This window comes from Gossypium hirsutum, chromosome A10 (genome assembly GCF_007990345.1).
Source record: "Gossypium hirsutum isolate 1008001.06 chromosome A10, Gossypium_hirsutum_v2.1, whole genome shotgun sequence".
In the NCBI taxonomy this organism is placed as follows: Eukaryota; Viridiplantae; Streptophyta; class Magnoliopsida; order Malvales; family Malvaceae; genus Gossypium; species Gossypium hirsutum.
In genome coordinates, this window is record NC_053433.1 from 77,012,266 (window position 1) to 77,084,354 (window position 72,089).

General features: G+C 33.7%; 3 protein-coding genes and 1 long non-coding RNA gene across 9 annotated transcripts; 1 reads left to right on the forward strand and 3 right to left on the reverse strand.

Annotated features, from left to right (window-relative positions):
• The first annotated feature begins 25,129 nt into the window (after positions 1–25,129).
• On the forward strand, positions 25,130–30,436 carry LOC107903766 (solute carrier family 35 member F1). Of its 2 annotated transcripts, none has more exons than XM_041079206.1 (11): positions 25,130–25,535; positions 26,035–26,129; positions 26,609–26,666; positions 26,937–27,131; positions 27,401–27,477; positions 28,401–28,483; positions 28,774–28,825; positions 29,196–29,264; positions 29,357–29,443; positions 29,545–29,606; positions 29,906–30,436. In XM_041079206.1, the coding sequence occupies exons 1-11, from the start codon at positions 25,418–25,420 to the stop codon at positions 30,138–30,140; spliced, it is 1,131 nt and encodes a 376-aa protein (XP_040935140.1). In that variant the 5' UTR covers positions 25,130–25,417; the 3' UTR covers positions 30,141–30,436. The 2 variants fall into 2 exon arrangements, with proteins under 2 accessions (XP_040935140.1, XP_040935141.1); XM_041079207.1 differs by having other exon boundaries at positions 25,496–25,535; positions 26,609–26,616.
• Positions 30,437–31,589: 1,153 nt separating this feature from the next.
• On the reverse strand, positions 31,590–34,927 carry LOC107903765 (uncharacterized). Its single transcript, XR_001685949.2, has 3 exons — positions 33,987–34,927; positions 33,481–33,905; positions 31,590–33,393 (listed from the first exon to the last, which is right to left on the reverse strand). It is a non-coding gene; the product is annotated as an uncharacterized lncRNA (long non-coding RNA).
• Positions 34,928–43,113: 8,186 nt separating this feature from the next.
• Positions 43,114–45,546, reverse strand: LOC107903764 (pentatricopeptide repeat-containing protein At1g12300, mitochondrial). 2 transcript variants are annotated; one of them, XM_041079208.1, is made up of 2 exons: positions 45,311–45,546; positions 43,114–45,105 (listed from the first exon to the last, which is right to left on the reverse strand). In XM_041079208.1, the coding sequence occupies exon 2, from the start codon at positions 45,102–45,104 to the stop codon at positions 43,335–43,337; it is 1,770 nt and encodes a 589-aa protein (XP_040935142.1). In that variant the 5' UTR covers position 45,105; positions 45,311–45,546; the 3' UTR covers positions 43,114–43,334. The 2 variants fall into 2 exon arrangements, with proteins under 2 accessions (XP_040935142.1, XP_016685409.2); XM_016829920.2 differs by having other exon boundaries at positions 43,114–45,546.
• Positions 45,547–50,655: 5,109 nt separating this feature from the next.
• LOC107903763 (pentatricopeptide repeat-containing protein At1g63330) lies at positions 50,656–56,947 on the reverse strand. 4 transcript variants are annotated; one of them, XM_016829914.2, is made up of 7 exons: positions 54,111–56,898; positions 53,748–53,876; positions 53,555–53,651; positions 53,310–53,466; positions 52,506–52,628; positions 51,454–52,175; positions 50,656–51,334 (listed from the first exon to the last, which is right to left on the reverse strand). In XM_016829914.2, exon 1 carries the CDS (start codon positions 56,823–56,825, stop codon positions 54,510–54,512), a length of 2,316 nt encoding a protein of 771 aa, XP_016685403.2. In that variant the 5' UTR covers positions 56,826–56,898; the 3' UTR covers positions 50,656–51,334; positions 51,454–52,175; positions 52,506–52,628; positions 53,310–53,466; positions 53,555–53,651; positions 53,748–53,876; positions 54,111–54,509. The 4 variants fall into 4 exon arrangements, with proteins under 4 accessions (XP_016685403.2, XP_016685405.2, XP_016685407.2 ...); XM_016829916.2 differs by having other exon boundaries at positions 52,506–52,685; XM_016829918.2 differs by lacking the exons at positions 50,656–51,334; positions 51,454–52,175 and having other exon boundaries at positions 52,391–52,628; positions 54,111–56,686; positions 56,822–56,903.
• Between the last annotated feature and the right edge of the window lie 15,142 nt (positions 56,948–72,089).

The following is a 72,089-nucleotide window of genomic DNA, read 5'->3' on the forward strand; positions in this document are numbered from 1 at the left end:
TCCCCATTTGAATATGATGAAGAAACAATGTTTAAATTCCATGTGAATGTATTAAATTTTAGCTAACAAAGTCACAAGCATTACTATCATGCACTAACATACTATTGAGCCAAAACTATTCACACAATAGCAATCTGGTCATCATTGTTGATCTATTTCATTTATATAATGAAATAAAATGACCAAAAGAATACAATAGAGAACTCAATTAATGCACATTTTTGGTCTTCTTAATATTCATCTAGATTGTTACATAGGTGAATGAGAGTTTATGAGAATGATTAGATTAGATGCACTATAATCATGCTTCATGGAAATGGACAAAATAAATTTGGAACACCCTAAGAAAATTTCTCATAGCATCATAAAGAATCACATCCATTCTCTGTTAAGTTTAGAGTTCTAAGTTTAGAACTACATCTTATGAAAATTCCCTTAATTTCCAACATGTAATAACACCAAATGATTAGTTAGCGTCAAAGAAGCTAAGTGAAAGAATTGTAGTCATTTAAAAATTATGATGGACAATGGATATTGTTCAAAGCTTCACTACTTCATTTTAAAAGAGGTGGATAGGATAAGAGGGGTTGAAAGAAGTCATATAACTTACAACTTCAAACCTGTACTTGAACAATATAGATTATCCAAACAGTTGACATTAAGGATATCAAGATTGTAGGTTCAAGGAATGTGTATGAAGGAGATTAATAGGCAATCTAAAGCTTAAGATATTCCATGATTCCAAACAATGAATTACAACATTTCAAAAATGGAATCGTGACAAAATAAAATAAAAAAGATAGTTTACTTCTATTATTCATCGACTTAAGAGATATCCAATATGTTAATAACTATAGTTTCTTGGTTAGCTTGCTTCCTTGTTAATGTTTTGCTTTACAGAATTAAAGACTTAATTAGTTTCAATGGATGTGCTTTGTCTTGGAAGTCAAGATTTTTAACCTGGAGAACCTTAGAAATTGACAACAACCCTTTTACATTTGGCCTTCTTTGTCTTTATCTGCTATCATATCCATTCTCATGGTGCTAATATTTCAGAATTTTCTAGTTTTTTTACTGTACCATGAGCTTCTTACAAAGAAACTGAGATAAAAATGGGCTTTCATACATATATGGAAATGGATATTTTAAATTTTCTTAGTAACTTTTCTTTATTTCTATTATTGGTGGAGTTTTAACTACATGCTTCGAACCCAAGGTTCCAAGGAATGCATGAGTAAACAAGCATTTTACAAACACCAACACACTACAATCGCAACAACTAAGGGCATTTTCAGAAAACTAAATTTTGTACTAGACTACTACTACTATATATACACTTGCCACTCCTGGATGAAAAAGACATGTCTAAAAAAAACAAATAAGGGCATTCCCACAAATGACTTGTTAACATAGGGAAAATCTGACGATGTGAACCAGATTAAATGCGATGGAAAGAATTCAAGACACTTGGTCAAGATATAGAATAAGAAAACAGTAAAATAGTGCCCAAATTTTCAAGAGTAAAAGCCTTCCTCAACTCGCCAGTGATGGTGACTTGGTAGACACCAGATGGTTCACAAAGGTGGTTGGCCTAGCAGTGACAATAGAAAGATTTTGGGAGATTTCAATTAGGGATTTTGAAGGTTAGGGTCTTAGTTAGGGATTTTAGTTTTAGTTTTTTATTTTTATTTATTAAATTATTTGTAATTTTTATAATTGGGTTGGGTTGGGTTGGTTTGGGTACTTAGGTTTATATATATTAAATTGGGTTTATGTTGGATTGAGTTTGAGTGAATAGTGGGCTATTTACATATTATAATTTTATTTATTAATTTTTTGGTTAAACTGAAAAAATTCGATTAACTGACCAGTTTCGAACCGAATTAACCGTTAACCGAAAACTCAAAAAAATTATTAACCGACCCCCGACTGAATTAATTTAGTTAACCGACTGATTAACCAAATTCAGTCGATTAACCAAATTTTTTCAATTTTACCCGAATTTTGCATACCCCTACAAATAGTGGTTGTAGCACCATTTTAAGAATACACATTGCAATACGAATAATTATTTGTATCTTAATATAAAAATAAAATGATGTATTTATTCCTTTAAATGCGTACCACTGAATCAAAATTAAAGTTTAATGTATACATTTGAACCACAATCAAAGTTTCATTTGTATAATTGCATCAAATCAAAGTTCATATATTAAATTGCACATTAAACCAAAGTTCATGTGTAGTTTTTGTTAAAAAAATCTGGTTAAAAAATTTTACAGTTACAGCAGAAGATTAAAAATTTTCAAAACCAAATCGATTTGTGATATTTATAGCAATAAACTTTTTTTTACCGAAAAGTACACGTGCTTTGTGCAAAATGTATTTGAACCAATCCTAACTTTGAACCAAACGACCTCCTCCGCTATTCTTGTATCATGAATTGTACCAAGTATAGGCACAAGCAACACGAACCAAATATAGAACAATTTTAATTTTCAAAAAATAAAATTTAATCTTAATTAATAAAACAATCACATTTCAGTTGCATTGCATTGTTATCTTTGTAATCGTTTCTCTTTTCAAGCAAGTAAAAATAGAATACTTACAAAATTGTCTCACAAATCTACAATCGTCTCAAAATTTTATTTTCTTAAAAGATTTTCTGCTTAGGCCTTAGATTATCTTTCAAACCCGTGTTTCCTTGTTTTAGTTTGTGTGTTTCTCTTCTTCTCTAGTTTTCGTGAGTATTGTCAGCGAGGATATCCTTCCCTATTAGCTAAATCACTTATCCTTCGACTATTCTTTTCTTGTTTTAAGTGTGCCTATTCACCATAGTTAGAGTTAGGATGAGTTTTGGTGGAAGGTGTGGCAACCGTGGCGGTCGTGGTAATTGGGGTTGTGGGTTTAGGTTGGATGTTGAAGGTGACAGTCAAAAGAAGGGTTGTAGGGTTTCTGCGCTTGTGGACGCTACTACATACTGATGTATGTAAATAGAAATAGTTTGACATCTCGTCATTCTGGGAATCAGGTTGTCAAACTTTGCATTTGATTTCAATGCTATCAAAAGTGAAAGGCGATTAAGCGATACTGAGGAAGGTTTCTTGTTGCCTTTACACCTGCTGGAGGCTGGTTTCCATCTTTCCCTTCATCCTTCCTTTTGTACAGTTCTTTGTGAATATGAAATTGCACCAAGCCAACTTGCTGGTTTTTCATGGTGGATACTGATCACGTATTTCAATTATTGTAGAATATACATAACCCAACTCAAGATCAAATTTATTATAGAATTGTGTAAAGGAGTTAGGCACAACACATATATGTTATAGAATATATCACAACCTGACCCAAAATTTGATCTTTCCTGGTGACTTGGAGTTCGACCTGATTAAGGAAAGATGACATCGCCACCTTTTAGCTCGTTAGTCACTCTACATTTCATTATATTCTAGCTTGCCACTCTCTAACTCGCTAGCTTGCTACTTGGTAGTTCACTGTCTTCTAGCTCCCAACTTACCATCTCCTAGCTTGCCACTTCCTAACTCACCGACTTGCTACCTCTCAACAACAGCTCGGCACACCTTGCGACATCGTCTTACACACCGCAAGATCTCATTAGGGATATCTCTAAATATACATGTCGAGCTTAAGGGGGTAACATGTCATTATGCATGTCATCTATTTAGCCCCTAGCATATCACATTAGGGAACCGTACTTTATAAATATGAAGAGTAGCTTCCATGAGAAGGTAATCGAAGGAAAAGCTATTAAGAATTCGTGTGATGAGCGTGGATCCACTTCCGATCTCCAGATTAAACAAAAAGTCGACATGGCCCACCCAAACAAGAGATTCCTGAACCAACCATCTTCAAAGCAAAATGAGAGAAATGAGACCAAAAAACATTTGCAAGAACTCGATCTTTTCCCTGATTGGTTTACAACCTGGGTAACCTAAACCAATAGGACACCCATTGGGTTTTCAACCTTAATTTCCCTTCAGACTTGGGAACTACTAATCCTTCCAACTATAACACCTCCCAACAATAGCTCGTAAGCTTACAGGAGTAGGTATGTGTTTTGAAAGAACAAATGTTATAGCAGAACATCAGGTACAAGAAACAACAACTTTTTCACCAAGAGCAACTTAGATAAAATAAAGAAATGATGGGAAAGATGCAGTCAGACCATTCTGATCATCATAATAACAATATGCCTTTACAAGAGGAGAGCTATGGAGTGTAAGAGGTAGACATTTTATGTAACAACCCGATTTTAGCTAAATTGAAATAGTGGTTTCATAACCAAAAATATGAATTCATAAAATTATTTTAATATTATTTTTGGTGTTTACAGTATGCGAATTAAAATGTGTGAAAATTTCATGTGAAAATTTTACCGTTTGTGTTCTCAATTTGATAAAATGACTTAATCGCATAAATACAAAAGTTGCATGCTATTTGTGAAAGTGCTATATTGCTATGTTCTTTTTAATTTAGAATCTTTTTAATTTAGAATCCTTAAAATTAAATTAGGCCATTAAATAATAGCATGGACGGTAATGAACAACCATTATAAAGCTTTTATATTATTTCATTAAAGGTAAAAAGGTAAATTATGAAATAATATCTATTATAATAAAACATAAATTAAAATGGCCATGCATTTGCTCATCTTTTGACCAAAATTAACAATGAAAAAAGAAACAAAAAGAACAAGCTAGGTTCGGCCATTGTTTTCCTTGATTGAGGTATGTAATTTGTTCGGTTTTTTTTTATAATTTTTACGTTTTTGAGATCGTTGCTTCGTATTTTAGTTAGCCCATGCTTTAATTTTCAGAATTGATGATGAATTTGAGATTTTCCATTTTTGATAGCTTGATGATTTTTGTGTTTGATGATGAAAAATAAATATATGTTTTTAGATTGTCATGTTTAATTAAGTGATTTTTAGTAAAAATGTCTATTTAGGATTAAATTGTGAATTTTGTTAATTGAGGGGTCAAAATATGAAATAAATGGGCTACTAGGGACCTAAGGTAAATTCGGCCTAACTAGAGCATGTTGAAATTTTGAATATTTTGAGTTGTTTTGGAATACGGACTAAATCGAGAAAATGTGAAATGTTAAGGGCTAAAGTAAAAAATGCTCAAATTATGTATTTTTGGATGAAATTGAATGAATGCGTTATTAAAAAATTCAAATTTGAATTAATTTAGATCAAGAGAGAAAGATATCAGATTTAGATCGAGGGAAGTCGAAAGTTATCGAATAGTCGTTTCGGTCCGTTCGTTTCAGTACGAGGTAAGTTCATAAGTAAATAATTGTTGTTAAATTCATATGAAAATGTATTTAATTGTGCCGAATTGAATTTTAGTAACTATATATGTGTATGATGAATTGATATAAGTATGGGAGAAGTAACTACGAGCTTGAAACGATCGAATTACAACATCCGAAAGTCCCGTACGAACCATAGGAATAATTAGGATACATATGTCATGACATAGGATTCCGATATGTGATTTCGTGAAAGACCACGTCTGAGACGTTGGCATCGATTTGAGATTTACGTGTAAGACCATGTCTGGGACATTGGCATCTTATATGATTTCGTGTAAGACCGTGTCTGGGACAATGGCATCGATATATGATTACATGTAAAACCTCGTCTAGGACATTGGCATTGTACAAACTTTTCGAGCTATCCGAGTATCCTTATTGATTCCAAATGGTTCAACGGGCAATGACAAGTCGAGAACGAATATGAAATTGAGCTAAATGAATCAGGTATGTATGAAGTTTATATGTTTATGATAAGTATAGGTAAGTAAGGTACTTAATGTAATTTTATGAATTTCCAAGTGTGATGAGTGTTTATGTGGTTTAGATTTGTTGAATTTCGACCTAGTTGAATTTAATTACTAATAACTTGACATGATTTATTTGCTTATGACTTACTAAGCTTTTAAAGCTTACTTTGTGTATTATTTCTCTATTTTATAGATATTTAAAGCTAGCTCGAGCTTAGGATCGTCGAGGAACATCATCGCACTATTGATATATATTTTGGTATTTTAACAGAAAACTTGTGTTTAAGATATATGGCATGTATAGTCTAGCTTGATATGTTTGGTCTTGAAATGTGTATATATTTAGCCATACGAAAATGGCTTAATCTTGATATTAATGCTTATATGCATTCGGTTATGGCATAGACTTATTATGAAAGTATATTTGATGGTGTACATATGTGTGGTATTTGGTTATATGGTTCGGCTTGATTAATAAGTTAGTTGATGGTTATGTACTATTGGAATGGGATAAGTACATTTTGGTAAGTATGTTCCATGGCATGTATGAATGGTGTTTTTGTTATATGTCTTAGTTGAGTAATGATATGAATGACTTATAAATTAGTTCATGCTGATAAGCTTAATACATGGCATATAAGTTTGTGGTGTTTGATCATATGTTTCGGCAATGAGAAATGCTAAATATGATTTTTATAACTTGGCTTGGTTTGAAGTGAAATGATGAGTATGTATTGAATGTGAATTGATTATTTAGGTATGGTTTCAATTGGTAAATAATGATCTTTTAATAAGTAGGTTTTGTTAGCTAAATGGATGAAAACAAACTGGCTTTATAAGTGACGTTTGGCATAATACAAAGCATATGAGATTGGTATGATTCTTGTGGTTAATTTTGCTACCCAAATTGATAAAAAACAAATTGGTCTTGTGTGTGTGACATTTTTGGTATGAGGTATATTTTTTGAAATTGGCATGTCTTGATTCGGCATTTGTATTTGTGAGATGACTATTTTTTATCTAATGAGAAAGTGATTAAATTGGTTATTTCCTTTTATTAATGAAATTTGGTCTTTTGGTAATACTTGTTTGTATTTATAATTTTGTCTATTATGCCATATGTAAGAGCACAAATTGAGCTAAATTGTGAACGTTGATAACATGCAAATTTGTCAATGAATTTTGTTAACCATATGTTGGTAATGGTATTCAGAAAAGGCTTTGTTTTACTGTGTTAGAAGCATGTATAAAGTTCATAAAATATTTGGTTCAGTCATGTAGTATTATTGTTAAGATCGCACATGTGATTGCTTATTAATTGGTATAATATGTTCGAATGTTTTAATTATGCATTCGTACAGAAGCTAGGAAATAATATGTTAGATATTCAGCTTGATATATATATATTCGTTATATGAATTGAATGATATATGCTTGATTATGTTTTTGAATATTGAAATTATATAGCGTGCAAACATAGCTTTGATGTATAAAAATTTGTTCGAAATATTTGGATGAGACAAAGATATTGATGTGATTGAATTTTAAAGCATAGTTTGTTTATAAATTATAGGTAATTAAGTATGAATGGTTATATTCAGTCATGTGTTTCATATGTGCATGCAAAATGATAAATGACTGTGCGGAACTGTGTTATGTCTGGTAATGCCTTGTAACCTTAATCTGGCGGCGGATACGGGTTAGGGGTGTTATATTTTACGTCGAGATGTCCAAGCATTACATTTCGATGTCTAGATATGGATTGGATCTTTTATTCTAACAATCCTTTAGCCCCAGAGATTGCAACTGTGGGTTCACCTCCGGAATTTAAAGTGCCAAACGAGGTCTTCAAAGGAAGAAGGGACCCACAAGCACATCTAATGCAGTACAACGATTACATAAATGTTTTGGGAGCTTTGGACGCCGTGAAGTGCAAGACTTTCTCCACGACTTTGAGGGGAAGTGCAAATATCTTTACCTCAGAGTTGTGTTAGGGAAAATGTTTTTGGAAAGGTTCCATGCCCATAGAATAGTAATGAATACTCTGATGGGCCTAATGTCAGTCAAGTAGAGGGAAGGAAAAAGGTTATAAGGTTTGTGCACCTGTGCAGGCTAATGCGTAATGATGTAATACTAAATAAATAGATATGGTTTGGTATTTTACCGTTCAATGAATCAGGCTGCTGAACTTTGTGTTTGATGTTGACTTTATCAAAGCTGAAAGGCGGTTAAGAGATAATGAGGAAGGTTTATTTTTGCCTTTACACCTATTAGAGGCTGGTTTCTGTCTTCCTATTCATCTATTCTTTTGTAGAGTTTTTCGTGAAAATAGAATTGCACTAGGGCAGCTTGTTGGTTTTTCGTGGTGGATGTTGATCGCATATTTCTTTGATTATTGCATCTGGGAAGAGCCTCTGCTATTATGTGTTTTCCAAAATATTTACTTGTTGAAAGTTTCCAACCAAGGTAGCTCATTAGAAATGGTGTGCTTCAGTACTCGCGAGGGATGCAAATCATTCATTCAGAATTGGGCATCCAACCTCTGACTTAACCATTGCAAATACATCAGGATGAGTAAGAAGTATGGTGGTGATTTCGATTTCCCCATTAAGTGTTCACTTCCGAGTACAAATACTGTACACAATGCCAACCCATCTATTGTGAGATTATTGCTGCCTAGTACATGAGGTTACATAGAGGTCGCGTTTTAAGAGTTGAAATTTTGTTGATTGTTAGGAATGTTTTTTGCTATTTCCTTTAAGGACTAAGCTCTAATAGGTGTCAGGTAATTGCTATTAGGAACAGCGCGGACCTTGATGGTGTGCTACCTGTAAAGCTCGCATAGCTCCATAGTGCCTCTAACGATCTAGGTTTAATTTTATTAGGAAAAAAAGGAGTCTAGAATTTTTTTATATTCTTAGTACAAGGTGAGACCTCACAATTGATCCTCTTTATCTACAAGTGATCAAAAAGTTGTCGATTACAACCTTTTTGGTGATGTAACCACTATTGGTGTTTCGGAGGAATCTATTAGCTTAGTTGGGAACTTAGACATATTATAGATATCGGCTCATTTGTGCAGAATTGCAGGGTAGAAAAAAACCTAGTGCCTCAACAGGCGAAGGTAGCGAAGGTGTATAAAATAAACAAAAAATGGGGGGAAAATTCATCAGCTTGGAGGGAAATAATGACAAAGAGTTTAAGCACTAATTTTAAGGGAAGCTTGTTGCAATAAGGGAAAAGATAGCACAACACCCATGGGAGGCACTATAGTATCCTTTGCTCCCTATGTTCTACCAATAAGTCTTTTACGAGGACCATTATTTACTCAGTCAAATTTTGAGATAGTCCGCGATGCACAATGTGTTACTCTAGGAGGCTCACTAAAACTTACATCCACTGATGGTGAGGTAAACATTTTTTCCTCTTGGTGGGACCATCTTAATGTGGGGAGGTATCCTTTTTCTCGTAATTTGATTGTAAAAATATGGGAGAAACATATTCCTAATGAGGTGAAGAGGAGCGGTATCCTTCTCCGTTGTCCATTTATGCTAGGAAACCCTCTGTAAAAGAGTTTGTAATTTTTTAAATTATATAATATTAACGTAAGAATTTAAAATTTAATATTAGGTACTTAATAAAAACTTATAATTTCATATTATTGTTTGAATGGATGCTACACGCTGATCTAAGAATTCAAGAATGCATTTCGGCCAAATTTTTGGCCAATCACAGTATCTGCACGTCAATGTGTCATTGATAGTTTTCACGACGGTTGAGATGTACAAATCCGATCAAGTGATGCACCAGTTTAGGTTTAGGCAAAGTATTTTTCCATGACCCCAAGGGATCGAAGAACTGTACAAGGTCGAGTTGTGGGGAAAACTGATGAGGATTGGGCAAAATTCTGCGCCAAATATATCTACATTTAGGAGCATAGGTACGATTTCATACTTATGCGTGAACCAATTCTCGCACCGGATTTGGTGACCTCTCCAGATCACATAACATGATTTAGAAATCACAGTAAGTCATATTTACTATCGGAGGAGGAAAGGAGTAGACAACGTTGTTGTAGGAGGCCAAGACAACCCCACATGAATCCTAGGTCAGGAGTACATGCCTTGATAGAGTCATCATCAACTCCAACCCAACACGAGGCACCAATGGGTGCACCACCTCCAAGTTAGTATGGTTTATATTATTCTGGTGCTTTCATAAACCGAATTTTTTTTACACAAGCATCACATTATGCATCGTCATACCTTGCATAGACACTTTCTCCAAGTGTACTTTTTGCACCAATTCTATCCCTAGCACCATATGGAGTGCCAATGTTGACAACAACATCGATGTATCCACTATCTCTAACAATTCCAACATTTTATCTGTAAACAGGTTATGCGACATCATACACTTATTCGTCGATAGTGTTACAAACACCCCCAACATCATTGTTCTACCGAGGTGGCTCATCTTCGCAACCACTTGTTACTGCAATAGACAATATACGATGGCAACCTAGGATGACATGACACTCAAACACAGAGGAAAAACATGAAGATGAAGATGGAGCTCGAGGTGAAGATGAAGATGAATAAGACAAGAAGCCTAAACCCTAAATACGAAAAAAATCATGCTCGCAACTAACACCCACCGGGTTGTGGCACACATTTGACCCAATGACACCGATGAATTTTTTTTTTAATTTTTATCATGTAAATCGTTGTTTAGTTTGTTAAATTTTAATTTGTATTGTATTAATTCTTTTCCATCCACAATATACTTATTCCAATTATGTAAAAAATAGTTTTTCTATTGTATTTTACATCAATAGTGTACTTATTTACAATGTAACACCTTATACTTGATCCAACTGACGGGTCTAATTACAAAATGTCTTGCCATCTCTGAAACAAATTATGAACAATTTACAACTAAATTGTATGCCTAACATGCCTAAACCAACCAAATATGCCTTCTTTAATCATACTTAACTTAGTCCATATATAGTCAGTAACATCTTAACATTCTTAATTAGCTTACTTGCTAAACGAAAATACAATTATAAATTTCTAGTTTAAAAATCTTAACAGGTGGACTTATGAAAAATTAATAATAATAGCTTTAATATTTTGAATCGATTTCTCTACGTTGTAAATAAAATACTACAGTTCATACTTAGTTACAAACAATTTTGACCCTGAAGCTCAGCCTCCAGGTCACCCTACTATATGCATGTTACAGTTAAGAACACAAGTTCACCTAAGCTTCATTGAATTCTGGCTTGATCTTTCTTCAGCTCCTTATATAAACCATTATAATTGGAAAACATGAAAAAAAAAACTATATAACATATCGTTTATGAATTTATAAGTTAGAACTTCATTGATTTGATCTCTTGTTTGATATCACTTGAACAGGTATAGTTCGCACATCTTCTTGGCAAACTCTTGTCATCCCTTGTGTTGGCTCAACTTCAAGATTTATATGCTTTCTGCATTGTCACAATCCTCCATTTCTATCACTTGTGCTATAGGCTACAATATGGAAGAATTTCGCTTACCATTTGCAATGATTTCATACAATACGGATTATTATCTCTTTTGCCAGTAGAACATATACAAATTACCTTAGCAATTATTATCATTATAGATTAAAATACGATAGATTGATTCCAGAAAACACATGCTTCAAGATTTACACTTGGAGAATTTTTACATGTAGATTTATGAATAAAATTTTATATACGCGGACTCAAGCTTGGCGAATACATACTTGCAGACCATACTTGCGAACCTTTATATGTGGAATCATAATCACAAATTCATATATGCGAGTTCATACTAGTGTACTCATTCTTAAACGAGAGTCATTGCCAAACTCTTGTTTCGCAAATAGTTACTGCCAAATTCTTGTTTGATGGATAGTCAATGCTAGACTCTTAATTTTAAAGATAGTATTTGGCCGACTCCTACATGAAAGAAGATCCTTGCGGTTTTGGCTTGAGAAAAATAGTTGTACAAATTATTGTATCTTGAACATAAGGACAAGCCCATGTGATCTCTTGCTTGAATAATAGTCCATACTAACTCTTGTGAAAAATAATATCTTTGAACTATTAAAACTTGAAATATGAATATAAGATCATCAGACCGCCATGGCTTGAATCATAAAAAATCCAGTGGACTGTCATACGTACGGATTCATATAGAAGATTAATGGATGCGAACTCATATATGGTGGACTAATACATGCGGATTTATAGATGAATATTTACATATAGATGTGACCTCATATACATGAACTCTTCCGCAGACTTCGCATGGTGGAATTCCACATATAACTTTGTCATGAAGCTTAGAGAACAAGTCTTGTGGCCTATTGTAACTTAAATCATGAGATAAGTCCAGTAGACCGTCCTGTCTTGCGTGTGCCCATGGCCATGAGGCTTGCTTACATACATGAGGCTTTAAGCCTTAGACTCTGTAGAGTCTCATATTTGAAAGAACCCACGTAGGGTTATCATATACATGTGTACATATATCTCCGTACAATCCATCCGAGCCTCCGTAAAGCCAAAACATGTGGCACAATGCACAACATGGCATTTCTTCATCTTTCATCAGCCATTACATCCCTCTGTACCCCATACATTTCATTTTCATGATTAACATATAACAAGCATTCAACTATACATATTGTTAATAACATAACACATATCATACCAAATATATCACCAATTGAACCATTTCAATGATAACCTCTTTCGTAATTACTTTACCATGAACAATTCATTAAAACAACAAACTTATACATACAACTAGACATGCATCTGTGGGTCAATAGTTTGCATACTTCAATAGTACGAAAAACATCCTACAACAATACAGTACTGATATACATAAAATAAACATTGAGGATTTGATTTCAGAAACTCACTAGCAAAATACCTGAAAGCTGATATCGACTATATCTGCTTCAATTTTTCCCTTATCGCTTGAGCCTTCTCTTTCTCGGTTAGCAAAGCATAATAACCATAATAGAATCAAAATGAAGGCATACATATGTAAGAAGACCATGATTCATTTGCATGCAGAGAAACTTTCAAGGTTAACTGTAACCTTAATCATCATAGTAAAAATTCAATGAGTTAAACTGAAATCCTCAATTTTTCTTCTCTTTTCCTCAATCGAAAGATACATAAAAGTTAGAAAGTTGACTAGTTTACTAAATTCTCAATTTCATAAGCTAATACATTAGTTTCTTCCCATGCAGACCGTTCCTTATTTTTTCTCTCTTATAAAACAAACCAGAGAAGAATATAGAAAAAAATGGATACAAAAATGAGAGAGTGATCCCAGGAGAATGAAGCATATCTCTTATATAACATCCCTACACTCATTCACCAAAACCAATTCATCAGCATCAAAATTAATCTTCCTCATCATAATGTTTCCCACTAAATAAAATACTCAGTTCTAAGGTAGCTAGACTAATAGTTGAAATGTAAACAATTACCAAATTAGTGATGTTTGAATTTTATTCAAGATTCTCTTCTTTGAGGATCTCTAGTTTAGGGTTAGGGTTATGATATTGAAAATGGCATTTTTTCCCTCCCATTTTCAACCCTAACTTATGAAATATTTTCAAAATATGAGAATCCCAAGATAATTTTCAAACATCCTATCCCGAGAATCCTAGGTCAAGGACCGCCAAAGAGTTTGTTTTAAAAAACAAAACAAAACAAAATTCCCCCAATTGCCTATATAAAAGGGTTTTTACTTCCCCTACTTCAATTTTCTTAGTCATCGTCCTTTACAAAATAAAAAATTCTCTTATAATTTTTTTTGTTCAGTGTTGAAATTTTTGGAGGGAATTAAAATTTTTGGAGGGAAAGATTTATTTGTGTTTGTGTTTAAGGGAGACGATGTGATAGTTTTAAGGTGTGGTTGAGGTTACAGTGGTGCGGTGGTTATGCTGTGGTTATACAACTCGAAGACCTACACATTTCATTTATCATGTGGGGATAGAACCATTACCTTATAAGCTCATCGTATTGCAACTCAGGCTCCCAGTTTACGGTGGTTATACAATCATGGGTTCAAGTATAACTAGGGCTCCCAGCTGACGGCAGTTATGCAGTCACGGGTTGAAGTATAACTCAAGCTCCCAGTTGATGGTGGTTATGTAGTCACGGGTTCACATTACATGCCACCGGAAGAGGATGTTTATAAGCCCTATACATAAGTTTGAGCTCATAATCATAGGGAAAAATAAATGAGTTTTCCAATATAATTAATTTATTCTTTTTCTCCATCTCCACCAAAGGTATTATATTTAACCTAATTGTTCATAACCTGTAACAGAGTTGGGGGCAAGAGAACTTTTAGGGGGAGGTGTCACAACCCAAAACTGGGCTTAGAAGTTTCGAGGGTAATTTTGAAATAATAGAAGAAGACCACCCATATCCCCTTTTCTATGTGTCGTTAATTAGAGAGAAAAGCCCTAAACTTCATCCTTCAATTTTTGGTCTTTTTTACTCCAACCTCTTGTTTTCTACCATCTTCTTAGTATTAAAACCTCCCTAGAATTTCAAGAAAAGTATTAAAAACACCATTAATTTTACCATTATTCAACTTGTGGATTTTCTAAATTTTCAATCAAATGCTTGTTTTTCTCTCAACAAATGTATTGTTTTGTTTTCCTAATAGTTTTTTATGAACTCTAGCTATTTTAATCGAGTTTTTATCCATTGAACTAAAGGTTTTGTGTAAATGCCGAAATTTGGGGTGTTAATAGTGAAATTTAGGATTTTGAATGAAAATGATGTTTTAAAATGTTTTTCAACTTGTTTTGATATGATTAGAAGGTTTCTAAACTCTCCTTAAAGTTTCGTTAAAAGATTTTTAAGTTTTTGTTAAGTTTTCAGGAAAAATGGCTATTATACATCAAAATTTTGGATGTGTAGTTTGAAAGTTGAGAATCATTCTTAGGTATGTAATTAGATGATTGGAATCAATTTTATATGATAGCAACAAGTAAGAGTTGAGATTTTTACGTTTTGGCTAAGCTAGTAGAAATTTTAGTTTCAAGAAGATTTAGCTTAGGCCTATATTTTTGGTTGCTTTAGGTGAGTTTGTGGTTGAATATTAATTATGTTTGTTGTGTGGTTAATTTTGGTAAAGATTTGGAATCGTTGGAGCCTTCGACAAGCAAGGCAAAAGGAAAGGAAAATTTAATTTAGGCTTGTGAATGGTGAATGTTTGGAATTGTTGCTAGTAAACACGATTCATAGTGTTAGTTGAGAGCTTAAGAGTAGCCTAAACCCCTACTCTAAGTTTTGAGTGTAAGCTTTCTTATAACCTCGTTTAATTTGCAAAATAAGTGATTATATAATGTTAATTGAGTACTAAGTTATGAAAATGTGACATGTGATATATGTCTGTGATGGCTATTGTGAATGTGTTAATTGTGGGTATGTTATACATGCCGAGTGATAGTGATGAAAATGTGAATATGCAGTGAAAATGTGCAACAAATGTTAAGTAAAAATGTGTGTATAATTGTGAATATAATTTCCTTGTGATCTTTGAGACCGTTGGATATAGTTGGCATGCCATAGGATTATGTGAGTACTCAACCTTGTGTTGTGTTTTTTGGGGGCATTAAAGCCTAGGACAATTTTGGAGAGATAAGGGAATATGAGCTTAGCTCCACTCATTGGGATATGTTGATGTATTGGAGAGTGTTAACTAAATGCTACGCTTTTGGGATATGTTCGACTCATCAAGTCAATGGTGTGTTAGAGATCCGATGTGTGGTGATAGAGCCCACTTTTATGTTTCATAGCTCAAGTTCCAGTTTATCATTAAATGTGATATTATAAAATGTGATGTACGCTTAAATATGTGATGGAAAAGCTAAATGAGTTGATAGATATTGTATGAGCATTTTAGTAAATGTGACAGCCCTAATTTGACCCTAGTCGGGAAACAGTTTCGGGACCGCTAAACCGAATCAGGAAGTATTTGAATATGATATTTATTGTCTAAAATGTGTGAATATGAATGTGTGGAAGTTTTAAGCTTCGATATAGTCGATTGCATGTGAATTCAGCTAATAGGACTTATGTATGACACTTTTAAAATGTGATAGTTTAATCTATAAGGATCAATTAATACATGTTATAAGAATGAAGGGTTTGCATGTCAAATATCCATTTATTATGAGTAGTGGCCGGCCATGGATGGGTCATAGATGATAATATGAATTTTCTATTAGCATTATGGGTTTAGAAAATAAAATAGTGAATTAATAATGATAAAACATGAGGTGAGTGGGAGGAGAAACCAAAGTTGTCTCCCCCTTACTCCCCATTGTCGTGACTAGAGAAAGAGGAGGAAAAACAAAGTTCTTTCTTTGTTGTTCAACTTGGCCGAATAGAAGAAACAAATGAGGGGAAGGATTTCGGTCACTTGAATCCTTAGGAAGCTCAAGAGCAAAGGGGAACTAAATCCGATAAAGGAAAGGAAAAAGTGATCGAATAGCCATTGAAATCGTTCGACAACATCCGAGGTAAGTTTTCGAGTAATGGAACTTAGATTATGGTTCGATTAGATCATGTTATAAGCAAATCACAATCATGCTCTTGTATGTGGCTATTAAGCCGAAAATGGTAATGCTTGATAAGTGACGTGTTTGAGTTCTAATTATGAAAATGAAATATAGATGTGTCATGATTTATGGATATGTGCATGAATATTCGGATGATAACCGGGCTAAGTCCCGAAGGAATTTGTGCTAGTGACTAATTCCGGGCTAAGTCCCGAAGGCATTTGTGCGAGTTACTTAATCCGGGCTAAGTCCCGAAGGCATTTGTGCGAGTTACTATATCCGGGCTAAGTCCCGAAGGCATTTGTGCAAGTTACTATAACCGGGCTAAGTCTCGAAGGCATTTGAGCGAGTAGCTGTGTCCGGCTAAATCCCGAAGGTACTTGGTTGGGGAATGAGCGATCTTGCTGTAATAATTTCAATTAATACGCTCGTAAAATCCCAATGATGAGGTATGTTTTGTATATGCATTGGAATAGTTGATTCCTTTTAAATATTATTCGCTCAGTCGATTAATAAGCTTCCGGCCTTTGGTTAAGTTGATCCCTTATGTATGAATATAAGGGTTGGAAATGTGAAGTAGGAATGATTTTGAGAATATGTGTATATGAATTATCCGTTTAGTCATATGAATGTTATACTTCAATTGTGCCTAATTTCATTGCTCAAAACTTACTAAGCATTAAATGCTTATTCCGTTCTATAAATCTCTGTTTTATAGATTTTAGTTCGTCAGCTATCGGACTCGGGAGTGTCAAAGTCGAAGTCGCCCACACTATCAAAGCCCTTTTGGTACACTTTTGGTCGAACTCTGAAAATGGCATGTATAGGACTACCCTTTTTGTTGTTGGTCATGTACCCTTTGGTTTTGTATAAATTTGGATAGCCATGCGAAAATGGCTTATATATACTTTGAGCATAGCATTATAATCGTTTTGTATGTTGTTCATTGAGAGGTATGGAAATGTTTGGTAACGATTAGCCGTAGGAATGGTTAATCATGATCATTTTGGTGCCTTGTATGACAAATTCTAGTTGATTCATGGAAAACCATGAAATAGGTAAAGTTTACCTTAAAAACAGATGCTGACAACAGCAGAGGTGTGGATTTGAAAAATCACTAAAAATAGTAGGAATGTAATTAAATAGTGAATAAATTATGTAATCGAACCTTGATGAATCTATTTTCATATGAAAGTAACGAAACAATCATATGAGCCGTATTTTATGAGATTCTTAAGTTTTCGTGAAACAGGGCCAGAGCGATTTCTGGATCCCCTGTTCCGACTTTGGAAATTCACTATAAATTAACCAGAGATAATTAGAATTCATGCCCTATATGTACAGATTTCTTTTCGAGTCTAGTTTCTTTAGAAACAAACGGCATAAGTATTGAAGCCCTGTACAAGGAGATATCTAAGTCGTAATGCATGAAGGTCAGAGTAGTCGAACCCCGAAACAGGGGAGACTTTAAATAATAAACTGTACTAATTGGCTAGACCAAAAATTATAGAAAAAAATTTGTAGATGGATATATGAGTCTAGTTTCAGGTAAAATTTACGAAACTGGTTTTCGAGTTTTGGAACTCAAGATATGATTTTTAAGGTGACAATGACGCAGTTAGCCAGCTTGTCTGGAAATTTTTTAAAATGGACTGTGAAAATAAATGAATTAAGTCTGTTAGCACCTCGTGTTCGACTCCGGCAACGGTCTTGGGTATGGGGTGTTATAGTAAATCATTACAGTGAATTATGTAAGAAATTATCCTTTGGTCATTTTCTTTTAATGCATGACATCATGTTTATTTGGTAGTTTTCTATCATTCACTGAGCTTGTTTAAGCTCACCCACTATTTTTAAACCTTACAGACAGTTAGCATTGCGATGTGAGTGGTGAGAATTCCAAGGAAGTGATCCAAGTTAGGCTTTAGTTTTTGAGTAGGTGAAACTCATATTATTCTTTAAACCGTGGGAATAAGGCAATGTGGTAGACATTTTTGGTTGATTATTATTATGTCTTAAATGGTTGATATGATTTTAGACTATTAGGAATTGATGGATGTTTGATATTATGTTATTAGTTTGTCTTGGCTTGAATTATTGATATTTCTATGAATTGCAAATATGGACATTTTAGAGTTGAATACTGAATTTATGGATGCATGTTGAAGTGATATGTGATTGAACATGTTAAATGCCCTGTTTGTTGTAATCTTTGTTGTTTTATACAGAGATATCGATAATCAGGGCCTAAATATCGATGCCTCCATGTTGAAACGAATGTGTAAAAAGTCAGTAGCTTAATTTGGTATCGATACCCTTCTTTGAGTATCGATACTCGGGGGTAAAAATATAGATACTTCTTGAATTGTATTGATAATTTGTTGGGTTTAAAATTTTGCAGAGAAACAGAATGCTAAAAAGGTACCGATTTTCCAAACGGTATTGATACCCTTTATAAGAAATAATGATATCATTGAGTGTGTATCGATACCCATGTGATTTGTTTGGCAAATTTCATTAAGTTGTCTTTAAGCATGCTTCTAACTCGTACTAGGTCGTTTAATGTATGTTTAGTAATTCTAACATCGCTTAGGGTATTTTAGACTTAAAACTTCTACAATTGTTTAAATTTGATGATGTTCATATGTCAATGAGACGTGGTGTAAAGTGTGATGATGTGACGTTGGTGTAATGTCCTGTTACTCGGGCTCGACGATCGGGCTGGGTATAGGGTGTTACATGAGGAGTGATTGTTATGATGGAAACTTGGGGCGGTAGTGATTTCTTTGATTAAAGAACACATTAATAACTACAACTACTACCATCCCGACTCAAGTTTCATCTTTTTCTCCATCGCCACAGTCAATCCCGTCGTGAAAGTCCTCTTGTGATGCGAGTCTTAAGGCCCAATTTCATGCTCATGGACGTGATGGGATTACACTACCCCAAGGCCTAATAACAAGGTCAAACGTCAAGAAAATTAAACCAAGATTTGATCAAATACAATATGTGATGATGAATCTTTTCGAGGAGAGGGGGAATGATACATGCATGGATGAGTGAAATTTATTAAACTCAATTCAACCAAGCTGCCAATTTTCAAGCTGAAAAGATTAGTCAACTTGCGATGAATATTTGGATGGGATCTAGGCATATATGGGCTTAGAAGTCTACATAAAGTTTGAAGAGCTATCTCTTGTCTTTGAAACGCATTTTGAATCACTTAATTTTGAGTTTGGGAGCTCAAGTTATGATTGGATTAGTGAAGACTGCATGAGTAAAATTTCTGGATGGGATTATTACGAAAATTAAAAGTTTTGAGTTTTTTATTTGAGTTTAAATCATATCGGGTTCGAGATTCAAGCTTAATTTTTATTATATATGATCTTAATATTGTATTTATTAAGTTTTATTTTATTATTTATTTATTCCAAATTTTGGATAATTTTTAAGTATTTTAAGTTATTTAAAAGTTTTATGTCAACAAGAAAGTTTAGTTTAAAACTATTTGTTGTTTAGATTAACTAGATTTTCAGTATACTTGAGAGTTTTATTTAGATGTACTTAGCTACCCTATATAAAAGCATCTTCATTGTACACAATCGATCAATTCATTCATTATTCACTTTGAGTTAATAAAATTCTATTTCAGTTTTCTATTTAAGAATTTCTCTTGAGTTTTCTTTTAAAAAAGTTTTAACAATCTTTTTAGACAGTGAGGATCACCTTCAAGCTTTTTCTTGCCAAGTTTTCTTTATTTAATTGGAAATTAGAGCCTTTTGAATAGGGGTTGTGGATTCATCGGGTTTTCAAGGCTCCTTAGGACTTCTACACGCCATCTTAATATTTTCCATCTATCTGCTTTATTTTCTTATTTATTCTATTTTGTTTCTATTTAATTATTCAAATATTTGATTTATTTAATTTTTTTTCTATATTAATTATCTATTTTAATTGAATCCTTTAATTTTTAAATTCTTAGAAATAACTTGGACTTGTTTGTGTTTTAGGTTGTGTAAAAATTCAACTTTCTTTTCGATCATTTAGAGACCTAAGTCAAATCCGCAACTTGGACAAACTTACGATCCTGTTCTTCACTCATCCATATCATCTTGCCCCTAAATCTATCATAAATTTTAGATAATGAAGATGCTACTTTGATGGAGATGAAAAAGAATAAGTTGATTATACTGGAAAGCCCCTTTGTTTTTCCCCATGATTATTCTCTCAAATTTATGTATGGGGTTTATAAAGCATCCTCTTTCGGTATCACAAAACTTGAACCCGTGATTGCAACCATCGTCAACTTGGAGCCCTAGTTATACAACAACCCATGACAGTATAACTACCGTGAATTGGGAGCCTAAGTTGCAAGGCGATGAAATTCTAAGGTGATGGTTCCATCCCCACATTGCAGATTAAATGTGTGGGTCTCCTAGTGTCATCGCATCATTGTGAACTCAAACATACCTTAAAATTATTACAACGTCTACTTCAAACACAAACACAAACAAATCTCTCTCCAAATTTTTAACTCCCAATAAATTTTTTTTTAAAAACAAAAAAAAAATCATTGTTTGGATGATGCCAAAATGGTATATTGCTTAGGCACTATTAGGATGCTTTTGTTATATGTTTTGGTTATGACATTTAAGTGTTTGAACAAGATTTTAAGTTGATAAGGTGTATATTTTTGGATGTCATGAATGGTAAGTTTGAACTAAGCATATTTAAGGTATGTTTTGGGTCATACAGTTGGCTACACAACCGTGCGTCATGCATGGGTTAATGAAACAGCCGTGTGCCATTGGTATTTAAGCAGCATGAAAATAGCATGGTTTCAGATTGTCACTGTGTCACTGTTGGGAAATGTGTCCATATTGTAGTAAATATGTAATTGTTTTCTATGTATTTGAATAATGAATAAATAAATTTCACATTTCATATTATGTCTTTTGTATTTATGTCTTTCATATTTTGCATGCATGGTGAAATTGTGATAAATAAATATTAACTCATTGATTATCTAAGTTCAAATTGATGATAAATGGGATTGTAAAAACATTTACATTACGAGAAAGACAACTTACTTCAGTAGATAATCTAAACGAGTCCGTAATTCCGTAAAATAATCAAAGTAAGCATTTGATTCAAAAACTAAGAAAGATTATTATGTTGTCTACAATTCCAATTGAGGAGATGAGAAGTCTTGGCTATTGGAGCAACTGACTCCACAGGTAGGCAAATGGATATATTCATTGATAGAATGATACATTGGATTGGACCTAAGATGGATTAATTCTGAATTCGTTTGTGAATTAATTCACTTAAACATTCATGGTGTGTTTTTTTTAAATCTTGAGTTAGTCACTAGCCATGCGTATGTAACTCATGTGCTTTGATATAAGTGGAGGCTTATGCTCTGAAGATGATCGAGTCAATAGCCAGTATGTTGGGTACATGACTTGTATATGGCATGGCTTTACTAGCAACACTGAAATTCATAGCTCAATTAAAGAGCTAACGATATCCTCTCATTAGCATTGTGTGGATTGATAAATATAGAATGTAGCCATGGGTTGCTTGTTCTCAAACGAATAATTTATCACATTCATTCGTTGGTATTGATCATATTAATCATTAAAAAGGCACAATTGTGGTAATGAGATAAAATATTATTGTATTGAGTAAACAAATTTAACTCAAAGGAATCAAGAATATCATATAAGGATAACACACACATAACGAGATCATTGGACAAAGCAATTAGATGAATTACTTTCGTAAATAGTATAAAATAAGGAGTTTTCAGTCATGGTACTTCTTGTAAACTAACTCCATGATTAAGTAATTGTGAATTATCTAAACGATGCTTCTGGACATAATTGCAATTATTAGAGTCTAATTGTATATATATTCGATTGGGTCCTCTGCTAGCTCAACAAAAGCTTAATCTAACTGCATTTGAATTAGAAGTAAATTCTACGATTTTGGAAATGATTTAATTGAGTTCATTTATTCAATGTGGAATTAAATTGGGCGATTATAAGAATTGTTCAACTAGAGAATTTGATTAAAGAATTTTCTTAAAAATTAATTTGGAAACTCTAAGTGATTTTAGGAAAATCAATTTTGATCAAGTAAAATTAAATTAATCAAATTAATTAAAATTAATATGATATTTTTGGAAATTAATTTTCAAGTTAGACAATTGACCCAATGAGTAATTGAACTTGAAAAATTGGACCTGAGATCGTAAATTGGGCCCGAGAGCCCAAAACTGAGACCAAGACCTAAAAACTGGTTGAATCAGGTTTGATATGTGAAACCAAGCCGATGGTCCAACCACCGATTGGGTCGTTACTGGCCCAGACTGAACCGGTAAAAACCGAACTAGCTTGAGTTGCCAACTACTACAACAATGGTGGTGGGTCTTTGGTGGTTGAGTAGTGAAAGAATTACACTCCTATCAGAACTTTACCAGAGAATTTATAATATTATTTTAATAAATTTAATATTAAATTTAATTTAATGCTTAATTTAATAGTATTGTATTAATTTAATATTAAAGTGATTAAGTTTAATTATATTTGAACTCTCTAAACTCTCCCTATATAAAGAGAGCCTTGGGTTATTATTTAGATACACTTGAATTCAAAAAAAAAGTTGTAAAGAGAAAATTGTTTGAAGAAATTATTTTAGAAAATTTTTAGAGATATTTTTCCTATTTACAACTTGACCAAAAAATTTAGAGAAATTATGAAATTACCTAATTGGTAATTTTTGTGAAATTTTTTCTGATTCGAAGTGAACCAACATGACGTGAGTTTGAGGATGACAAACAAGACTACTCGATCGAATCATTCATCCGAGACAAATCGAAAAGGTGCAATTTTGATTTAGTGCTTATTACTTTAGATATCACAACTAAGTTTTTGTTTTGGAATTTTTAAAAAAAATTATTTTTCCTTAAATTTATTTTCCGCTATATTTTCCAAACCCGATTTTCCAACAGTCACACAGGTTTGCCACACACCCGTGTGAATACTATAGACTTAATATGCCAAATTGTTACACAGTCACAGTTAGCTCCACGGCCTAGCCACATGGCCGTGTGACTCAATGCTACATGGTTTTAGCCTGACACACAGCCTGGCGATATGGTCGTGTGACCTCTATTTGTATTTTTGCTCTTCTTTTGTGAATTGTTTCAATTCAATCCTTGATTGATTCTAGGTTGATTTTGGAGCTTTCGTAAGCTCGATTTAAGTCAGATATTGTATGTCAAACATGTTTTGTTTTGAATGATTGAAATTTAATTAATGTTTTAAAGAATTTTTTATTTAAAATTACATGTTCCTATTCATTTAATTACGGTAGCATCCCATAGCTCAATTTTGGTGACGGAAACGGGTGAGGGGTGTTACATACCCTGTAGGACGAACTTTTAGCTTGCTTAGTAGCCACCTCAATGGAAAATGCATCCTACAGGGCTCGCTTTCAAAGTTCTCTTGCCCCCAACTCTGTCGTAGATTTTAGACAATGAGGTTAATGATATTATTTTGGTGGAGATGGAGAAAAAGAATAAGTTGATTATACTGGAATGCCCCTTTGTTTTTCCCTATGATTGTGGTCTCAGACTTATGTATTGGGTTTATAAAGCATTCTCTTCCGGTATCATGAAACTTGAACCTGTGATCACATAACCACTGTCAATTGGGGGCTTGAGTTGTACTTCAACCCATGACCGCATAACCACCGTCAACTTAGAGCCCTAATTATACTTCAACCCGTGACCGTATAACCACCATGAACTAGGAGCCTGAATTGTAATGCAATGAGCTTCTAAGGTGGTGGTTCTATCCTCACATCGCAGATTAATTGTGTGGGTCTCTCAGTGCCATCGCATCACTGTGAACTCAAACATACTTTAAAATTATTATAATATCTACCTCAAACACAAATACAAATAAATCTCTCTCCGAATTTTCAACACCCAACAAAAAAAACAATTTTTTAGAAACAAAAAAAGTATCCTAAAGGAAAACGTTTCATGCAAGACAGGTTTTTTTTGTTTCTCTCTCTAAAATTGACCTATTTCCCTACAAGTTGGAAAAATCAACCTAAATCCCTAATTATTTTTTAAAATTGGCATTTTTATCAAATTTTCCTAGTATATGTATGCACTTTTTTTAAAAAAATAATATATATTTATATTTATTTTAAGCATTTTATTAAGTAATAAATTAAGTTACATATACAATTAACTTAACAATTAAAATTAAAATATCAATTGTAATTTTTAATAAATATATTTTTCACATTATTTTCCTTCGTTCAGATGGCCATAAATCTAGTATTTATATAAATTTTGTCATTAAACAATCGGCGTAAAAATTAAAATTTGGACCCAAATGCATGGACTTTAGTTATGATGAAAGTTCCATAATTTCAATGTTCTATTTTGATTAAACAATCGGCCTAAAGATTAAAATTTGGACCGAAATGCATGGCCTTTAGTTATGATCAAAGCTCTATCGTCATTGTTGGTATTATCAAAATCACATTGGTTTCTACCATTAAACCATCCAACAAAATTGATAAATCTCATAAACAAATTATGACAAAAGAAAACGTCCATATTCGACAGCATTTCTTTTTATTTATTTAAAAGAACAGTTTGTTTTTATTTATTTTATAATTACAATATTTACGTGTTGGTGAATGGTGATAGACTTCAAGATGAATTTGGGAACTCATTAGAGCCATTGCTTCATTGCTAGTTTTCACTTTCAAAGCTAACTTTTGAGTCATTTCACTACCTAAACTGAAAACCAATAATGGGTATCTTACGTTTTGGACAATTTGGGTGCCTTTGGCAGCTTTTAATGGAGTTTCTGCCAATGGGGTTTTTGAGCTGTTAGTTAACTTTTTTCTCCCCAACATTTTGGTAATTACTCTTCAGTTTTGAGTGTTTTGAGAGAGGAAAAATGATGAGTTTAAAGCATTTTTGGACAAAGAAGACTTTGGTTGGGCTTGGCTTGGGGCAATTTCTATCTCTTCTTATCACTTCTACTGGTTTCTCTTCATCTGAACTTTCTAACAGAGGTTTCTTTTCTTGCTTTGGCTTTAACTTTTTTGCTAATTTTCTTTATTGTTTTGTCAATGGTGATCATCTGAAAATATAGCCTTTAATGTTGACAACCTGTTGAAAGATTGAAAAAGATATATAATTCTATTAGCTTCATTTGATTTCTAGCTTTATCTCTCTACTTCATTTACTTGATTGTAGAGCTTTACACTTTGTATATGTGTTTCTTTTGCTAATTGATTGCAAAAAATGCACTAGTAGACTTTTGAAACTTGTTGCCACTGCTTGTTCAAGACATTAGATTAAAAAAACGTTCTTTTTTTCTTTTCTTTTTTTGTTAAACTATATTTCCTGGTTTAATTTAGATAATTTCTTCTTATTGTTCTTCTTGTTTTTACTCATTTGCCCATTAAATTTGAGATTCTATATTTCTTGTTTTAAAGCTAATTTTCCATATGTTTAGTGAGTGATCTCACATTTTGGATATTTATTGCTCTACTTTTATGTTTATCTTAGGAATCAATGCTCCAACATCTCAATCTTTTCTAAATTATGTACTCTTGACTGTCGTCTATGGAAGTGTTATGCTTTACAAGAGGCAAGCACTTAAGGTATTTATTAGCTTTCACATCTACTCTTCTCATTTCAGCTTTAAATGGACTTTAAATTTGCAGAATTTGATTGCACACCTCCATTTGGGATTAAATATTTAATCACCTACAATGCTCGTATCTATAAACAGCATGTAAATGGGAACTTCTTTAACTTAGTTCCATGTGTAAACAAAATACTAGTGGTCATGAATGTAAAGAAGGCAACTAAAAAGGGTTTTTTTGATGTCTAGTGAACAAAGTTATGTGTCTCTTGCTTCAGTTGCGATTTCTTAGATAGATGAATATGACTATTATTGGCTTACAAGTTCATGTGTGGTGCTGTTGTGCAAAAGTAGAAAATAAACGGGTTAGCATGGATTTGAGGTAGTTTTTGTTCGTATTAACGCTCTTGGTCATGGATTTTTTTCCGTTATTTTTATTTTTGATGCCTTAAATCTGTTTTTTTTTTTTTTTTGTGTGTGTGTGTGTGTGTGCAGGCTAAATGGTATTATTATGTTGTTCTTGGATTAGTAGATGTAGAGGCCAATTATCTTGGTAAGTCTGTCCTGTTCTTCCAGTGAGCTTGGCTAATTTTCTATTTATCTTGTTGCATATGGTTTCTAGTTTTGTTTTTAAAAACTTTTTAACTTATATTCTTACTTAAAAAGTAAAAGAAATGAGGGACACGTCTGAAAGATGGTGGATATTATTTGATTCATTGAGAAGTCCTTAGCAAAAGCTTGTTCTCTTTATTTTGCTTTGTAAAACCTTCTTTTGTCATTCAGGACAGACTCTTAAATTCAACCAAGTTTACTTCATGTGCAGTGGTGAAGGCATACCAGTACTCATCTATAACGAGTGTAATGCTGCTCGACTGTTGGTCTATCCCATCAGTCATGCTTCTTACCTTTATTTTCTTGAAAACAAAGTACAGATTCAGAAAGATAGCTGGTGTAATTGTATGTGTTGCTGGTCTTGTGATGGTTATTTTTTCAGATGTTCATGCAGGTGACCGATCAGGTAACTCCCAGGATTTGCTACATGTTTATACAACTCTTTTGATCTGCATATTTAGGATGTAGTTGTGGAACTGCTCTTCCTGTTGCTTCTTTGTTTACTTTTAAAGTTTTGTCTAATATAAGCCACTGACATGCGGTCATCCTTTCCTGTGTTTTCATGGATTCTTTTATATAAACCACGTATTGCCATTTCTATATTTTAGTTTATTTTAAGGAATTTGGTCAATATGGGGCATATTCTGATATGAGAATTGCCAATGTGGGTTGTAGGAGGCCGTGACCCTCGCAAAGGAGATTTACTCGTTATTGCTGGGGCAACACTCTATGCCATTAGTAATGTCAGCGAGGTAATTACATTTACGTTGATCTGCAGAGGAACCTGGAAACTTTTTGCCCCTCTTATTAGCATCATGCATTTCAATACTGACTATCACAGAATATAATTTTTCTGTCTTTGTTTTTTAGTTACTAAGTTGAAATGTTAATTGTTCTGATTTATATTGGAATCAAAATCAATAATTTTCAAGTCTTCCGATTTAAGTGAGCCTAATTGCTCATTTGATTGTGCTATCTTTGCTGTGGCTCACTTCCATTGCTCTCTCCCTCCAGTGATCCCTGCCTCAAGTTTCTTTTTTTCAATTAACTACTTGCTAGTGGAATACAGGCTTAGATAGTTTACGGACTCAACCTTACTGGGTTAACTTGCTTTCAAGACCGGTTATAGCTTAGAGTGCTGGCTGGTTGCTTAGAACCTACCTGACTCTTTGCTTTGAATATCCTCATGTTGGAAATGGATTTTGAAATGTTAAATAGTTTTGTTTTATGTATGGCAAATGACTGGATATAAAATATTGAGGGCTCTCCCTCCGTCCCTTGTGCTCTCTCTAATTTTGTTTTATGGTTTGAAGAATGACCATTATTTGTAAATAAAGTTGCCTTAGCAACTTTTTTAGTCTATAGGCTGTAGCTTGTGTCTATGTTACTTAAGACTTGGGTGTGAGTGTTGGATATGCAGATGTATCTAACACGGGTATGTTCAATTTTTCTTAAAAAATTTTCCAAGTATTTGGATGATCATTTCCGCACTCATTCAGAATATATGATGGACATAGATACTTAAATCAAAACAGAGTTAGAGCAACATAGGCTTGTACAATTATAAAAGCACTGTATTATCCTGTGTTACTCTCTCTCCATGTATGTGTGTGTGTTTATATCAGTTATTATCCTTAGCATTCCCTACACTTCTTATCTGTTTGTTTCTTTGCAGGAGTTTCTTGTGAAGAATGCAAATACAGTTGAACTCATGTCATTCTTGGGCCTCTTTGGTGCCATTATCAGTGCAATACAAATGTATCCTTGGTTTCTGTGTTTGATTGCTCTTAATTCAATGACACCCAATCATTACCGTTTATATTTCATTTTATGAAACTCATTTACGGTTTTCAAAGTTATGATTTCTCATCAACATGCATATCCCTATCTACACAATGTTAGACAATTTGAAATATCCTGTGTTATTGATGCCATCAAGATTTTGTTAAAGTTAACAGATCTGTAGAATTCCAGAGATAGCTGATTAATGATATGATTTCTTCAATGCAATAATATTGTCAATCTACAACCCTTAACAATGTCTATAGAAGCATAATCGAACGCAATGAACTCAAATCTATTCACTGGACGGCTGGTGCTGTAAGTTTATTCAAAACGTCAAGTCACTCCTCTTCTCGTGCACAAATAAAATATGTTTCTACCAATGTTACTACGACTCTTTATTTTCTTTGAAGTGCCTATGTCCAACATACATTCAGATATGGGCATGGGGATATGATTCTTCTAATATTGAAGGGCTCCGAAAATGTTGACCCGTTCCTGACATGTATTTGAAACTCACCCTTGAGTCCAAATAACATAGGTTTCTACAACTATCTTAGAATTATCATATGCATTTTGAATTCCGTTGCGTGGCAAGAAAGTTGCTTTTTCTTACGGATGCTGGTGTCCTCTTAAGTATGCTCAAGTTTTTGTTTTCTTAATATACTTTATTTATTCTTTTTTTCAGGCATTTCCATTTTTCGGATTTTCATTGGCCATGTTTTTGTTTTACTCATTTGTCCCGGTGTTACTTAAGGTATGGGCTAAACTCTAAAGCATCATTCTTATGAACTTCCTGAATCTAATTTTTGGTGACAATATTTTGAAGTGTGGTTTTCTTCCTTGCAGACGAGCGGTTCCACAATGCTCAATCTCTCTTTGCTGACCTCAGACATGTGGGCTGTCATAATCCGCATTTTTGCTTACCATGAAAAGGTTGACAATCTAAATTATATATATATAGATATTTAAAGCTGAGATTGAAATAACTTTGATGGACCGAGGATCATTTTTCTGAAAATGGATATTGTTTTCAGGTTGATTGGATGTACTTTTTAGCCTTTGCTGCAGTAGCTGTTGGACTTGTTATTTATTCCGGGTAAGTAACTCTTTTTACTCCTAATTTGTTCTATATTACTATTGTGAACTACTTCATTTCTTTGAAATATTGTGTCCGAGATTCATTTCTGGAACATACTAAGACATGGATATGAGAGTACAATCCTCCAAATATGTGAAAAAAGCTTAGAAAAAGTTGAGTATACTTGTGTTGGGCATATAGCTTTATCCAACAACTACGTTCGAGCCTTAGTAACTGACCGACTATTACCTTGGCTATGTAGAGCTTATGGAGGGGAATTTGTTTTGTATATTTGAAATTCATCATAATGTATGCAGGGGAGACAAGGAAGAGGATCGGCATCAATGCACAGCCGGTGTTGGTGACGAAGATGCTGGAAGAAGCAAGCATTTTTATGAGGAGGCTGGTTTTGATAACATCAATCGAGGAGCTATAGCCGGAAGCTCAAAAACCGGGAATACTAGCAAGCATGACTGTATCACTAGTGGCGAAAGAAGTGAAACTATTGAAAACAAGAACACCGGAAAAGATGTGCAATGGAAGAAGTCATGATGTATTAGACTGTCACCCGAACTCTTCATTTTCTTAAAACTATCTATGTTTAAACATTTTTTGTTCAACATACCAATGGCATAGATAACATCCTATGTCAAATACGTATCGTATCCGACACTCAGTCCTTAGTTCGGATAACATAGATTACGCCCTCTAGAATGGGGAAGCTATCTACTATAGGACATGTATGTAAAAAGGATCAGGGAGACACGGCAGCATCAATTTTGGGTTGACTTTTTCATTCAAAATGTTTGAATAACGAGTAGTTTGGGGGCATTGCTCCTTTAGTTTTATTTTAATGCCTTCACCCTTTTTAGGTCAATCGCTCCTAATTCCATTGTTGTGTGCTTTGAAATTCTATTGAAGAGTCGTTTTTCCTCATGATTTTAATGCAAAGACACCTCTTGGAGGCAAAAAGCGAGGAATATCTGTTTCAAAAAGTTTTAAATTTATCAAGTCATATCTCACGATTGAGATTGTAGATTCGAATATTTATATTAAAATTACTATTCATTGTGGATTCACTTTTTGGATATCCATTATTACCTATAATCTAAATTTGAATCTATTGATTAGTGTTAAAAAATACATAAATTTTGCTTTTAACAAGCTTTGAATTCAATACTTGTTATATATACTAGAAATTTCGTCACACACGTATGTATGTGAGAATCACATATTTAGAATGCATGAATACGTTTGTAGATAACATAAAATAAATAATGAAATAGCAATGTTGAAAGAGTTTATATTTGTTGCTTTGGATTTAAATCACATTTTAAGCATGAATTATTTTCTAAATTTTATATAAAAAAACAGAAATATTTTTAAATTAATATTTATTGTTTTTTTAAAATAAAGACATTTTAATAATTTAATAACTAAGGTGGGACTCGATTATGGGCAACACCAATTTAATCAGAATCTTTATATATAGTATAGATAAAATCATGTTTGAACCATCAATACTCCTCTTAAACTTAAATTATAATCTATGCAAATTAATAAATAATGTATAATAAAATTAATTTCCAAAAATAAATATAATAATTAATAATAAAATTGAATTAATTATTTAAAATATGTTTAATTTTTTATCAGAACAGAAAAAGATATCTTCTTTACCATCTTCTCTTAAATTTTATATAGTTTCTCTTAAATCTTATTTTTTTGTATCTATAAACCTAACTAAACAATAAGACAGATTGGAATCCCTGAATTTGTCCATATCTCTTTTATTATTTGATCAACTCAATTATTTAAATTACTTTAAATAAAATTTTAATTAATATTTATAAAATAAATATTATATTATGAATTTATTTATTTATATTTAGTACATTTTATGTTATAAAAAATACTATACATGTATGCTTAATAAAATAAAATATATCAAATTTTTTATACAATATTTTGAGTAAAGGATAGGGGTAACACAATTCAAACTCATACCACACAAGTACTTAATAAAAGCTTTAATTACTAACTTCGTTCAAGTCAAGACAAAATATATCAGTTGTTATATTTATATAAATTGGGTGGTGAGGGTGGTGTCACTTACATGGTTCATGCAGCCATGCCTGGGGTGGCCACAAATTACTTTCGAGACCTATTCTCCTCATCTGATCCGGGAGATTTTTCTCATTTACCGGGGGTATTGATGTTTGCATTACTCCTTCGATGAATGAAGGTTTGATGTCCACATTTACTCTTCAGGAAATTCGGTCTGCTCTCAATAGGATGTCTCCTTTGAAAGCCTCTGGTAGGGATGGTTTCCCGGTCTTGTTTTATCAAAAATATTAGCATCTCATCAGCCCTGATGTCATAAAGTTTTGTCTAAGGGTGCTTCGAAGGGATATACCTTTCTCTGACATTAATGGTACGAATCTTGTCCTCATTCCTAAACTGCCCAATCCAACGCATGTCACAATTTTGCCCAATCAGCCTCTGTAGTGTGCTCTACAGGATTGTTTCAACGGTACTTGTGAATCGGTTTAAGCAGGTGTTGGATGTCTGTATTGATGAATCCGAGAGTGCGTTTGTTCCTAACCGTTTTATCACTAATAACTTACTAATTGCCTATGAAGTGACTCACTCCTTTTGGAAAAAGTGATATGCTCAGAAAGATTTTTTTGTGCTAAAGCTTGATATGAGCAAGGCGCACGATCAAGTTGAGTGAGGTTTTTTGGAGGCAGTTATGCTTCAGATGGGGTTTTGTTCTACTTGGGTGTCATTGATCATGCTTTTTGTCAGCACGGTTTCTTATTCTATGGTATTCAATAGATGTTTGAAAGCACCTTTTCTGCCATCGAGAGGCCTCCGCCAAGGTGACCCCCTGAATCCCTTTCTTTTTGTGTGGGAAGGGTCTCTCTACTTTGTTCCAGTTGGCCTTGAGGGAAGGGGGTTTTAGAGGTATTCGTATTGGCCGATCTGGTCCATCTGTCACCCATCTCCTTTTTACGGATGACTGTATGATTTTTGGCCTTGCTACTACAGAGAGCGCTGCCACGGTCAGTCTATCCTGTACGAGTATTAGAGATGCTCTGGACAATTCAATTAATTTTAATAAGTTCACAATTTAATTAGCTCCAATGTTGTTCCTTTGGATGGCTCTCTTATTGGTTCGATTTTAGGGGTGTGTATCATCCATCATGAGGACAAGTATTTGGGTATCCCCTCCATGGTCGGGAGGCACAAGCGGGAGACTTTACAACACTTTAAGGATCGTTTCCAACGTAGTGTTGATGGGTGGAATTTGTGATACCTATCTCAGGGAGGACGGGGTGTTTTTATTAAATCGGTTTTGCAGGAAATTCCTACTTTCGCAATGCAATGCTTTTTGTTTCCTATCTCTCTATGTCATGACCTCGAGGCTATTATGAGTAGGTTCAGATGGCAGAAATCGCGGAGCCATAGAAGAATTCCATGGTGCTCTTGGGCATCATTATGCACCTTGAAGCATGAAGGGGGTCTGGACTTTCGTAATCTGGCGAAATTTAATATTGCGCTTTCGGCGAAGCAAGACTGATGTCTTTTTAACAAATTCAGGTTGCCTTATGAGTCGGGTTTTTAAAGCTCGATACTTCCCTAATGTGGATTTTTTGTGGGCAGACCAAAGGTCTCGCCCATCGTATACCTGGCGTAGCATCTGATGCTCTTAAGGTTTGTTGGAGAAGGGCCTTGGATAGAGGGTGGGCACTAGACACTCCATCTCTATTTGGAATGATTGTTGGCTTCCAAGGACTAGTACCTGTCGTATAGAAAACACACCTGTTAACACTTCAGTTACTTGGGTAAGCAACTTGATTCGACATGATTCGGCCGAATGGAATGTTACCTTAATAAGAGAGTTATTTTCCGACGATGAAGCTGCTCACATCATCTGTATTCCTCTATCTCGTTTTGCCAGAGATGACATGGTAGTTTGGAAAGGGGATTCGACGGGTGGCTATTTTGTAAGTAGTGAGTATAAATTTCTTCGATTGCCTGTACTTCTCTCCCCATTACCATCTACCCTATGAGTCCCCGAGATCTATTTACAAGGTTGTGGAAGGCCCGTGTCCCTCCTAAAATTCACATTACCGCATGGTGGTTTCTCAAAAACTATGTGCCTACTCTATACAATCTCTACAACAAGCACATCTCAAATACCCAATTCTTTCCTAAGTGTATAACTGTACCAGAGACTACTACCCAAATTGTCCAGGATTGCCTCTTTGCCACTTCGGCATGGGACTGTTTGCTCATTTCCTGGCCAATGATCTACAATGATTCGGATTTTGTAAGTTGGCTGGGTTTCCTGTGTAAAGTTGATTCAGATGGTGGAACTAAGTTAATACTTACAACAATTTGGGCTTTTTGGTTGGCGATGAACCGTCAGTACCATGAGGACCTCTGCTACACGCCTCCGAAATTGGTCTCCTTCATTCGCTCGTATCTGAGCGGTCGGTCTGTTTTAGATGCGCATGTTGCGGACTCAGTGGGCTCACGTACTGTGCGCTGGCAACCTGCGGGTGCGCCGCTGGTGAAGGCCAACTTTGATGCTGCATACAGTTGGCTCTTCTTGCTCGGGTGTGGTTGTACGCGATAGCTAAGGCCAGGTGCTCGGGGCTTGCACTGGCCTTCATCAACATGGTTCTTCAGCTTTTGCGATAGAGACATTGGCTTTTATTACGATCGTAGACTTTGCTCGTGATTTGGGTCTTTCTCCGGTTGTTTTCGAGGGGGATTCGCTGCATGTCGTTCGTAAACTCTGCAATCCAAACGAGGACAGATCGGAAATCAGGGCACTTATCAATGAGGGTAAACAGCGACTACTTACCAGTTTCGCAACGGTTGAGATCAGACACTGTTACAGAGAGCAAAACTCTATCGCTCACCAGCTTGCTTCTTTGGGGGTTTCGCTGGCCTTCGGATCGACTCTGGGTATAGGAGGTACCTTTCTAGGTGGAACACGCAGTTGCTGCAGAGACTGAGTGGGTCGACCCTCCTCTATAGGTTTCTCGGTTTGTACTTTGCCGAAGTAGATCCTTGCTATTTATTCATCCTACATCGCCCTTGACTTCTCCGTTGTCATTCTCAAATTTGTCACCTCTTGGACACTGGGGATTTTGGCTTCCATCAGCTATCTTTCTGGGTTGCTTTCTAGTTTTCTTTTTTCTATGGTAGTATTGGGTTGCGTCTAGGGGGTCTGTTGAACTTCTGTTGTTTTTGTTTTGGCTTATGGGGACTTGGCTCCTGTCTTTATGTATTCATTAATAATTATCATACAATTATGATATTATAACGTGTATTTTTTTTATTAATGATATGCATAAACCTTATACAATTACGTTGTTATAATGTACATTTTTATATTAATTTGTTTCAAATTCTTACATTTAAGTTGTTAGATATATTTAAATTATTGTGAAATTGTTATGTTTAATTTGTTTGGATTGTTATTTTCAAGGGCAAAGTTAGAAAATTCTTTGGGGGTGAGATTAAGTTATATATTTTTATTAGAGTTAAAATGTATTGACTTATATCTTTATAGTTTTCAAAAGAACTATATATTAACTTAAGATTTTATAAATTTTAGGGGACTAAAGCTGTTGAAAAAAATGGGTTTGTAAAACGTAGTAAAAATAAAATTAAGGAAAAACTACAATTTTAATTTTTTTTAAAACAAGATCTTGTGATATCTAAAATAATAAACATTTAATCAAAATTGTACATTTTCGATTTATTTAGGATGAGCGCTTCGACCAAGTAGTCTTCTCTACTATCTTCTAGAGTAATTTTTCAATTTCTCTAAATTTTTGGGTCAAGTTGTAAATAAAAAAAATATCTTTAAAAATTTTTTTAAATAATCTATTTAGAAAATTTTCTCTCTATCACTTTCTCTTGAATTTAACTATGTATAAAATAATGACCTAATGCTCTCTTTATATAGGAAGAATTTAAAAAGTTCAATTATAATTAAACTTAATCACTTTAATATCAAATTTAATCTAATATTAAAATAATCACTTTATTATTATATTAATTTAATATTAAATCTTATTAAAATAATAGAATGTTTATCTACAAGATAAACATTAAATTAAATTTAATATTAAGATAATCACTTTAATATTAAATTAATATAATAGTATGAACATAAATATTAAATTAAATTTAATATTAAACTATTAAAATAATATTATTTTTGGAATAATTAATTTGAAATTAAATTTTTTGGTAGAATCCTAGTAGTAGTGTAACTCTTCCACTACTTAACCACCGAACACCAACTACCGTTGGCCACCCGGACGCCGCCGTCTCAATCGTCGATATCGTCGTGTCCAATGATGCAGGTACGACACCTTTACGACACCCCGAACTGGTTCGGCTACTGTCGGTTCGGTCTAGGTTAGTGATGACCCGACTAGTCCGGTCTAGCCACCAGTGGGACCGTCGGTCCGATTTCACATATCAGGCCCAGTTCGACCAATTTTTGGGTCTTAGTCTCGGTTTTGGGCTCTCGAGCCCAATTTACGATTCCAGATCTAGTTTTCAAGTTCAATTACCCCTTGTGCCAATTACCTGACTTAAAAATTAATTTCCAAAAATATCATATTAATTTTAATTAATTTAATTTTACTTGATCAAAATTAATTTTCCCAAAAATCACTTAGATTTTCTAAATTAATCTTGCAAGAAAATTTTTCAGTTGAACAATTCTCACGACCACCTAATTTAATTCCACATCGAATAAATCGACTCAATTAAATTATTTCCAAAGTCGTAAAATTTTCTTCTAATTCAAATGCAGTCTGATCAAGCTTTTATTGAGCTAGTGGAATAACCAATCAGACATATACAATTAGACTCTAGTAATTGCAATTATGTCCAGAAGCATCGTTCCGATAATTCACAATTACTTAATCATGGAGTCAGTCCACAAGAAATACCATGGTTGAAAACTCCTTATTGTATACTATTTACGAAAACAATTCATCTAATTGTTTTGCCTAATGACCTTCGTCATGTGTGTGTTACCCTCATATAATATCCTTAATTCATTTGAGTTAAATTCGTTCACTCAATACAATCATATTTTATCTCATTGTCACCTTTGTGTCTTCTTAATGATTAATATGATCACTGTCAACAAATGACTATGATAAATTGCTCGTTCAAGAATAAGCAATCAATGGTCACGTTCCATATTTATCAATCCACACAATGTCAATGAGAGGATATCATTAACTCTTTAATTGAGTTATGAATTCCATTGTTACTAGTAAAGCCTTGCCATACACAAGTCATGTACCCAACATATCGGCTATGGGCTCGATCGTCTTTAGAGCATAAGCCTCCACTTATATTAAAGCACATGAGTTGCATACGCATGGTCAGTGACTAACTTAGGATTTATGTAAACCACACCATGAATATCACAAGTGAATTAATTCCCAAACGGATTCAGAATTAATTCATCTTGGGTCCAGTCCAATATATCATTCTACTAATGAATATATCAATGTCTCTACCCATGGAGTCAACTGCTTTAATAGCCAAGACTGGTCATCTCCCCAATTAGAATTGTAAACGACATAATCCTTTTTAGTATTTGAATTAAATGCTCATTTTAATTATTTTACGAGATTACGGACTCATTTAGATTATCTACTGAAATAAGTTGTCTTTTTCACAATGTAAACGCCTTTACAATGTAGACAAAATTAGCTAATATTTGCTTGTTACAATTTCGCTCTACATGCAAAATATAAAAGACAGAAATATAGAAAACATAATAGTGAAATGTGAAATTAAATTTATTTATTTATTTATCGTTCAAATAAATAGAAAACAGTTATATGTTTACTACAATATAAACACATTTCCTAACAAAATAACTATTTTCCATTTGGAGGGGGCAAGCTGTAACACCTTTAACCTGTAACTGTCGCTGGAATAGGTTAAGAGGCATTACCAGACCTGTAACTCAATTCAGAACAATTATTTATCCAGAAACATCATAATTCAGTCAATATTATTCATTCATATCCATCATATACTTAAAACAAACATACCAAGCTTTAATCATATATTCGGGACTAAATCGTAACATATTATAAATTTCAAAAACTTAGAAAATTTTTAACCTTTCAAGTGTCACACAACCGTGTGAGGCCGTGTGTCTCACATGACTAGTAGACACTCCCGTGTCTTAGACTGTGTGAAAACAAGGCATACATACTAACTTGCACCACACAGCTAGAGACACGCTAGTGTGCCTTGGCCGTGGTCGAAACTAACTTGGGTCACACAGCCGACCACACGCCCGTGCGCTAGGCCGTTTTTCATTTAGGAGGTGTACTAACTTATGTCACACGGTCAATCACACGCCCATGTGTGAATCCGTGTGACACACACGACCAATAGACATGCTCCTGTGTGAACCCGTGTGACACACACGGCCAATAGACACGCCCGTGTGTCTAAGCCGTGTCAAACCTGTAAAGTATACTGACTTAATTTGTAGGGTAACCCAGGGTACGCACAACCGTGTAACTTAACCATGTTTTGCACACGGCTGAGACACACGCCCGTGTCTCTGCCCATGTGGACAAAAATAGGCCTTTTGAAAAGCCATATTGTCACCCTATAAATACAAGCATTCTCAAGCATATTTGACCATATTTCATAACCCAATTGGCAAACATTTCATAACCATTTCATATACAATATGTACCAATTCAACTTGTTATGCAATTACCTATTTAATACCATGCAATATTCATTCATCTAACAAATGCATATCACTAACTTAATTGCATATTTTCATTCAAACATTTCCATACCAAAACTTACTATATTCAAACACACATATATACAACCAAAACATGATACCAAATAAGCCAAATCACATGGCTTAGCTTATACACAAAAACATACCAAAAATCAAGTTGTCAAGTATCATATCTAACATCATTTCAACTAGCCTATACATGCCATATTTACATATATTCACAAGTTCAAAATACCAATCGGAAATAGGATAGTGTGACGTGCAATTCTGACTTGTCCGGAACAAGCGAGCTAACGAACCTCTATAAAACATAGAAAAAGAAACAGAGTAAGCTTATAGCTTAGTAAGCCCGTATAATTCAGAATTAAACTTACCATTTATACAAAATCAAGCAATAAATAAAACGCCAACAATTCAATTTAACCATCACCTATTCATACATAATCATCACATGTTAGTCATTTAACATAACATAAATATCACTTATAACTCGTAAGTTATCAGTATAAATAGTATTTAATCCCGTTGAACCTATTAGAACTTCAAAGGATAGTCGAGTGAACAATGTCAGTAATCCGTCAATTCATCATCATACATGCTCTTTTGAGTCATGGTCAGTAAGCTCCTCCTGAGCTAATAAATAGTAAGCTCTATTAAGCTAAAAACGGTAAGCTCTATTGAGCTAAACAGTAAGCTCTTTCGAGCTGAATCAGTAAGCTCCAATGAGCTGAAACAGTAAGCTCTTACGAGCTGTGGTGAGTCCGCAACAAATGTAGAAGCTCAACCAATATGATAATCTCAGTAACATGTCACTCGTATCTAGTGAATTCATATAGTTCAAACGGGGCTCGGTAATGAATATAATATATCCTCAAAGCATTCATATTTCAAGTATTTCAATTATATTCATATTTCAAGTATTTCAATTATATTCATTCATTTCAACAAATATAAGTATAAAAAAGTTCGATTCTAATTATACGAACTTACCTCGTATTAACTCGTATAACCGTCGCCTACTCGTTAACCTTTCATTTCCCCCGATCTAATTCCAGTAATTGTTTATCTTGATCTATATGATATCAAATTAACTCATTCAAACTTTCATTCAATTCAATTTAGCCTAAAACATTCATTTTGGCTAAATTATAAATTTAATCCTAGCCTTTTGACTATTTTGCAATTTAGTCATTTTTACACAAAATGACAAATTTATGCAATTTACCCTTAACCCATGTATAGCCGAATTTCACATAACTATATAGCAGCCCATATTTTCATTTTATTCACATTTTTAACCAAAACATTTCTATCTTTCACAATTTAATCCCTAATTCTCATTTTTGTCAAAAGTCACTTTATAAAACTTGTATATCTATTGACAACCATCAATAATCTAACAAGAAACTTCAAAAGATCCAAGTATTCAACAATGGCATATCTCAAAATCTATAACAAACTAAAAAATTAAAGCACGGGCTAGCTAGAATACAAAGCAACAATCTCAAAAATGTAAAAATAATCAAAAACCAAGTAAAAATGAACTTACATGCTAGGGATTACTCAACCGCATGCTTTAAACTCTTCAATGATATTTTCCTATCCTTAAAATCTGTGGTGAAGAAGATGGACAATAGAAAACAGGTTTTGTTTTATTTAATTAAACATTTAATACTAAATTACCTTAATAACCTTATTATAACTATCAAATATCATATAATCCATGGACATAAATGTCCATTAGCCTTAATCATGGTATAATAACATTATAAAGACCCTTGATTTACTAAATCATAGCAATTTAATCACTTTTAACAATAGAATGCAACTTTTACGCGTTACGCGATTTAGTCCTTTTTACCGAATTAAGCATTTAAACGATAAAATTTCTTAACGAAAATTTCACATAATCAATCTATCATGTTGTAAACCTTATTAAAATAATAAAATAAATATTTTGACTTTAAATTTGTGGTTCCGAAATCACTATTCCGATTTGACCTAAAAACGGGCTGTTACACAAGCCCCTATCTACCCCTCCCTTTGCCCTTGGATATTTAACTATTTTTGCCAATTTGTTTTATCTTTATTTATTGTTAATTATGAATAAATTTTATTTAAAATTAATTTTTTATTTTATATTATTTTTAAAATTTTAATTTTAGCAGATTCGAATTCAGATTTTTTTAATATTCAAATATATAATATTTAATAAAAAAATATTCAATTTAGATTTTTTGTGAATTTGGATTCGAAGAATAATATCCAGATAATTTACAAATAACTGTAGATTAAGATTTTTAGATAAATTTATGGATTCAAATAATCCAAAAATTAAAAATATACAATCTGCTGCGATTCTATCTTCATCCATCCATCTTTTTGCAATTCATTGTCTATCTTATTCCTACAATTTCATCAATCTATTCTTCTTCTCTTGTCATTTTTTTCCATTAAATTTGGTATAATAGTAAGTTTACACTTTAACCCCCTTAAAGCAATTTTTTAACCTCGCCCCTAGTACGATTGATATCAATCGATACCAACTACCATGAGCTAAACCCAGAAAAAATCTAGAAAAGAATCTAGACGTGGTGGGACTTGCACCTATGATACCATGACCTCCAAAGTCTTAACTTTACCATTTTAACTAAAACATCATTTATTTTTCACATAACATTTTTTTTATAAATATATTTTTATATAAAATTTTCACCTATATTGTGAGTGTCCACAATCTAAGTGTACCTCCAGCATTACCCCCTACAACATTCTGCTGTGATTTGTCCTTCTTAGCTCGCTTCAAAGGTCGCGAAGCTGAGCCAGTAAAACTTGAATCCCTCCTACTTTGAGCCATGTTCTTATCGCGTTTTCCCCTCTCCAATCATTTAACTTCCTCCCCAATCTTAGCCTTTTCTTTTAAGGTCTCAAACACCATCTCTTGATGCAGTGCAATCTAAACCTTTAAATTGAACTTCAACGCATTCTCAAACCGCAGGATCTTATCCTACTCAGTAGCCACCATAGTCGGAGCACAACAGCTCAACCTAAGAAACTCGGTCATAGTCCTATCACCCTGTGTCAGCTCAATGAACTCCAGTCTACGGGCCTCAACTTACCTCGTACCCACATACTTCTTTTGAAAGGCTTCTTGAAAATATTCTCATGTAAGACGCTTAGCTTGAGTACCTCTCACTACTGACTGCCACCAACAATATGCCTCATCTCTCAGTAAAGACACTATATCCTTTAACTTCTGTTCTGGGGTTTTTTATAAAAAAATTATATACATTATGAAAATTACTACTCATCAGAAATTTTTTTATGTTTAATTTAATGATTTATGTAAGTAAATTGTCTACCATTTATTATTAAGTAATTTAGTTGGTGAATAAATCTTATATATATAATAAATATAAATTAAATTATTATATTTGCTTGTGTCATTATATGTCACAATTATTATTTAAAATTATGATTAATTAAATTTTTATCCTTGAAATGATAGTATTTTTACTTTGACATAATGAAAAAGTTGATTATGTTTACCTCTTTTGTCGTAATTCCTTTTTATTTAGTTAAATTATTTTTTTAACGTAAAAAATTGATTAAATTATTATGTTGGATACATTTTTAAGTACTGTTTGAATGATATATTTTACAATTTTTAATTTACCTATATTTATTTTAGATAAATAGAAATAAACTACTATATTCTATAATTCTTTTAAAATAAATTAGTTTATATCACTCACGTTCCTTGAGCTAATGCTAGTATGATTAAAAGGTTAGGGTCTCAAAATTATGTATATTCTAAGTTGCAACGAGAGATAGCTTTAAACTGTTCAATATCCAATACAGTAAATTAATATTAATTATACGGGGGGAGCTGTGTATCTAATACCAAACTTACAGGTCTCAAACAGTTTGACCTAGGTCTTCTTCACTTCAAAGTGAAGCAGCCCTGTCACTTGAAGATCGGATCAGATCTTGAACCATTTTCAAGCACCACCAATGACTTCAATAGCACAGTGGCTTTGCAACATACAATATTTCACACCTTGGTTTAGCTTGGTCAATTCATATAATCACTCTTAAGTTGTAATAATCTGCAGTTTTTTTCTTAGATTGCAACTTTTTGCACATACGCCTGTATGTATATATGTAAGATTGTAACCTTATTTTTCAAACTTAGGTTTAAATCCAACATTGGAAATGATTAAGTAAGCGTCCCCTTGTTGGTCATTTACTTGGATTTCTAACCTGAAATTGATGGTACTTTTGCTTTGTGAAACACTCACTTTCAACGTTCCTAACTGCTAATCAAACTATGGAATGGAAAACTTGAGCTCATCTCTCATTGCATATCAGAAAACATAACTTCTTCCAGCTCACCTTGATAGCTTAGCTCTTGTATGTTGACCCATCCTGAGTACAATTACACTAAGGATCATACTCCTAATCCATATCCGAATATGAAACAGAGTTTCACTTTTTTATTCAATGATTCTGTCTTATTTGAGCTGTGAAAATGAATTGAGAAACAGGGCATAGCTGCTTTCAGTTTTTCTTATGAGAGGCATCCCATGATTCATGCTTAAACATTGAATCGCCTAAAACATGGCATATTCTGATGTATTTAAATCACTACAAAACTATCCCATTACATAATCATTAGGATGATATAAAAAATAAAAAGACAAGGTCGATCTCCATTTTAATTAGTGTTGTAAGTGAAACATGGTGTATATCATCTGTTTCTTTCATCCTTAATGTTTAAAGTACATCAACTAAACTAAAAGTAGACCTTAAACTCACCCACCGTAGTTTCCAGAAACTCTTCAACTTCTCACAGCAATACAATTGGTTATGAAAAAATTTATTCACATTCAAAAGTGACACTCTTTACACTATTAGATCAAGATTGATTTACCATATCGTAAGATTAGATCCAAAAATAAGGTGGCAGAGCATAAATCTGCAGAAAAGCCCTTATCGACCATTTCCGTAAGAAGTTGTGTTGCCTTTGAGGTACAGTTGTTTTGGATGAACCCTTGGATCATTACATTATAACAGCAACTATTAGGCAAGCAATCATTATCTCCCATGCTCCTAAACAATTGGTATGCTTCATCCGACAATCCCTTTCTACAAAAACCATTAATCATTATAGCATACGAGTAAACATCAGGTTTTAAACCATTGACTGAAAGTTCACGAAATACTTTCTTTGCAACTTCGATATACCCAATTTTGCACAAGCCACCAATAAGGATATTATAAGAGACAATATCAAGTTTCAGCCCACTGTTCCGCATTGCTTGAAAAAAATTCAATGCTTCTTTGAGTTTGCCTCTTTTGCATAAACCATCCAGCAAAATTGAACAGGCCATTAGATTTGGAACTTGCCCAGAAGCAAGCATCTTTTTCAAAAGTTCACATGCAGCTGAAATTCTCCCTAATCGACACATTCCTTGCATAAGAATGCTGTAGGTGATAGTATCAGAGATTGGTCCTTTTTGAGCCATTTTGTGAAAGAGTTCCATTGCTTCGCCCAACCTTTTAGCTTTACAATATCCGTTGATCATGATGTTGAAACTACATATATCAGGAACACAACCCTTCTTAATCATCAACTGAAATACACTTCTAACTTTATCCATTTTATTTCGCAAGCAATAGCCATTTATCAATGCGTTATAGGTAACAACATCAGGCTCAATGCCTTGATTGCTCATTTTGTCACCAATATCTTCAGCTTCAAAAACCATCCCCTCCTTACAAAGTGCATCGACCAATATACTATATGTGACAACATTAGGCTCAATGCCTTGCTTTATCATTGTCTCAACAATATCTTTAGCTTCAGGAATCATCCCTTCCTTACAATGTGCATCAACCAATATACTATATGTAACAACATTAGGCTCAATGCCTTGCTTTCTCATTGTGTCAATGGTATCTACAGCTTCAGAAATTGTCCCCTCCTTGCAATGTGCATCAATCAACATATTATACATGAAAATATCAAGTGAAATATTTTTATCCACCATTTCATTCAAAAGCTTTGTTGCCTCCTTTTGCAAGCCTGAATTACACATAGCATGAATTAAGCAACTATAACTAACCATATTTGGTGTAATGCCCTTAACCTTCATTTGGGAGAAGAGATCTAGAGCCTCACTTTGTAACCCACACTTGCAAAGATAGTCAATGAAAGTGTTATATGCTACAATATCGGGTTCGAAACCTCTTTTTTCCATCATCCTCAGAAACCTAACAGCACTTTTCATATTCCCCGTCTTAAACAACCCATTAAGTATTGTATTGTAAGCAATTAAATTAGGTTGATACCCTTTTCCAATCATATCATCAAACAAACTCAAAGCCTGAGAAATCTTACTTTGCTTACAAAGTCCATTAATCAAAGTGGACAAAGTTATAACATCAGGTTCAACACCTAGCTTCAACATTTTACCCAAAACAGAAAACCCAAAATCAATATAACCTAATTGACAAAAGCAATTAATCAAGATGTTGAAAGAATAAACATCATGAGAAACCCCTAGTAATTGTAATCGGCTATACATAGAAACAACAATGGCATAATGTTTCGTTCTAACAGTGGCTACTAATAATCTATTGAATTCCACAGTTGAAGGCATTGGGTACTTGTCAATCATCCTATAAAACAAATTCAAATCATCATCAACATTATGGAGGCCATCATACTTCTTTCTCTTCCCCCTTACAGAAATGGAATTCTTACTAAACGCAATGACGTGGGTAGCAGAGGTGTTAAAATAACGAGAAAAGGGAGAGCGGAAATAAGAAAGATTCTTTCCACCATTAACAATAGAAGTAAAAAGTAAAGAAGGATTAAGCTTACCCATATCTTGAATTAAGGAAAATGGAAAAGGCAAGAGGTGAGCTTGAATGAAACCAGAAAAACTTATGTTATCATCTATACTCCCTCTGTTTAAAAGATGGGCCCTTAAATTCTGAGACTGAGAGAGCTGAATTTTAGATCGTATTCATTCAATCGTAAGCCATGCAAGAGACCATCCCGCCTAGTTTTGGTTGTTTTAGGGTTTAATGTATTCATGTAAAAAAAAAAGAATAGCAGAAAATTTTTATTTCATTATTTATAAAAGCATCTGTAAAATATTTTTTTTTATAGCATAGGGGTTTTATTTGGGCAAAATTGAGATTTAGGTCAATTTTATGCGAAAATAGGTCGAGATTGAAAATATTGGTGATTTTAAAAAATATTTAGGGTTTTGAGTAGATTTTTGGAATATTTAGGGGAATAGGTCAATTTTGATTAGATATTAGTTCTTTAATTAGATGATTAAATGTTAATGATTTTATTTTTGAGTTTTGGGTTAAATTCTTTTCCTATTCACATTTGTATTTTTATTTCATTTGTTTCAAGTTTTACTTTTGTTTTTAATTACTATATTAAACATATTAAATTTTTTGATAAGATGGTTAATTAATAATAATTTTATTTTTGAATCTTAGGCTCGATATTTCTTCTAAGTTCATTCATATTTTTTATTTTATATTGTTTCAAACTTTTTTATTTTTAAATTCAAACTAGGGAAAATTTATCTACACCAAGACCCCTGTGCTTAAGGTCGACAATTATGCTCATCAGAAAACACACATGAAGACTTATATTAATTCAATTTATGAAAAGGCATGGCATGGTGTGTTGACTAAATGGAACCCCCATATTGGATACTAAAAGTGGAAAGGTCATGAAACCAAATGTACAGTGAACCACTAAGGAAGAAAAGTTGGCAAATTCTAACTCAAAAGTCTTATATGCACTCTTCTGTAGAGTAGATATACAGGAGTTTAGGATTGCAAAATGTACGGTTGCAAAGGTTACTTGGGATATCTTGGAGATTCCTCATTAAGGAACATCTACAGTTAAGCAATCAAAGATGCAAATGTTAAGCAATTTTACTTAGATTGATTAAATGGGGTTATTAACTTAGTGAAATTAGATTAATAAAAAAATTTAGAAGTCTTATTAAAATGTCAAAAGTTAAAAAGCTACTGTTTTAGGACAATCGTCTTAGGGGTGTTATAGCCTTCCTTTTGTGTAACTAAACTTCCAAGCCCAAATCTAATAAATTGATCGAGTCTATTCTTTTAGAGTTTTCTTTAAATTAATTCTAAAATGAGTAGATTCATAAGTGACTAACCATCCCTAGCCTTAAGTTTCGTTAGTGGCAACTTTACTTAGAATATTTTTGTGTCTAGCTTAGTAGGAACATGTTATGAAAATGCAAATATAGACAAATATAGACAAATTTAGAGTTTATAGATTTTAGATAATATTTAGACATTTCTTTATCTATTTTCACATAGAGGCGAAATAGGTGTTTTCACATATACACATAATAGAGTTGCATACTTGAGTAACAGTCATTGAATTATTTATTTCTTAATCCAAAAATCTAAAATTAGAACCCGTCTGATGTTTTGGAAACTAGACTTACTTACCTTCCACCACAAAATTTTTATAATTTCACCATAAGTGAATTAATATCATTTTTTTAAAGTCGCTATTGTTCTGCTACAAGGTAGTTTCAACCTTTTTTCTCTTAAAAATATTTATCTTTTAATAAAACATTTATATGGCATTAACATTTATTTTGTTAGAAACTAGGCTCAACAATCTTTTCAGACATATAAAGCACATATTCTAATTCATTTTATACAAGCTTTCAAATTCGAAGGATGTTGTCAAGAGTTTTGACATTTCCTCACTAAAACAAATTTATCTCATAATGTAAAATTCGGATGCAAGTTTTGTTTATTCAATTAAAAACTAGAATCACTAATATTTTAAAATATATATGGATCAACTTTTAATTCAATTTCTACAATTTTTGAAAAAAAATTAAAAGTACATCGTTATTGTCACCAAACTGTTTTAATGGAATTGTTCATTACCCAATTTCCCAAATGACACATTCAACACATATTAACCATATCATACTTATTCACGTATCATCATAGTTATTAACCATTCCTTGGCAACCAAACTTACCATAGCACATTATTAATAAGACAATTTCATAAGCAAGCTTACTACCACAACTTTCTAATCACTTATTTCAACATTTTTTTAAGCCATGGAATTTGCAACCACTCATTACACACTCACTTTCATGTTTATTATACAAGTTCATAGATTAAATATACTTATTAGTATAGAAAAGTAAGATTATCCAAGAGTACTTACCTCTTAGATGTATTTTTACAAATCCAAACTTTCATACACTTGAATACATCATCAACAAGCTTGGAATTTCCATTTTCCATCAATTCCTCATTTTCTCATACACAATAATAAAACCAACTAATAGTATCTAAAAATTTCAAACTTTACCATAAGCAAAATCAAAAGTCATGTCAAGTGTGGAGGAAAATATCATTTGTTACCTTATTGAAGCTTTTGAAAAATATGTCATGATTGCAATGTGCTTGAGGAAGTAGGCACTATCTTACCCATTGGGACAGGCAGTCAACTTTTCATATTTAGGTGATTGGCAATTTATTAAACCAAATATTTGGGTTGAGCTGAGATCATCGATAATTTTAAGCCCATTAATGAATATCATATCACTTGAGGAAACATATTTGGAGAATCAGATCGGATCGAGTTTAATCCCATGGGTTGAGAAAGTTGGATTGGATTGGAATGTTGAAGACTTAGCTGCAAACAGTCTTTTTTTACTTTATTTGTTATTATTATATTGTATTCAACTTGTTTACCTATTGTTTTATCAGGATTGTGATAAATCTTCATGATGTTAGCAGGTCTCGAAAAACTCTATATAATTGAGAGATTTGTATAGATTGATGTACAGATTATAGAGAGCACTTGATTTGTTTTGTTCAAGTGGGAAATATTATTTGTGAAAGTGCGTTTCGATTGTAAAACCTTTGTGCTGTGGATTTACAAGCTAAGTTCTCAAGAGGGAATTTAGTGGTGAGAGTTCTAGTCTTCAAAGGTGCAAAAGTGATTGAAGATAATGGATACTTCTCACTGATCTAGGCTCAGCAAACGTAAGAAAATAAAATTGCATAAACAATCTTTGTGTCCCCTCTTTTTGTTCTGTTTCGTAATCCTTGGAGAAGTGTCAACTTCCCCAGTCACTTTTGCTAGCACTTAACTTATTACTTAACAATTGTTTCAGGTCAACATAAGCTTTCTTTCTCTAACTTCCTTCTCTAGCTTCAACTTTTTATCTTAAGAACCATAAAAACTCTTGCTAAAAAATGGAGGTTTGAAGGTGAACTTAAGTTTGGAGAAGTGTTTTTTTCTTGTTCTTAACAAAATATCAAAATTGGGGTTGAGATGTGTAAATTTGAAAAAATAAATGCAAGAAAAATGCAAAAGAAAAGAAACTTCACCAAAGGAAGTGTGGGGAATGGCTGAGAGAGGCTTAAAGGGACTAGTTTTCATCCATATTTTACTAAATTAAAACACTTAAATCAAAATATTCAAGTCAAAGCCAAGTAAAAAAGTCTTAATATGTGGTTCACATTCCACCTCTTCATATCATCCACATCCAAGGCTCCATATTTATTCAATAAATCTAATATCGCATCAAAATAATATTTCCAACATAAAATATATAAAAAATATCAAAATGCTCTTATCTAATAAAATTAACCTTGTACCCATTTTTTGCCTCTAAACACAAATTCTTTACAAAATTAGGCCGTAATTCACATTTGACCTCTATTAAAAGTTCGTGGGTAGTGAAAATTACATTTATGTCCTTTTATCTCTAAAAATGAAAATTTTACTACTTGGTCATTATACTTTCAAATCTTTTCCAATTTGGTTCAAAAATTATTTCCATCACGCCAATTTAGTTTCCAAATTATTCTCATGCCAAACAATCAATAACAACTCATAGTTATCATTTTGGTCAAATTTACACTTTAATCCTTAAACTTTACAAAGTTTGTAATTTAGTCCCTTTTTACACATTCTCACATCCATAACTCTTTTCATTGATTACCATCTCCGACAAAAATTTTACTTTCATAAAAATTCTCTATCTACCTCATTTTCCAATTTTCTTGATCTTTTACTATGTATGATCTCAAAATGGTACTAGATGCATTATCGGAAATTTTGAGCAGTTACAATGAAAGCATATTTTAACATAGTACAAACAAGCAAGGTGATAATGGGTCATCATCTTGTGACCAAAGAAGATAAGTTCTTTGCATTCTCCATTAACCAAAACCTAGTAGGAAACCGTTGACACGCATTTCATGATGATATTTGTTCAATATTTTTCCAAACTCATTGGTTCCTAAAATTGTTCCAAGAATTTCCAATTTGGCTTTTATCATAACATTTATTCGTATCAAGTTCTAGAGCATCTAAGATTCCAATACATTTAGCTCTTTTTTGTATCATGTAAGTAATTTTCATCTTCACCAAAATATTATCACATATTTAGTGGTCCTACAATAGTGTTTTGATACAGTGAAATGAGTTGAGGCGTGATGGATTTAAGGTTTTTCACCATTACTTTGACAATAACTTTGTAAATAACCTTGCAAAGGTTGATGGATCAAAAATAAATACATCTATGAATTAGGTTAAAACTTGATTTTAAATGGAATTTTAAGCTGAAGCCCAAGTTCAACCTGACTTGTTCAGAAACTTTTATATTATTGTTTATAAATAATAAAATATCTTTTTTCAAAATAATAATAATAAAATATATAATTTTATATTAATATTTATATCTTTTTATAATTAAAATTAAATAAAATATTTTTATAGTTTTATATTAATTTAAATTGGAGTCACTCCACCATGGAGAAATCTAGTCTAAAGAAACTTTACCACCTCTAGATTGATTTGCTTGAGTATAAAAGCAATGCCTGTGGTGATCATTTGTTTCAACATTTTCCCAGTTCTGAAAACACTGAGATAATCTTTTAATACCAACAGTCCAACAAGCTTAGAAGAAAATGACTGGTTTTCCATCTACACCCAGAGGCTTTAGAGGTCTTATGTTGAAGATTGCTTCTTTATTGTCTTCCGTACTATTAATAGTATTCTAAATTTCTCTCATAAAAAATCCAGTAAAATATATGTATATTTTTTTTTCCAGATTGCAATTTTTCGTTATATGTATGTAACCTTAATGTAGTGAACTTTGAAATGCGTCCGAAGTGTAATGAGCTTCATCTTTTCTGATCTAATTACTGAAAATGCTTGGTTTAGAAGGATAAAGTTAAATACATCCCTTCAAAATATTAAAGACACATTTCACAGTCAAAGCTATAATCAGATTCCCAATTGTGATATCTTAAGTTTAAAAACAAAAAGGTTAAAAATCCAACATTAGATATGATTAGGCAAGGTGATTACTTGGATTACTAACTGGGAAGTGTTTCCTTGCATCTTCCCAGTAAATATACTAAAACTATTATTGTTACTGAAAAAAACTGAATGTCTGAGGCAATGATTTCTCATCGGTAACCACCACCACCACCACCACTTATCATCAGGTTGCCTATTCACCCACATGCCTGGATTCATGCCCATGTTCATCCCCATTCCCATGCTCATAGGTTTGCCGATTCATACCATCATAGCCTAAACTCCCATGCCAATGCCTTGGATAGGACCACCACCCACTCCCATACCCCATGCCCATGCTGGAACCCACCATGGGATCCTCTGGACCTCTGAGAACACTAGCACCAGCACAGCCAATCCAAAAACCAGATTCCATATATTTACCCATCGTGATAGTAGATGTCACTGCAGTCAGGGCAGGCTTTTCCATCCTATTTTCCTTCTGATTGATTGCATCAAAGTCCACCGCAATATCAGACAATGGGTCCTTTTTAGCTGCATATAGAAAATAAAGTTTTTTTTTTTTTACCATTGCATATAGAAAATAAAATGCTTTTATCATACGATGTTAATTCTTGTTGGAGGGGCATATTTAGAAAGAGGTTAGTACTTACCTCCAGATATGTTTAAATTGACCAGTCCACTGCTCAATGTATCAGCCCAAACAGTTGACTTGGGCTGAAATTTATCCTCTGAGTTGCGGAACTATAACAGGTGCTGCTGTTGACAAGGGAGGAGCCGTCTGTTGTGCCATTGAAGTGTATGATCCAGGTAGTGAAAAGAAGCCTCCCAGGTCATTGTTGTTACTATGTGCACCTGATTCATTTGTGGTTTTGAGGAGCAGAGGGAGAACCAACTGGCACAGCAGATCCAGCCATACAAAAAAGTTTCCAAGGCTAAGCAGAGCAGCTAGTACGGCAGGGCTTTGAGGTTGAGCAGCCATTTGTGAATTGACAGGAGCCTGTGCAGCAGACCCGGGAATTTGGGGGGCCACAGACAGACTGTGGGAGGTAAAATTGCCATATCCATTATTCGAACTTGACTATGTAGGTTGGGCATATGGATTAGCACTTAGCTGTACAGGTTGGCCATATGCATTAGCATTGGCTGAGAAGTTTGGCCGTGTGGATTAGCATTTGGCTGTGCAGTTTGAGCCTATGGATTAGCATGTTGCTGTGCAGGTTGGTCATATGGATTAGCATTTGGTCGTGCAGGTTCTGTACGGACTAGCATTTGGTTGTGCTAGCCGGCCACAGGGTTTGGTACTTGGCAACCCATTTTGGCCATATGGGTTAGCACTGGGTTGCACAGGCCAGCCTTATGGATTACCACTTGGCTGTGCGGATTGGTAAATGTTAGCAGCTGATCTAGCAGATTTTGAAATTCACACTGAAACCTTTTTACGTTACCCTTCTATAGTAAATATGCAGATGATAAAGATGATTATGCGAAGTAGTTTCAATTTTAACTATCCATACTGTCTTACATGGGGATTCAATTAAAGATACTTAAATCAAATGAAAACAAACAAGGCAACAACAGAACAGCATATCCATATTCACGGTGCCATTTAGGCATATATTGCAGACAGATGGAATGAAATCCTTGTACATTAACCAAAGAAAAAGGTGATTAATAAGTCTGAGATTAAACAAACCATATCTACCTGATTTCCAAAGTTAGATGCCTGTTGATTATCAGAAAAGGTGGGTAAAGCACCAGATTTAGCAAGGGCATCAGCCTCAGCAGCAGGGGTCTCGAGTATAGTTGGCACAAAGGCCAATGAATCCTACAGAGCGCCAAGACAGTCTAGTTCAGAAACGGTCGAAGCAGTAGGAACTAGGAACTAGGAACAGCATTAGCAGGGGCAGGGGAGGTGTGGCAACAGGATCGGGGCAGTTGAAACAGATGAGAAAAAGATTAAAATAAGTTCCAGGTTAAAGGGATAAATGCAATAGCATCAAGAAGAATCCAATTTCCTCAAAACTAGGAGATTTTGCTCATACAATCACATGAAACTCCAACTAGTAATTTAATTTCAAATGAGTAAAGAAAAGTTAAAATTTGAAACAAGAAGCCATTGTAGCAATCTTTTATGTTTTGATCAAAAATTATCATGTACAATAATTTAAATTGCCACTAGTATAAAACCAATTGCAAAAGTTTAAGTACCAGAAAACTACCAAAATATAAAATGATTAAATCAATTCTGCAGGAAATATACACTTTGCAGCAAAATAAAAAATGAAATGGAATGGAATGTGAAGCAACATAGATACCAAACTTATTACTTAAACAACTCAGAAGTTTATATTTTGCATGGAGATTGTTCAAGCCAAAATGTCACCATATCAACTGTGTTCATATTGGATGAGCAATAAGGGCACCAGACTCAGACCATGATCATCCAACTGATACCATTGGAAGATTGGAACATACAAACCATGGTATTTAAATACAAAATTCATACCTGAAACTGAAACACGTGGATCAAATTCATCGAAAGTCTCCACCTTTTGACTTGAAGGAGATGCTGAGTTACCAAATCGCAGGTGGCTTGGTTAGGATTATTGCTAGCAGGAGGAGAAGACAACCTGGCAGCAGCTGCTACTGAAGTTCCTCCATCCCTATCATCAACGATCTTTTTAGTGCACCACCTAGAAAAATATGACTGGAAGCAACATGTCTCCAAACATTTAAGGTTCAAAACAATACCTTTCACTATGGACAGGACTCAAGATGCGCTTACTGCTAGTTCATAACTAGGACTGGAGGAGCACCATTATTTTGTTCAGAGAACTGCTCATGCTGCCTTCAAAAAATTGATTTTGAAAAAAATTTAGAAACAAGAAAGCAATATTTTATTGATCAGCTAAGATGAGTTAAGAATGCATCCACTCTGAGGTACCTTCCATCCTGAGTATAATCATCAGCTCTAGCACTGATACCCCATGCAAGGAATATGGTCTTTTTCTTTTTTTTTTTCTTTTGAGAATGGAAGATGATCATGTTAATTACATCATTCATGACAGGCAGCCTGCAAAGATAAGAGCACCATACTTAAAGTTCAAAGGGGAGAATCATAAAACCTACTAAAGTACGCGTTAAAGCAGCCTGTTTAGGCATGATGGTGAGAACAGACAAGGTATATAATGAGTTGTCTGGGCCACTTGTGGTGGGAAAGTTGGAATCTCTTGCATTTCTATTGTTAATTTTAGTTACTTCTTACAACAACCAAGTAAGTTAAAGAAAGAAAGAATCAAAGAGGCACCTGCTGGAGCAGCCAATTTAGACCAGCCAATTGCTTCAGCTTTTAGCAAGTGAAGCTTCGAGCTTTTGCAATGAAGTGTTGAGGATTTGCCCACAATAGTCATTGGTGCTGAATAAAAACTCAGCTTGGCAGGAAACAGCCAACCCAATAAAGAAACTTACTTCAAAGATCTAAGAAGAAAATATTCTCAAGAAAATCACTAGTGAAGCGTGAAACATGGTGTATAGCACTTATTTGCTTCATCCTTAATGTTTAAAGTCCATTAACAGAATTGAAAATAGACCTTAATACTCACTGTAGTTTCCAGAAACTTTAACTTATCACAGAAGTACAATTGGTTACCGAACAAATTGATTCACATTCGGAATGTGACAATCTTTACACTAATAGTGAAACATTTCAGATCAAAATTGATTCATTAGATTGCAAGATGAGATCCACAAATAAGGTGGCAGTGCATATTTCTGCACAAAAGCCCTTTCCAACCATTTCTGTAAGAAGTTCTGTTGCTTTTGAGGTATAGCTATTTCGAAGAAACGCCTGGATCATTACATTATAACAGCAGCCAACGGGCAAACAATCATTATCTCCCATGGTTCTAAACAACTGGTATGCTTCATCTAGCAATCCCTCTTTACATAATCCATTAATCACAATATCATATGTGTAAACATTTGGTTTTAAACCATTGACTGAGAGTTCATGAAATAATTCCTTTGCAACTTCAATTCGCCCAGCTTTGCACAAGCCATCAATCACAACACTATAAGAGTCAGTATCAAGTTTCAACCCACTATTCCGCATTGCTTGAAAAAATTCCAATGCCTCGTCAAGTTTACCTCTTTTGCAAAAATCATCCAACAAAATCGAAATGGTCATTAGATCTGGAACTTCTCCAGAAGTAAGCATCTTTCTTAAAAGTTCACATGCAGTTGAAACTCTCCCTAATTCACACATACCCAGCATAAGAGTTCTGTATGTGACAAAATTAGGCTCAATGCATTGTTTTCTCATTGTGTCGACAATACATTCAGCTTCAGAAACCATCCCATTCTTGCAAAGTGCATTGATAAATATATTATAGGTGACAACATCAGGCTCCACACCTTGCTTTCTCATTGTGGCAATAGTATCTACAGCTTTAGAAATACTCCTCTCCTTGCAATACACATCAACCAATATATTATACGTCACAACATCGGGCTCAATGCCTTCCTTTCTCATTGTGTCAACAATATCTTCGGCTTCAGAAACCCTCCCCTCCTTGCAATGCGCATCAACTAATGTACTATACGTGACAACATCAGGCTCAATGCCTTGCTTTCTCATTGTGTGAACTACATCCAAAGATTCAGAAATTAGCCTCTCCTTGCACCATGCATCAACCAATATATTATAGGTGACAACATCAGGCTTGATGCCTTGCTTTCTCATCGCATTAAAGATACTTACAGCTTCCAAAATTGTCCCCTCCTTGCAATGTGCATCAATCAATATGTTATACGTGAAAATATCAGGAGAAACATTGTTACCCACCATTTCATTCAAAAGCTTGGTTGCCTCATGCTGCTGGCCTGAATTACACATACCATGAATTAAGCAATTGTAAATAACAATATTTGGTCTAATGCCCTTAACGTTCACTTCAGAGAAGAGGTCGACAGCCTCATTTAGTAACCCATTCTTACAAAGACAGTCAATAAGGGTGCTATATGCTCTAATATTGGGTTCGAAACCTCTTTCATTCATCATCCTTAGAAACTTAACAGCTCGACCAGTGTTCCCAGTCTTACACAACCCATTAAGTACTGTATTGTAAGCAACTGAATCAGGTCGACACCCTTTTTTGATCATTTCATCAAACAAACTTGCAGCCTGAGAAACCTTGTTTTGATTACAAAGTCCATTAATCAAAGTGGACAAAGTTACAACATCAGGTTCAAAACCTAACTTGAGCATTTTCCCCAAAACAGAAAACCCAAAATCAACTTTACCTAACTGACAAAAGCAATTAATCAAAATGTTGAAAGAATGAGCATCATGTGAAACTCCCCATAGTTCCATCTGGCTGCCCAGAGAAACAGCAAGCGCATAATGTTTCATTCTAACAGCTCGACCAGTGTTACCAGACTTGCACAACCCATTAAGTACTGTATTGCAAGCAAATGAATCAGGTCGATACCCTTTTTCGATCATTTCATAAAACAAATTCACAGCCTGAGAAACCCTGCTTTGATTACAAAGTCCATTAATCAAGGTGGACAAAGTTACAACATTAGGTTCAAAACCTAACTTGAGCATTTTCCCCAAAACAGAAAACCCAAAATCAACTTTACCTAAATGACAAAAGCAATTAATCAAGATGGTGAAAGAATAAGCATTATGTGAAACTCCCCGTAATTCCATCTGGCTACCCAGAAAAACAACAAGCGCATAATGTTTCATTCTGACAATGGCCTGTAATAATATAGAGAACTCCACGATTGAAGGCTTAGGGCACTCGTCAATCATCTTGTTAAATAAAGATAAAGCACCATTAAGATTATGGAAGCGATCATGCTTTTTCTGCAATCCCCCTACAGGCATGGAATCCTTACTTAAAGATTCGATGTGGGTAGCAATGGTGTTAAAAGAAGAAGAAAAAAAAGAAGGGTATAGAATAGAAAGATTCCTTCGACCGTTTAGAAGTACTGAAGAAGAAGGAAGCTTACCCATATCTTGAAATTAGGAAAAATGGGAAAACCAAAAGCTGCGGTTGAAAGCAAACCACAAACGACGCAACTCCCAGAAGATGGAAAAATAAGTGAACGAACTCAATTTATACTTCTCAGACGGGTACGGGTCGGATAAAAACTTGTATGTATTTAACGTGACAAAATTTTTATTTAAATTTAATTATATTTTTAAAAAATAATTTTTTGAGCAAGGAGTAAACGCTTGTTCTAAAATCAATGGTTGGAACTTTCTGAATCACAACTTAGCCCCAAGTATTTTTATATCTACATTAATGATTTAATTGAGAATATTTATATCTTATTTTTAACAATAATCCAATGGATTAATATATACTTTAGCCCCCGAATTTAGTTACTTCTATTTAATAAGTTTCAACTAATTACAAATTGTTAACTTTATCCTTCTATTAAAAAAAAATTGTTCTATGTTTTAGTTTACTAGTTTCTAATAACATATGTTGCATATGATTTTTTGTGTTTAATTTTAATTAATTTTTAAATAAAATATTTTTAATTGTTAAATATTATTTAAATATATTAACTTATTTAACAATTTATATATAATAAAAAGACATTTTCAAATATCATATTAAAAATTTGACATTTTTTAGATCAATTTTTTTAATAATATTAAAATAAATTCAAATCATAATTAAAATATTTGTACTATTTTCAACATATAATATAATTTTACTTTATGTAATCATTATTTAAAATAGGTTAAAGGGGTATATAAGCTCCTGAACTTTTGAAAAAACCCAATTAAGTCCTTCCATAAAAAACTACACTTAATTAAGCCCTCAAACTTTCAAATTGCATCAATTAAGCCCTTTGACCAATGTTTTTCATCTTTGACCATTAATAGCCCTGACATGGCACTCCATGTCAATGAGAGTTCTTGACGTACTGCCACGTCGGTTGCCACATCAGCAAAAAGTTAATAACTAAAAATTAAAAGAATTTTTTTATTTTTTACTGGAGGTTCATTTATTTCAAAACTTATTTTTTAAAATTAAAAAAAGTATTTTATTTAAAAATGATAAATTTATAATAACATTATTGAAATTTATAAAATTATTAACTCAAATTTTAAAAAAATTTAAAAAATAAAAATCATTTAAAAGTTAAAGTTCAAAAGGATAACTATGTATTCAAATTCATTGAAGATTATTTTCCTGAATTATATAAAGTTTAAAAAATATATTTGTTGATGCTTGAGTTAGCATAAAAAGTTCAATATATTTGTTGATGACCTACATCAAGGTGTTCTTAGTAGTAGAAGGTCCTATAGGGGAGGAAAGTCGTTATCGTCTCGGAGTTTGATCTCAAATGCACTCTAATGATAAAATTGAAATTTTATTTGTTGCCGGTAAGGGTGAGCATTCGGTTGAATTAAATGAAAAAATTTCGAGTTAATCGAGTTGACAATCATATTTTATTATCTTAACTCGATTTGAAATTTTCTCGAATTGAGTCGAATGAGATGGAATTAGAATTAAATAAAATATATTTCTTCGAGTTAAATTTAAAAAATGACTTTGGGTCCTTATAGCTACTGCCACACATGGAAACAAGTTAGTTGATAAATGGTTAAATATGCACATGTTTAGGTATGTTTGATGTATGTGCTTGAGGTGCCTAAATGACATATTGGTTGTATGGATAATTAGCCTATTGTATTGACCTTTTTATGCAGGTTTTGATCATGTTTAGAAGCCTTGATCATATGGGCAAAAGTATTTAGGTTTATGCTTGGGAAAGGTGAAAGAAATAGCTTGATTTTAGCCATTTTCTTGTCCACACGGTCTAAGACACGGGCTTGTATCTCAGTCGTGTGCGACACACGGTCATGTGACATGGTCGTGTGTCCCTTGTAGGTTTTAAAGGTTGTAAGTCAAATAGTTACATGGCCTAGCACACAGCCTGCACACGGGCGTGTGAGGCCATTTCGATAGCTACACAGCCTAACACACGGGCATGTGGCTTGGCCGTGTGACCCAAGTCAGAGAGTTACACGGGCATGGACATGGGCTGGAACACAGTCGTGTGTCCCTATTTCGAATATTACATGTCCATGTGACCCCTTGTAGTATGAAATTTGCTATCTTTTTCCTTAATGTTTCAAATGTTTCCAATTTAGTCCCAAATCATTTCTAAAGTATTTCTAAAGCCTCGAGGGCTCGAATAAGGGACAATATGTTTATATTTGAATGAATTATACCATGAATTAAGAAATGATTGAATGTGAATGTTTTTAAGTTATTCTTTTGTGGTAATGCTCCGTAACCCTATCTCGATGATGGATACGAGTTAGGGGTGTTATACTGTTATTTTGATTGGGATGTCACTAACACTTTGTTTACCATACCTTCATGAAGTGCCATTCAAAAATCCCAGAATCGTATTCCATTTGTAGAAATATGTGATTTGACGATCAATTGCATAAATCTCACCCAATCACAATCGTTTTTAATCAAGGGTTATTTATTTATTAAATTTGTACTAACACGAGTATTTGGTCGAAACCGTAGTGACTAGAGAATTTAACTCTTCCCTTTCGAAGTGGAATTGGGATTTGTGCAATCATATTTACAAGGTGTGGGGGCTTACTTTTAATAATAATGGTTGATGATAATATTGATAAAAATAATTTAATAAGTAATAAAATATTATTTTTAATATTATTTTTGAATAATGAAATATTAGGTAAATACAAAAGTCTTCTTAAGGATTGATCTAAGATTCGATAAAAGAGTGTTAAATATGACTCTTATTTTCAGTCAAATTTGAGAAATAATCTTTCAGTTAAACTCTGTTTACTTGTTTCAATCAAATACTGATTAGTTTAGATTATTTTATTATTATTTGACCTATGAATTTAGCCTATAAATAGGCTCTTTTACAACCTTAGAAAAATATACCCATTAGAGATTAGAACTCATAACACATTTAGAGAATTTTGTGTTTACGTTTTGTGGGTTCTTTGTTTTCGGGTTTTCGGGGTTTAGTTTTTATCTCCATCTTTTGTACTCTTCGTTCTTTTGCCATTATAGTAAAATTATCTTTGCCCGTGATTTTTTATCCTCTTTGGAGGGGTTTTTCCACGTTAAATTTGTATGTTCAATTTCTCAATTTATTCCGCTATTTTCTTGTTCGTTGCTTAATCGGGTCGAAATCCTAACGAGTGGGATCAGACCTAGTTTAATTTTCATAAATTAGCCCGTTCAGAGATGACAACAACAAGTTTGAAATTGAGAAGTTCGATGGTGAGACAAATTTCAATCTGTGACAAGTTCGGATGATGGCAATTCTAGTTCAATCATGATTGAAAAAGGTTGTTACCGGGAAAAAGCCTGAGAATCTAAATAAAACATAATGGGAAGAGCTTGATGAAAAGGCTGTGTCTGCAATCTAGTTGTGCCTCGCGAATACGGTATTGCAGGAGGTATTGATGGAGAAGACCTCATCCACATTGTAGAAAAGGTTAGAAACTCTTTATGCGATAGGTCTCTAGCTAATCGTTTAGTGTTGAAACAACGTCTATTTACGTTTCGCATGAACGAATGTGAGCTTCTTAGAGATCACATCAGTCAATTTATTACTCTTTTAAATGATTTAAAGAATATTGAGGTTCATATTGACGATGGAGATCAGGCTATGCTATTATTGTGCTCTTTACCCTCTTCATACAAGTCTTTTAGGGAGACCCTGATTTATGGCAGAGACAAACTCTCGTTCGAAGATGTGAAGAGTCCTTTGTTGAGTAGAGACAAACTCGAAAATGAGCTTCATTTGGATAGCAAGACAGATAGGCAAGCTTCCGTTTTGGTAGCATCAAAGAAACGAGATAAAATGTGTCGCTATTGTAAAAAGTTAGGTTACGTCAAAGCAGATTGTTATAAACTACGAAATAAAAAAACTGCTGAGAGTAACGAGGAAGATGTAGCTGGTGCTAATTTGGCCGATGAAAATGGTGATGATTTCTTGTTAGTGTCAACAAGCGATAACACCAAGCTCACATCCGAGTGGATCCTAGATTCAAGATGTTCTTTCCATATGTGTCCCAATAGAGAATGGTTCTCCACATATAGTTCGATTGAAGGTGGAGTTCTGCGTATGGGAAACGATTCATCTAGTAAGGTAATTGGTATTGGTATTGCTAAAATTAAGATGCACGATTGGACGATTAGGACACTCTCAGATGTCAGGTATGTACCTGATTTACGAAAGAATCTCATCTCCTTAAGTATTTTAGACTTGAAAGGATGCAAAATCAACATTGAGTCGAGCGGTATTAAAGTATCTCGTGGAGGTCTCGTTTTGTTAAAAGGTAAAAGAACCGGCAGTCTTTATATTCTGGAAGGTTATACAGTGACCAGTGAAATAGGACGTCCCTCGTCCGTTACGAGGTTGAAGTCAACTTGTTTGGAGCGAAGGCAACTTGGTCATAGGAGGGAAAAAAGTATGACTGTTTCGTTGAAGAGAGGTTCTTTTTTGGATGCAGGTTTTGAAAAGTTAGGGCACTGTGTTCGTGAAAATCAGACCCGGGTTAGTTTTGATTTGGAAGTGTACAAGTCAAAGGCTAGAAGTCTTCCAGTTTCTAAGCACAAATTCGACTCAGTTAATTCCCTGCATAGTTCAAGATAGGCTCATGGCGGGCTTTGGCAAAGATAGCGTTGTGAAAATATAAGTCAAGGTGGAGATTTGTTAAATATGACTCCTATTTTCAGTCAAATTTGAGAAAAAATCTTTCAGTTAAACTCTGTTTACTTGTTTCAATCAAATACTGATTAGTTTAGATTATTTTATTATTATTTGACCTATGAATTTAGCCTATAAATAGGCTCTTTTACAACCTTAGAAAAATATACCCATTAGAGATTAGAACTCATAACACATTTAGAGAATTTTGTGTTTACATTTTGTGGGTTCTTTGTGTTCGGGTTTTCGGGGTTTAGTTCTTATCTCCATCTTTTGTACTCTTCGTTATTTTGCCATTATAGTAAAATTATCTTTACCCGTGGTTTTTTATCCTCTTTGGAGGGGTTTTTCCACGTTAAATTTGTATGTTCAATTTCTCAATTTATTCCGCTATTTTCTTGTTCGTTGCTTAATCGGGTCGAAATCCAAACAAAGAGGATACCAAGTAAGTTCATGAAACTTCAGATTTGTGATAATGATTGTGATTTGGCGATTTCTATAAAATATGTAATTTTGTGATTTCTATTACTCATGACATGTGATTTATGGTTATTGGATTATGCATGTGCAAATGATGTGAATATATGATTATCAATGTTCTGAGTCGTATGAAAAATATATTACTATTCTGATCTTCTGATTCGCATGTTAAGCATGCCATATTTCTGATTTGCATGTTAAGCATGCCATTGTGATAAAATATATACGAGATCTGATCTGTATGTTAAGCATGTTATATTTTGATATTCTGATTCATATGTAAAGCATGCCTACTGAAAATTTGTTCTATATGCTATATCACATGCATGGGGTTGGGAAAATATGTACGGAGGAAGTATCTGACAGTAAATCTGCATTATCAGGTGACTTGTCCACAATATTTTGTATCTAGCAGTAAATCTGCAATATCTAGTGGTTTGACCACATTATTCTATTTCTGGTAGCTTGGCTGCATTATCTGGTGGCTAGTCCACATTATTGGTGTGTTATTGGATAGATGAATTATAGGAAACTCTTTATGGTGTGTAGCGGAGGTGGGTAGGATATGTTTTTTTAAAAGTTTGCATTGTTTTCTGAAAAGTGTTGCATTGACATCGTCATTGTGCATTTTGTCATATCTGATTTTGTGAATGAATATTTGGCAAGTTATGATTTGCTTAAATTGATGTTGTTGTGAGTTAAATTATGTTATTATTATTGGTAACCCACACTGGGTTTTTTAAGCTCACCCATTTAAATTCTATTTTTTTCAAATAATCAAGGTTAGGATGGGCCCGGCTATGGAGGCGCTCTCGATCATTTTTCAAAAAACTTTATATTTATTGGTATTTGATATTCTAGGATTTGTTTTATTACTTTGGACTTGGACTTTGGTTTTTTTTGGACTTTGGATTGCAATTTTTCTACATGGTTTATGTTTTAAAAACTATCATATAAAGGATTTGCAAAAATAACAATTTAAGATGGATTTTATATAAAATAATAACAAGCTAAGTAATGATGTTTTCAAAAATTCAATACTAAGTTTCCATTACATGACACAATTTGCTCATAAAACTAATATTTTACAAGATGTATGTTAATCTATGTTTTCAAACCGAAAAATAAATTTTAGATATAGAAATTTGTTCATTGCAATGTTTTAATTGAATTATGACGTTTTCATAATACTCTCTCAATTAAATGATATCAATTAAATTTTGGTTTTATTTAAAACAAGACTCAAAGACGTTTTGTGAAGGCCATTTTTAAAAGAGAAAAGCTTCTAAATATTTTTATTGCGCCATTGTCATGGCTAATGTAATATTCAAGATTCGACCATAACATCTAGGCCGAGTTTAGAGGGTTACATTTAGTGGTATCAGAGCCTGGTTCAAAAGCTTAGATATTGATTTTGGGAAAAATCCATACTTCGGTTAAAAAAATTTATTCTACTCTGAAAATATCGATGCTCCGGAGCTAACCTAGATAAGTACTTCTGTCTTACTAAATTTTGATATGAAACTATAGTATACTGTAGATTCTGAAACTATAGATTTTGAAAACTACACTGTGAAACTCTAGACTCTGAAAACTATAGATATTGATACTCTAGTGATGAAACTGTAGAACTAAAACATTATGAATTGATAATTAAAGCTCATTTCTAATTGTTAGATAAAATTACATAAAACTTAAGAATTCGATAATAAAAATATGTGTACTTAAGACATATAGATCAATCTGTGTCACAAATGCGCACACTTGAGCCCGTTACCAAACTCGAGCTAGTGGTTGACCAGGTCGAGAACACGCAAACTATGAAAGTGGACCATCAAGAGCCTACTAACGATACTGTGTCATAGGCCATGCTTGGGGTGCTACAACGTGTTGTTGAGACCTAAAATGGATTTGGAAATTGCGAGACCATTGCTGAGAGGCTCCGAACTAACAAAACTGAGTTATTCAGGGGCGTTGCTGAGACGACCCCCACCATGGCAGAGTATTGGTTAAAGCCTACGGAAAGGATTCTAAACGACATTGGGTAAACCCTAGAGCAGAAACTAAAAGGTATGGTCTCGCTACTGAGGGATGAGATTTACCGTTGGTGGTAAGCCATTGCGAGGCTTTCCAGAATAAGTTTGTGGGTCAGCGTTATGTTGAGGTCCATCGACTAGAGTTTATTGAGATTAAGCAAAGGGATAGATCTATGGCCTAATACGAGACCAAATTTCTACGGTTAAGTCGCTCTACCGAGGGGATGGTTGTGACTGAATAAGACAAGTGTGTTAGATTTGAACGGGTTGAGATATGAGTTAATGATGCAAGTGGCCCCTTGGCAAGAAAGTATTTTCAAAGAGTTTGTGGAGAAAACCAAATTTGTGAAGGAAGTGAAACGTTTGGAACGCGAATCAAAGGATACCAATAGAGATGTTAATCCTACTGTTCAGGCTTCGCAACCTAATAAAAGAGCCCGAGACGATTGACCCAGGTAAAATGCTACTGCTGTTGATGGAGGGAGAACCTGATATGCCACTTGTGGTAGGAGCCATTTGGGAGAATGCTGGAGGAGTTTGGACGCATGCCTAAGATGTAGATCCTTGAAGCACAAGATCGAGGATTGTCCGCTCGTAATGAGCAAATGCAAGCACCAAGTCAGAACTGTGTTCAGAATCAGAGAGTTGGATAGCAGCCTCCAAGAGGTCAAGGTCCAAATAGAGGTGGTAATGTTGGGCAGAGATAGAGAGCCTAAGGTCGGGGTGCTAACCGAGTTGATGCCAGATGGCCTGCATTAGTGTACGCAGCTAGGCATGGAGAGGACAATAACGTCACCAATGTCATAGCAAGTACAATTACTGTTAATATCATACCATATTTTGCTCTGATTGACATTGGATTAACCCATTTGCATGTTTTATGTTTAATGGCTGATAAAGTGGGTATTGAGGTAAAGGATATTGTTAGTAATGTGACTCTCTTTAGTCCCTTAGGAAAATCTATTTCTATTAATAAAGTGTATAAACGGTGTCAGATCCAAGGAGAAATATTTTTAGCAGATTTGATGGAATTACCCTTCAACAAATTCGATCTCATTCTGGGGATGTACTGGCTGGTAGAACATCAAGTCATATTGGATTGTACTACTGAGGGGGTCACTCTGAAGACTCTAGATGGGAAGGAGATAATGATGGTTGGGGAGCGTAGAAATTACTTATCTAACGCAATATCCGCTCTAATAGCTGAAAAATTGGTAAGTAAGGATGCGAGGCATATCTGGCTTACATTATGGATACGAAACCCTAGATATGAAGAATAAAACCTAGAAGAAACTAAAAAGAAATTAAACTAAACTAAACCTACAAGTTGTATCCCCTCTCCTCAGCCAAAATTGGTTGTTTTTGTAGCAAAATCTGACCCCATTTTGTGACCAAAATTCCCTTGAGCGGTCTTTTTCCAATTGGTGTTTCAGTTGGACAAAGACTACCCTTGGTGTCATTTTTTGTTCCCTTCACAATATGGGTATCGCGATACCTAGGGTAGGATATCGCGATACTGTAATTAGTATTGAAATGGGGCTACCCCTTGAAAGGTGGATATCGCGATACCTAGAAGTGGTTATCGCGACATCTCTGATAGAATACTCAGGGGATGTTGTATAAAACTCGATTTGAAAATGGTTATCGTGTGGCTCACACGGCCAAGAGACATGCCCGTGTCTTAGGCCGTGTGGGCATTCGAAATGGGGTACACGCCATACCCCAGCTCGTGTCAGTATCCGTGTAACTCTCTGACTTGGGTCACACGACCAAGTCACACACCCGTGTGCTAGGCCGTGTGTAGGTGCAGGGATCACACGGCCAAGCAACACGCCTATGTGCCAGGCCGTGTAAAAAATCCTGAGCATTTTGTCTTGAATTTTAATGATGCAGGGGACACACAACCAAGCCACACACCCATGTGCTAGGCCGTGTGTCACACATGGCTGAGACACACACCCGTGTCTCTACCTGTGTGGACAAAATAAGGCAATTTCCAAGCCTTATTTCTCACCCAATTTGTCTTCCACCTACAATGACATTTTAACACATTTCCAAGCCAACACAAAATATTCAAATCAAGCCAAAATCAAGTTTTATACATGACATATCATCATATGCATTCATGTTTTCAAACTTACCTAATTGACCCAATTCACATATATGCATGTTTTTACCAAATATGTTAGTTTAATCCAAACATCCATATGATTTCCATTATTTTAACCATTTTAAACACACCAGTCCAACATGCTTAGACCATGTATATACATAACTAAGCACAAGCCATCCAAATGGCTAGTTTCAATCAAACTTTTACATGCCATCATTGGTTAATTTAACCTATACATGCCATTATAACCAAAATTAACTTGATATATATATATATATACCGAGAAGTCCGAGGGATAGTGTGATATGGCTTCGACTAAGTTCCAACCTTTACAAGTTTCCGAGTACTATAAAACAAAAGATAAACAATTAACTTACCAATTAATTCACATTTAAGGTAAACAATTAAACATGTTCAAGCCAAATTGGCCTTTTTTCCTATACACATATCCTTATCAAGCATGTTAGCCATGTAATTCATATGAAAAACAATAAACAAGTATGAACTTATCATTAATCAAATTTCCTTATTCATGTACTTTCCACATCATGTATTCAAACTTCATATACAAGTCATGTTCATGTGATCAAATATATGTCCATAATCTTTTATCAGAAATTCATATTGTCATTTGTCATAACTTTATCCATTAAACTACTTATAATATCGATGGATACATGGTTAGTACACACAAAGTGTACATACTATATTCCATCAATTCATATTCAGGAATGCTCATTGAGCATTTAAATGGGAAGCTCTTCCAAGCCAAATAATAAAAAGCTCATGTGAGCTTGTAACGGGAAGCTTATCTGGGCTTAATAACAAGAAGCTCATAAGAGCTTAAATCTGAAAGCTCATGCAAGCTTAACGGGTAACTCCGAAGAGTTATTATTAGGAAGCTCATAAAAGAGATTTTAATCAGGAAGCTCCAGATAGCCTTATATCGGGACACTCATAAGAGCTGCGGTGTGTCCGCAACACATGCAGGATCACTACCGATCAAAATGCTTATAGGAGTATATAAAGAGGAAGCTTGGAAGAACCATATATCAGAAAGCTTAAGAGAGCTTATATCGATATGCTCATGTGAGCCATAAAGGGGCGCTCTTGTGAGCTATGGTGTGTTCGCAAGCTCTTATGAGCTATGGTGTGTTCGCAACATATGCAGAACCACAACCATTTCGGGAATCCTGTATCCATCTAATTTCATTTGTTCAAACGGGATTTATTTCTTGTCAGGCATTGTCGGATATGTGATTTATTTTCATACTTAACAATTATACAATTTACATACATATAAATCAAGCATATCACATAAATATGTAAATAAACAATTAGTTACACGAACTTACCTCGACAAATGTTCATGTATGCAAAAGTATACTAATCCAAAACTTTTTCTTTTCCACGATCTGACTTTGTATTTGATCTATCCGGATCTATAAGAGAAAATTTAACTGAATTTAATACAATTCATATTCAATTCAATCCAATTCACATCTAAGGAAAAATTACCATTTTACCCCTATACTTTTGATTAATTCTAATTTTGTCCCTAAGCTCGAAAAATGAATTTCATGCAACTTAACCCTTATTCCAAGCCTGGCCAAATTTTTTATATAACAATAACAGTTCATGTATTTCACAAAAATCAAAATTTTTTATGAATTTTAAATATTTTCAATTTAGTCCCCAGATTACAATTTCATGAAAATTTCCTTTATAAAAGTTATTTATGTAACAACCCGATTTTGGGCCTAGTCAGAATAGTGGTTTCAAAACCACAAATTCGACGTAATAAAATTTATTTTTATTATATTTTTATGGTATAAAATTTAACAAAATAATTTCATGAAAATTTCGTTTGAAAATTTTGACGTTTGAGCACTCAATTTAGTCAAAAGGACTAAATTGTAAAAAATGCAAAACTTGAGTTCTATATGCTAGAGGTGTCCAATTGTTATGAAATTTTAAATTGGAGGTCCTTAAATGGTAATTAGACCATTGGTTAATTTTTTGGACAAAAATGAATATAAAATAGGTGAAATAGAATATTTTTAAGTTAAGGGCATTTTGGTTATTTAGTAATTAAAATGAATTAAAAACAAAATAAAAGCCAAAATTTCTTGTCCATCTTCTTCATTGGCTGAATTTTACATGAAGAAACCATGGCTACGATTTTCCAAGCTTCCAAGCTCGATTATCAAGAAAACGAGATTCGGGCTTAGATCGGGAAAGAGCGAGGTTATGAACTAAATCGAATAAATTGCCATTTTTGCACCCGAGGTAAGTTCGTGTGATAATAATGATACAATGTCATTGTTTTTTATGCTTGAAACCTAAATTGGTATGTAAATTTGATTATGTTGAATTAAATGTTTATGATGCTATATACGTGACAATGACGTACTCCATGAAATATTAGATAGTCCAAATGTCGATAACGTTTTATGTGATAATTGAATATATTGGAAATGAAATGGAAGTTTATATGTGATGTTATGTCATGTCCTATTGCTTATTATCATGTGAATTTTAAATGCTTTATTACTATTATGAGAATGCCATGAGATAGGATGAACTTGTGGTAAGTTCATTTGTAAATATTGCAACATGTGACATACTTTAAATGCTTTAATATTGCATGTATGGTAAGTTCATATGAGATGATACGTCATATTTCTATAGCTTTGATATCAAGTGAATTTAATGCTTTATTACTATTATGAGTATGTGATTGGTGCTATGGATATTGAATTCGACATTACGAGCAAGCTCAACGAAAATGTGGTATCGAAGAATCCCGTTTGAACCTTAGGAATAGTTTAGGATACAAATGACATGTCACTAGGAACTATGAAATATGGACTCATTGAGTTGTGGTCTAAGTTCATGATATATGTGACATCTGAACTCATTGAGTTGTGTTCTGAGTTCATGATGTATGTGACACATGTTTTGGCGTTCTAGGTACTGGTCTCGTATATTCTATTGATGGCGAGGTAGTCCGACATGTGTTGCGGATACCTGACAGCCTATGTAAGCAGACCTGTGAGTAGGTCGAAAGTGAGCAACATGTGATATGTGATATGACGTAGCATTGGCTAAATATGAGGCACTTAGGTGCGAGATTCCGATATATCCGATAGTATCCCGAGTGTTCAAAGGGTAGTTCTAAAGAAAAGCTCAATGAGAAATCTTGATGAATATGTCAAAGACGAGAAAGTAAGCTATTATGTACAAGTGGGCACAGGTACGTACATCGAACTCATGAGAAATGATCTTTGTATATGATGAATATGTGGTAAGAATATTTACAAGGAAGTTATGCTTACGATAATGATTTCTATAATGACCATGTGAGTATAGATTTATATTCATGAGGTAGAAATATGTGATGAATCCGATTGTTGAACATGTGTAAGACTTTTAGATCAATGTGACTTGAGACACGATGTGTTTATTCTTTAAGTTTTGTGATTCGTTGAATGATGTCTAGCTATATAACTTTAGGAACATGAATACACATAAGTAATATGCATTTGTAGCACATATGTTGAGATGTATACTCATGAAGGGATTATGATTGCTTGACCAAAACCTAAGCACGATAAGCTAAGATTATGGTTTTAGAAAGAATGAGCTTTATAATTGAAAAATTAATAATTATGAGATCATGTTGATGAAGTTGATAAATGCATGTAAATGAAATACTTATTATTTTCATACGACTTACTAAGCTTTGAAGCTTACTCCCCTTTTCTTTCCCACCTCTTATAAGTTTATTCAGTTAGCTCGGGTTAGAGATCGTCGTAGATTCTATCACACTATCAAGTTATCATTTGGGGTATAAGTGAACGTAAGTATGTTAAGTCTATGGCATGTATAGGGACTTAGTCATTCTGTGTATGTGTCATTATGATATGGCCAAATGTATTGGCTTGTAATGAATAAGGATTTGATTTGGTATGTAGCCATATAAATTGGCTTATATTGGCTAATGGGTTGCAAGTATATTAATTACTCATATGCCTATGCCAATGTCATTGTGTGATGTGGTTTATAATGGTATGTTAATGAATGTTAGTATAAGGGAATCATGAAAGAGTACAATTAGTATTAAAATAGTTTTGAACAGCAGCAGTAGTTCAAATTTGAAAAATCACCAAAAATTGTGGAAATCGAATTAGAGATTGAATAAAATATTAAATTAAATCCTATTGAGTCTAGTTTTACATAGAAGAAACGGTATAAGTAAAAGAATTTCATTTTATGAGATATTTGAATTTTTGTGAGATAAGGTCAAAATGATTTCAGGTTCCCCAGTTCTGACTTTGGAAAATCATTAAAAATTGTATAAAAATACTTGGGGTTTAAATTTATATTTTTGATTTATTAATGAGTCTAATTTCAAGAGAAACAAATGGGAACATCATTCGAATCTCGTATTAGGAGATAATTAATTTTTAATGAAGAGCGGTCGGAACTATCGGACTGCAAAACATGAGAGACTTTAAAGAATAAAATGTACTTATTGGATAGACCAAAAATTCTAAAAATTTTATGGTAAGAAGATATGTGAGTCTAGTTTCAGGGAAAATTAGCAGATCTTAGTTTGGAGTTCCGTATCTCAATATATAAATAATTTAGTGATTATGACTCAAATGGACAGTTTTGTTATGAACAGAAAATAATTGTTTTGATATGTTTAAGCCATGATTATGGTTGTGTTGGTAGCTTAATTGTGCCATGTTAAGTTCCATTAAAAGTGTGTATGTGAGTGTGCAAATGAGGGTGGCAAGTGACTTGGTAAATAGCCATTTCCTTGGGCACATGGGCAGAGACACGGTCGTGTGTCTCAGCCGTGTGAGGGACATGGTCCCGAGACACGGGCATGTGACTTGGCCGTGTGACCCTATTTCGATTTATGACGTCATAAACAAAGAGTTACACAGGCGTGTCCCAAGCCACACGGGCGTGTGTGACCACACGACCTACCCACACGGGCGTGTGACTCCTGTTTTGAGAAAAAAATTTCTAAGTGTAGTAAAAGTTCCAAAAGTTTTCGATTTAGTCCCGAACCACTCCTAACATATGTTTTGGGCCTCATGGGCTCGTATAAGGTACAAAATGCATGTTATTGGATGAATTTGATTTGGTCCAAATGTTATGGCCTGGTTTTGTATGAATGTTTATGTTTAAGTCCGGTAACGCCTCCAACCCTATCCCGGCATTGGATACGGGTAAGGGGTGTTACAATTTATCTATCAACAATCTTTCCATTTTTACCATAAAACTTCATAATTCATGCATATTCATCCATGGAAAAACTTTAATACTTTAATAACTTTGCAAATTAATCCGCAAAATAGTTAGATTAGGTTATTACGATCTCGAAAATATAAAAATTATTAAAAACGGGACAAGAAAACATACCTAATTAAGCCAAATAAGATTGCTTGAGTTCTTTTCTATTAGCTAGGGTTTCCATGTATTTTAATTTGGGGAAGATGATGAAATAAGATGATATTAGTTTATTATCATCTTTAATTATTTCAATTTCCAATTTAGTCCTTTTCTTTATTTAATTTTCCATGGATGATTCATCAAACTTATCTAATAACTCCTCTTAATGGTCTATTTTCCATATAAGGACCTCCAATTTTGAATTCCAAAGCTATTCGATCCTTTTAGCTACTAGAATTCAACTTTTGCATTTTATGCAATTTGGTCCTTTTATCAATTAAACATGTAATCGATAAAATTTCTTAACAAAATTTTGATACGATATTCCTATCATACTGTAGACCATAAAATAATATTAAAATAATTTTTTTTGGACTCAGATTTGTGGTCCCAAAATAACTATTCCGATTTCACTGAAAAAGGGCTGTTACACTCAACCTCTTTG

Coding starts and splice junctions, on each gene's coding strand:
- LOC107903764 (XM_016829920.2), bottom strand. CDS start 45,314: ATGGGTAAGCTTAATCCTTCTTTACTTTTTACTTCTATTGTTAATGGT.
- LOC107903763 (XM_016829914.2), bottom strand. CDS start 56,825: ATGGGTAAGCTTCCTTCTTCTTCAGTACTTCTAAACGGTCGAAGGAAT.
- LOC107903766 (XM_041079206.1), top strand. CDS start 25,418: ATGATGAGTTTAAAGCATTTTTGGACAAAGAAGACTTTGGTTGGGCTT. Junction 25,536..26,034: donor ATCTGAACTTTCTAACAGAG/GTTTCTTTTCTT, acceptor TGTTTATCTTAG/GAATCAATGCTCCAACATCT. Junction 27,478..28,400: donor CCATTAGTAATGTCAGCGAG/GTAATTACATTT, acceptor GTTTCTTTGCAG/GAGTTTCTTGTGAAGAATGC.